This window comes from Electrona antarctica (genome assembly GCF_951216825.1).
Source record: "Electrona antarctica genome assembly, chromosome: 8".
Classification (NCBI taxonomy): Eukaryota; Metazoa; Chordata; class Actinopteri; order Myctophiformes; family Myctophidae; genus Electrona; species Electrona antarctica.
This window is the reverse complement of record NC_136789.1, coordinates 33041747-33113835: the sequence shown is the minus strand read 5'-3', so window position 1 is coordinate 33113835 and position 72089 is coordinate 33041747. Positions and strand designations below refer to the sequence as shown.

Sequence of the window (72089 nt, the reverse complement as noted above, 5' to 3'; positions counted from 1 at the left end):
CCAGTAATCAAAACCTATCATTGGACCCTATAGGAAATGAGTACAACATTCACACATTCAAATACGGGTTGAAGTTTTTATTTATTTATTACGCCTATCCCATTTCAGAGCAACCTAGCTGCAGTGGTGGTGAGCCACCAGCTCACAGCAGCGGTGCGCACAGTGGCGGTGCGCGTCCATCCCCTCACGCGCCCAACGCTCCAGAGCCAGCCAGCAGTGCGGGAGGGGGGGGGGGGGGGGGGGGGCACGGTGGCAGAGTGCGTCCATCTCCTCACGCTCCAGAGCCAGCCAGCAGTGCGGGAGGGGGGGGCGCTCGGTGGCAGAGTGCGTCCATCTCCTCACGCTCCAGAGCCAGCCAGCAGTGCGGGAGGGGGGGGGCGCACGGTGGCAGAGTGCGTCCATCTCCTCACGCTCCAGAGCCAGCCAGCAGTGCGGGAGGGGGGGCGCACGGTGGCAGAGTGCGTCCATCTCCTCACGCTCCAGAGCCAGCCAGCAGTGCGGGAGCTCGCGGTGAGAGCGCGCGCCATTCCTCTGCTCCTGCAGGTCCCCCACGCCAGGCTCAGGCAACAGCCCTGGTGTTGAACGACGCGGTCCTGGCCGGGCAGCGTGACATTGTTCAGGCCCTGAGGGAAATCAATAGATCCATTATAAACCTCACGGAGAGTGTGGATCGAGTCGGCAGCCAACTGCAGAATAAATAAATAAAAAATTGGGAGTAAACATTGTGCAAAGAGTATTTATTAAACGAGGGTCTTTTTTGCTATATGCCTTGATTTTACATCGAGCTTATAGGTGCCCATATTTCAATTCGTTGCCTTTGCTGTTATATGCCAATGTTTTTAAACCCTCTTTGAATGAAGTGAGAAAAAGTGAAGTGCATTTTAACATGTGTAACGTATCTGGGCCAATTCCAAACTGTATACTTAACTTACTTTTTTAGAACCGCCTTATGAGGTCCTCTCTCCTCTGTCTAGCCCCCGGGTAGGGGTTTTCCGGTGGGGGGTCTATGGGCATCGGCTCATCTGGCTGGACAACGTCTTCGTCCAGGGGCACGCCGTTGACCAGGGCGATGTTGTGCAACACCGCACAGGCCAAGATGATATTGCATGCCTTCACTGGCTTATACAACAGCGTGCCCCCATTGCTGCTCAAGCAAATCCACCTGCCTTTGATACAAACGAATGCATGAAACGTAAATATACAAATAATAAATGTCAGAAAATAAAGAGCTAGGCTACTAGTATACACATGTGACCAAGCATCTCACCCTTTAGCAGGCCAATGCAGCGCTCCACTGTACCACGGGTTTTTATGTGAGCGGCATTGAAACTGCACTCCTCGGCAGTCGCAGGATCCTGCAATGGCGTGACTAAATAGTCAGCCATTGCATAGCCTTTGTCACCTAGAACACAAGTCCCACCGAAAATGTAGTAAATGTTATACATTAAAGTACATGTATTCGATATTTAACACAGCCTATACTCACCCACGAGGTAGCTCCTGCCGCCCAGTGCACCAGCCTCTAGTTGGATTCCTATATTCCCATTTCTGAAAATAAAGGAGTCATGAGAACCCCCTGGCCACCGGGCTACCACGTTGAGGAGGGATAGGTTGGCATCACAGATCACCTGCACATTAATCGAATGGTAGTTTTTGCGATTGATGTATGAATAATCATTATCCGATGGTGGTTTAATACGCACATGAGTACAATCAATCGCGCCAACCACATTCGGAAGACCAGCAATCTCATAAAAGTCTCTCTTAATCACGGTTTGCTGGTCGTCAACGAATGGGAACCGAATGTACTCCTCAGTGAGGGACTTAATAGCCTCCAACACTGAGGGCATCATTCGGCTGATGGAGGGCTGTGAGATGCCAGACCTATCCCCGATCTCAGCACCTGTACATGGACAGGTATGGCGCGTGAGCGCCTGGTGCTCCTCCTCAACAGGGGATCAAGCCTGTTACACAAATCGATCAGCACATGTCTTGGGAGACGGAATCGGCTCATCAGCCATCCTTCATCCTCTGCCAGGAGGTCAGCCCGGTCTCTGAAGACCCGTTGGGCCCGTTCACGGGGCTCATCCTCATTTTCAATTATTTATTCTGCTGCTGCTGCTGCATTCACGTCCTCTAACAGAGCCAGGTATGCCATGATTGTTGAGATCAGATGACTGGCAAGGCTCATTTAAATAGGTGCGTGAATCTACATTCATGTTTGCAATTGGTCAAATTAAAATCACTTGATTATTGTCACCTGGCTGATGCGGGGTGCATGGCTTTAGGCCTACAATTATTATTATTATTATTATTATTAGTATTATTATTATTAGTATTAGTATTATTAGTATTAGTATTATTATTATCCTGAAGGATACTTGATTAATCTATATACTTTCAAACGTATTGGAAATGAGACGGAAACAGGAATTTCAACTCTTGTTTATTTGGGCCTACTACCTTCGTTTATGTTCATGCAGATATATGCCTTTCAGCTGGTCAGACAATGTTGCTGATAATAATAATAATAATGATTCTTCTTCTTCTTATTATTATTATAATTATTATTATTATTATTATTATTATTATTATTATTGTAATCCTTGATTAATCTATTCTATACTGATTCAAACGTGGAAATGATACACGGAGACAGGAATTCCATTCAACTTTTTTTTAATAGTTCTTATCCTTATTATTTCTACATTTGTCTATGTTTAGATGCCTGTCAGCAGTTCAGACAATGCTGCTCCGCTTGTGTACGACAGAAAAACAGCCGAGGACAAAGCGTACGACAGCTCCCGACCAGACGTGGTTTTTGTCTTGGCTCAAGTTCAAATTCAAACGTTGGCGCAAATCGTAAATGCCGAAAATTGCGGTAATTTCGGCGTACACCCATATTTTGGCGTACGCACGGTTGATAAATGAGGGCCACTGTGTTTCGACCCTGCCAAGAACAAAACAGAGCTATAGCTCTTCTAAGCCACAAGGGGGCAATATACTCCAGTGAGTCAGCATGTTTCTGCCAGTCAGACAATGAGGAAGCCATACATCCTGTTTGGTGAATGTGACACAAGCTGGACAGAACATGTGTCTCACTCAATTTGTGTGTGTTTAACTGTCTTGTTGCAGTTCCTTGATGTCCAGTAAAACGGTCATACAATCAAACCACACTGATATGGACTCATTCATTGAAGTGTGTAACACCAACACCATGGTAATAGTTATGCGGCTGTACGCGGGTGTAACAAGCTGTAGACTGGTTCCACTAGCGTGCGTGTGTGCGTGCGTGCGTGTGTGCATGCGCAAGTATAGTAGAATATGAGAAACAGACAGTATTGTGAGGACCGCAACCGTTCCTGGTCAGGCTCAGGTTTGGCATGAAGTGTTTAATGACTGACTTGAAGCAGAATCTCTTCTTTCGTGTGTCGTCATTATAGACCAGGGCCGTGTCCAGCTCAGAGTCATTATAGACCAGGGCTGTGTCCAGCTCAGAGTCATTATAGACCAGGGCCGTGTCCAGCTCAGTGTCGAGTCGTGCAGCCACGCTCTCGTCTCTGGTCCCACCTTGAAGAGGCCGCCCTCTGAATAGAAGGTGGTCTATTATACAGGCCCAGGCCCAGGGGGCAGGTGTTGATTATGTGGTCGACAGTTTGCTCAAGCGCTGTCCACCAGGCCCCGCCTATTCTTCTTTTTTTAAATAATGTTTTATTGGGTTTTTTTTTTCTTTTTTTCGTGTGAACCGAGTGGTGCAAGGTCTTATATAGCCTGATCAGCTGTGGTCTGACGTAATGTCAGTGACCATGGTAACCATGCTCACCTGTGCACGGACACGTACGTACACAGGTACACAAACATACACAAAGCTGGTTGTTGGAGTGGTTTGCACCACTCAGTTCACACGGGTGTGATTTTATTTCATACAAGGAACATGGTACACAAAAAAACTAACAAAAAACAACAACATCCATGACAAAACAAAACCAACAACAACGCATACCTACCTACCTACCCACCCACCCGCTAGCAGGCCCTGCGTATTTATAGATGATTTGAGGCAGTCGACCCCAGGCTGGGACGCCCTAAATGAATCATATTTTGAACTAGGGACGCCCCATCCTGACAGGGACTTGGAATTGTAGGATTTAGGCATTATATTTCATCAGTTCCACAGATAAATATTGTCGCATCGTTCAGGGTCATTTGATTAGTGCCTGAACAGTCCCTGTTCAGGCACTAATCAGCAGGGGGGCGGGGCATACAGTCTCCCAACACCCCTATATGTAATAAATACTCACCTATACAATAAACACAGTGATGCGTTGAAAAAGTCTACGCTACAATATATGCAGCACCAACAACAAACACATATAATTATGTTGAGCATTACAATGTCTTCCCTATATTACCTTGTATTTTAACTATTTAATTCATTTGAAAATGTGTATATTCCTTATAATAATCATGAAGAATATATAGATTTGTAAAACATAAAATATTGGTGGAGTGCTACTGCCCAAAGTCCAATCTGAAATGGTAATCAAATGGTAGAAAGTAAATAAGTACATTTACTCAAGTCCTGTACTTACACAAGTATTTCCGAATTTCAATAGGCTACTTTTACTTCTACTCCACTACATCTAAGAGGAAAATATTGTAGTTTTACTCCATGCACTACAATTGTCTTTTCAGAAAACCTTGTATTCATATTTGATGGTGTGCATTGTAAGTATCAACTTGAGACTACATTTTCTTTTGCCATCTCCGAGTCTGTAAAACAAGACATATAGCCTACAATTAAAAGGGTAAATGACATACAGGGTTCACATTAGTGCAACAAGGATTTAATCTGTAGCTCAATGAAGATTCAAAGCTTAAATCAACAACATAAAATAAACATATTAAAGCAAATCTGCATATAACACATTCATGAACAAAGTCAAAACGACACATGGTAACAACAGATTCAATCCAATTCAGTCACGCAATAACAATTGATTCAGGTATAGCAACGATTCATTCAAATTCATTCCCACAAATATTATCAAATAACAATAGATTCAGGTACAGCAACATTTTTCAATCAAAACTAGATAACTTATACATATATTAACATATTCAATAGCAACTGATTCATATACAACAGAACTATGTCTCCACATTAATTCATGCAGGTAGCAGATGTCATAAAGATGCTGTCATGACAATATATCATACTATGTAAGTCATACTATACTACTTATGTTATCATTTTTGGACAATAAACATATCAATAAATAAAATACATTTGCAATGTGTTATGTCACCAATTTAATAAATAAAGTAATAGCCATAACTTCAAACAAAAGTATCACTATAGCATCAAAAAAGCAAGAGAAAATGTATTCAATGTGTTAAATGTAAAGGAACCAACAAAGTTATAATGTGTTCATAAGTTTGATACAACAGTGTTGTTGGAACAGCTGTACTAAATAATGACTCAACAGTGTTGTTGGAACCTGAGAGCGATGCCGTCGGGAGCTTAGTTTAGCTCCTGGTAGGGTCACCCATGGCGGTAAGGTCGAGGGGGAGGTTCCAGACAAAGTGCGATCCAAAAGACCCCAACGGCGGAAGTGGCGGAGGATGACACAGTAAGTCACAACGGCACTGAAGGCGGATGAAGGCTGCAACAGAGGGTGGTCTCCAGTCGTCATGGACTCCATGCCATTGGATTCAGGCCCCTCTCTGCCAAGGACCGTGTGGTGGCTGCAGGCGCATCAGTCTCCCCACGTAAAAAGACGTCACGCGCAGGCGTCCTCCTGAAAGGAACCCATTCAGTCATACTCGGATACGTGACCGCCGATGATGCTGATGATGACTAAATAATGACACAACAGTGTTGTTGGAACAGCTGTACTAAATAATGACACAACAGTGTTGTTGGAACAGCTGTACTAAATAATGACTCAACAGTGTTGTTGGAACAGCTGTACTAAATAATGACTCAACAGTGTTGTTGGAACAGCTGTACTAAATAATGACTCAACAGTGTTGTTGGAACAGCTGTACTAAATAATGACTCAACAGTGTTGTTGGAACAGCTGTACTAAATAATGACTCAACAGTGTTGTTGGAACAGCTGTACTAAATAATGACTCAACAGTGTTGTTGGAACAGCTGTACTAAATAATGACTCAACAGTGTTGTTGGAACAGCTGTACTAAATAATGACTCAACAGTGTTGTTGGAACAGCTGTACTAAATAATGACTCAACAGTGTTGTTGGAACAGCTGTACTAAATAATGACTCAACAGTGTTGTTGGAACAGCTGTACTAAATAATGACTCAACAGTGTTGTTGGAACAGCTGTACTAAATAATGACTCAATAGTGTTGTTGGAACAGCTGTACTAAATAATGACTCAATAGTGTTGTTGGAACAGCTGTACTAAATAATGACTCAACAGTGTTGTTGGAACAGCTGTACTAAATAATGACTCAACAGTGTTGTTGGAACAGCTGTACTAAATAATGACTCAACAGTGTTGTTGGAACAGCTGTACTAAATAATGACTCAACAGTGTTGTTGGAACAGCTGTACTAAATAATGACTCAACAGTGTTGTTGGAACAGCTGTACTAAATAATGACACAACAGTGTTGTTGGAACAGCTGTACTAAATAATGACACAACAGTGTTGTTGGAACAGCTGTACTAAATAATGACTCAACAGTGTTGTTGGAACAGCTCAGGGGCGGAGCTACCGGGGGGAACTATATTTACCCAGGGTATCTGGGCTAAGCTCAAGAACTTGTTTCCAGCCAGGCCCTGCTCATAGAACATTTCATCGTAGTGGTTCAATGCCTTGTTCAAGGGCACTTCAGCGGTGGTAATTTTAACGTGTCGGACCGCTGATTCGAACTGGCGACCTTCCGGTATCAAGACCGCTCCGCAATCCGTTCGGCCACCGCTGCCACATAAAGGAGGGGGGAGGGGGGGGTGGTCACACCCCGGCCCGGACCTCCTGGGGGCCGACGTGGGCTGTCAGATGATCGATGGACGATTTTTTTACACAGTCACTCACGACAGATAAAACCAGTGGGCCCCCGCGAATCCCGCATCCTCCCGCAATTAACCAGAGCTACATATAGAGCTTACAGCTATAGCCTATAATAGCCTACACTTTAGCAAAATATCATGTCTGATGAGAATGTACTGCAACCTCATGGTGACATGGACATGTCAGTAGAAAATGAGAGAATGAGGGAGAATATCCAGGGTAGATCTCTCCATCCCAAACCGTTCTAATGCAACACTGCCACCTGCTGTTGTCTTTTCCAATTAACCTAAAACACATTGGATTACTTGGAAGTACTGTACTTTAAGTACATACGTACACTTTTACATATTTTCTTTCACTTTAATAGTAGAGTAATTCCAATTTCCAATAGGCTACTATTACTTATAGACCACTACATCTTAGAGGAAAATGTACTTTTACTCCATGCACTGCAATTATTTGAAAACACGGCTGTAAACTTTTCAGAAAACCTTGTATTCATATTTGATGATGTGGTAAATATTTGAATGGCCAGTGTTGGTGTCAGCACAGCACACCACACACACACGTATGATTATTTATTTGTTTGTACTTTTGGCTGTCTACTAAATCACAAGGTCATACAATACAAATATCTCATCTTGCTTTCTCTAGCGTCCCCCCCCCCCTCTCTCTCAGTAACCATTATTAGATTTTTTTACTCTTGTCAAATTAAACCAAATGGACCCGTACGGGACCATTTGGTTTAATTTCACGCTCACAAGAGATACATTGTTAAACATCTTCATTACTTAAAGGAGCATTCAGTGATTTCGATGATTTGGAAAAAAAACCCGGTCCACCCGGTAACAAGATGTGCACATGCACAAGCTCTACAGTGGGGGAAGTACAACAGACCAACAGCACGTGCACCAATGCCCGCCCCACTCGATCATGATTGGAGGAAGGCCCCTCTCATCCTGATTGGATGAAGGCTTTGCCACCCAAAGCCCAAACCGAAACTAGGGTTTTTTGACCCCAGGGGCTCACTGGGGACAGGGAGGAACTCCTTATATGGTCAGCACACTTTATAGTAGGGAGGATTATCCAAAAAATAAGAAAAAATAAGTGATATTTAATTAAGTGAAATCACTGAATATACCTTTAATTTACAAGAAGTATACGCAATTAGACAAGGAAATGTTTTGATCAATGTTTGCCTCTTATCTCTCCTAATGGTACCAACATCAATAATCTTATCCAACGATGATAACAGAATATTCTTTGGTTTTTGGTCAGAGAGTCTAAATGTCATCAAATGGTGGTTCCGTGGCTCAAATGCCCAATAATGGACCTTGATATGACTAGGGTTGAAAACCACTACTTTTAGCATAACATTTGACTGTACTACCTGTACTGAAAATAATCATGTTAATAAAGTATTCAATCAATCAATTAAAGCTTGTAGACAGCTATGTCTTACACCAAGGTGCCTACAGGGCTACTAAAAGAACTATAGTTACAACAAGGTGCCTACAGGGCTACTAAAAGAACTATAGTTACAACAAGGTGCCTACAGGGCTACTAACAGAACTATAGTTACAACAAGGTGCCTACAGGGCTACTAACAGAACTATAGTTACAACAAGGTGCCTACAGGGCTACTAACAGAACTATAGTTACAACAAGGTGCCTACAGGGCTACTAACAGAACTATAGTTACAACAAGGTGCCTACAGGGCTACTAACAGAAGGCCTATAGTTACAACAAGGTGCCTACAGGGCTACTAACAGAAGGCCTGTAGTTACACCAAGGTGCCTACAGGGCTACTAACAGAACTATAGTTACACCAAGGTGCCTACAGGGCTACTAACAGAAGGCCTGTAGTTACACCAAGGTGCCTACAGGGCTACTAACAGAACTATAGTTACAACAAGGTGCCTACAGGGCTACTAACAGAACTATAGTTACAACAAGGTGCCTACAGGGCTACTAACAGAAGGCCTATAGTTACAACAAGGTGCCTACAGGGCTACTAACAGAAGGCCTGTAGTTACACCAAGGTGCCTACAGGGCTACTAACAGAACTATAGTTACACCAAGGTAGCCTGGTTAATAAACCAGACCGAATCAGCCGTTGGCAAAAAAAAGTTGCCTACCAGCGGATTACGGTCTGGCGAGGCTCAGTAGCACGCCTCTTTCCTACAGCAGAGAACCGGTCGGACCAATCGGGACACGGTATGCAATATAGGCGGGCTTTGGTACAGTGACGTTCAATGCTTGAGACTTTTGACTGACAGTAGCTCTGACCAATTGCGTCAAAGAGAAAATGTTCCCCGGGAAATGAAATCCAAGTGGAGCCAGCCCAGACTGATATACCGCGACAGTGTTGTGTGATATTAGTCTGGCTTATTAGCCAGGCTAACACCAAGGTGCCTACAGGGCTACTAACAGAAGGCCTGTAGTTACACCAAGGTGCCTACAGGGCTACTAACAGAAGGCCTATAGTTACACCAAGGTGCCTACAGGGCTACTAACAGAAGGCCTATAGTTACACCAAGGAGCCTACAGGGCTACTAACAGAAGGCCTGTAGTTACACCAAGGTGCCTATACAGGGCTACTAACAGAAGGCCTGTAGTTACAACAAGGTGCCTACAGGGCTACTAACAGAAGGCCTGTAGTTACACCAAGGTGCCTACAGGGCTACTAACAGAAGGCCTATAGTTACACCAAGGTGCCTACAGGGCTACTAACAGAAGGCCTATAGTTACACCAAGGAGCCTACAGGGCTACTAACAGAAGGCCTGTAGTTACACCAAGGTGCCTACAGGGCTACTAACAGAAGGCCTGTAGTTACAACAAGGTGCCTACAGGGCTACTAACAGAAGGTCTATAGTTACACCAAGGAGCCTACAGGGCTACTAACAGAAGGCCTGTAGTTACACCAAGGAGCCTACAGGGCTACTAACAGAAGGCCTGTAGTTACAACAAGGTGCCTACAGGGCTACTAACAGAAGGTCTATAGTTACACCAAGGAGCCTACAGGGCTACTAACAGAAGGCCTGTAGTTACACCAAGGTGCCTACAGGGCTACTAACAGAAGGCCTATAGTTACAACAAGGGGCCTACAGGGCTACTAACAGAAGGCCTATATAGTTACACCAAGGTGCCTACAGGGCTACTAACAGAAGGCCTGTAGTTACACCAAGGTGCCTACAGGGCTACTAACAGAAGGCCTGTAGTTACACCAAGGTGCCTACAGGGCTACTAACAGAAGGCCTGTAGTTACACCAAGGTGCCTACAGGGCTACTAACAGAAGGCCTGTAGTTACACCAAGGTGCCTACAGGGCTACTAACAGAAGGCCTGTAGTTACACCAAGGTGCCTACAGGGCTACTAACAGAAGGTCTATAGTTACACCAAGGTGCCTACAGGGCTACTAACAGAAGGCCTATAGTTACAAGGTGCCTACAGGGCTACTAACAGAAGGCCTGTAGTTACAACAAGGTGCCTACAGGGCTACTAACAGAAGGCCTGTAGTTACAACAAGGTGCCTACAGGGCTACTAACAGAAGGCCTGTAGTTACAACAAGGTGCCTACAGGGCTACTAACAGAAGGCATATAGTTACACCAAGGTGCCTACAGGGCTACTAACAGAAGGCCTATAGTTACACCAAGGTGCCTACAGGGCTACTAACAGAAGGCCTGTAGTTACACCAAGGTGCCTACAGGGCTACTAACAGAAGGCCTATAGTTACAACACCAAGGTGCCTACAGGGCTACTAACAGAAGGCATGTAGTTACACCAAGGTGCCTACAGGGCTACTAACAGAAGGCCTGTAGTTACAACAAGGTGCCTACAGGGCTACTAACAGAAGGCCTATAGTTACAACACCAAGGTGCCTACAGGGCTACTAACAGAAGGCATGTAGTTACAACAAGGTGCCTACAGGGCTACTAACAGAAGGCCTGTAGTTACACCAAGGTGCCTACAGGGCTACTAACAGAAGGCATGTAGTTACAACAAGGTGCCTACAGGGCTACTAACAGAAGGCCTATAGTTACAACACCAAGGTGCCTACAGGGCTACTAACAGAAGGCCTATAGTTACACCAAGGAGCCTACAGGGCTACTAACAGAAGGCCTGTAGTTACACCAAGGTGCCTACAGGGCTACTAACAGAAGGCCTATAGTTACACCAAGGAGCCTACAGGGCTACTAACAGAAGGCCTGTAGTTACACCAAGGTGCCTACAGGCTACTAACAGAAGGCCTATAGTTACAAGGTGCCTACAGGGCTACTAACAGAAGGCCTGTAGTTACAACAAGGTGCCTACAGGGCTACTAACAGAAGGCCTGTAGTTACAACAAGGTGCCTACAGGGCTACTAACAGAAGGCCTGTAGTTACAACAAGGTGCCTACAGGGCTACTAACAGAAGGCATATAGTTACACCAAGGTGCCTACAGGGCTACTAACAGAAGGCCTATAGTTACACCAAGGTGCCTACAGGGCTACTAACAGAAGGCCTGTAGTTACACCAAGGTGCCTACAGGGCTACTAACAGAAGGCCTATAGTTACAACACCAAGGTGCCTACAGGGCTACTAACAGAAGGCATGTAGTTACACCAAGGTGCCTACAGGGCTACTAACAGAAGGCCTGTAGTTACAACAAGGTGCCTACAGGGCTACTAACAGAAGGCCTATAGTTACAACACCAAGGTGCCTACAGGGCTACTAACAGAAGGCATGTAGTTACAACAAGGTGCCTACAGGGCTACTAACAGAAGGCCTGTAGTTACACCAAGGTGCCTACAGGGCTACTAACAGAAGGCATGTAGTTACAACAAGGTGCCTACAGGGCTACTAACAGAAGGCCTATAGTTACAACACCAAGGTGCCTACAGGGCTACTAACAGAAGGCCTATAGTTACACCAAGGAGCCTACAGGGCTACTAACAGAAGGCCTGTAGTTACACCAAGGTGCCTACAGGGCTACTAACAGAAGGCCTATAGTTACACCAAGGAGCCTACAGGGCTACTAACAGAAGGCCTGTAGTTACACCAAGGTGCCTACAGGGCTACTAACAGAAGGCCTGTAGTTACACCAAGGTGCCTACAGGGCTACTAACAGAAGGCCTATAGTTACACCAAGGTGCCTACAGGGCTACTAACAGAAGGCCTATAGTTACAACAAGGTGCCTACAGGGCTACTAACAGAAGGCCTATAGTTACACCAAGGTGCCTACAGGGCTACTAACAGAAGGCCTGTAGTTACACCAAGGTGCCTACAGGGCTACTAACAGAAGGCCTATAGTTATACCAAGGTGCCTACAGGGCTACTAACAGAACTATAGTTACACCAAGGGGCCTACAGGGCTACTAACAGAAGGCCTGTAGTTACACCAAGGTGCCTACAGGGCTACTAACAGAAGGCCTATAGTTATACCAAGGTGCCTACAGGGCTACTAACAGAACTATAGTTACACCAAGGGGCCTACAGGGCTACTAACAGAAGGCCTATAGTTACAACAAGGTGCCTACAGGGCTACTAACAGAAGGCCTGTAGTTACACCAAGGTGCCTACAGGGCTACTAACAGAAGGCCTGTAGTTATACAACAAGGTGCCTACAGGGCTACTAACAGAAGGCCTATAGTTACACCAAGGTGCCTACAGGGCTACTAACAGAAGGCCTGTAGTTACACCAAGGTGCCTACAGGGCTACTAACAGAAGGCCTGTAGTTACACCAAGGTGCCTACAGGGCTACTAACAGAAGGCCTGTAGTTACAACAAGGTGCCTACAGGGCTACTAACAGAAGGCCTATAGTTACAACAAGGTGCCTACAGGGCTACTAACAGAAGGCCTGTAGTTACAACAAGGTGCCTACAGGGCTACTAACAGAAGGCCTGTAGTTACACCAAGGTGCCTACAGGGCTACTAACAGAAGGCATGTAGTTACAACAAGGTGCCTACAGGGCTACTAACAGAAGGCCTGTAGTTACACCAAGGTGCCTACAGGGCTACTAACAGAAGGCATGTAGTTACAACAAGGTGCCTACAGGGCTACTAACAGAAGGCCTATAGTTACAACACCAAGGTGCCTACAGGGCTACTAACAGAAGGCCTATAGTTACACCAAGGAGCCTACAGGGCTACTAACAGAAGGCCTGTAGTTACACCAAGGTGCCTACAGGGCTACTAACAGAAGGCCTATAGTTACACCAAGGAGCCTACAGGGCTACTAACAGAAGGCCTGTAGTTACACCAAGGTGCCTACAGGGCTACTAACAGAAGGCCTGTAGTTACACCAAGGTGCCTACAGGGCTACTAACAGAAGGCCTATAGTTACACCAAGGTGCCTACAGGGCTACTAACAGAAGGCCTATAGTTACAACAAGGTGCCTACAGGGCTACTAACAGAAGGCCTATAGTTACACCAAGGTGCCTACAGGGCTACTAACAGAAGGCCTGTAGTTACGCCAAGGTGCCTACAGGGCTACTAACAGAAGGCCTATAGTTATACCAAGGTGCCTACAGGGCTACTAACAGAACTATAGTTACACCAAGGGGCCTACAGGGCTACTAACAGAAGGCCTGTAGTTACACCAAGGGGCCTACAGGGCTACTAACAGAAGGCCTATAGTTACAACAAGGTGCCTACAGGGCTACTAACAGAAGGCCTGTAGTTACACCAAGGTGCCTACAGGGCTACTAACAGAAGGCCTGTAGTTATACAACAAGGTGCCTACAGGGCTACTAACAGAAGGCCTATAGTTACACCAAGGTGCCTACAGGGCTACTAACAGAAGGCCTGTAGTTACACCAAGGTGCCTACAGGGCTACTAACAGAAGGCCTGTAGTTACACCAAGGTGCCTACAGGGCTACTAACAGAAGGCCTGTAGTTACAACAAGGTGCCTACAGGGCTACTAACAGAAGGCCTGTAGTTACACCAAGGTGCCTACAGGGCTACTAACAGAAGGCCTGTAGTTACACCAAGGTGCCTACAGGGCTACTAACAGAAGGCCTGTAGTTACAACAAGGTGCCTACAGGGCTACTAACAGAAGGCCTGTAGTTACAACAAGGTGCCTACAGGGCTACTAACAGAAGGCCTATAGTTACACCAAGGTGCCTACAGGGCTACTAACAGAAGGCCTATAGTACAACAAGGTGCCTACAGGGCTACTAACAGAAGGCTTGTAGTTACACCAAGGTGCCTACAGGGCTACTAACAGAAGGCCTATAGTACAACAAGGTGCCTACAGGGCTACTAACAGAAGGCTTGTAGTTACACCAAGGTGCCTACAGGGCTACTAACAGAAGGCCTGTAGTTACACCAAGGGGCCTACAGGGCTACTAACAGAAGGCCTGTAGTTACACCAAGGTGCCTACAGGGCTACTAACAGAAGGCCTGTAGTTACACCAAGGTGCCTACAGGGCTACTAACAGAAGGCCTGTAGTTACACCAAGGTGCCTACAGGGCTACTAACAGAAGGCCTATAGTTACACCAAGGAGCCTACAGGGCTACTAACAGAAGGCCTGTAGTTACACCAAGGTGCCTACAGGGCTACTAACAGAAGGCCTATAGTTACACCAAGGTGCCTACAGGGCTACTAACAGAAGGCCTGTAGTTACACCAAGGTGCCTACAGGGCTACTAACAGAAGGCCTATAGTTACACCAAGGTGCCTACAGGGCTACTAACAGAAGGCCTATAGTTACAACACCAAGGTGCCTACAGGGCTACTAACAGAAGGTCTATAGTTACAACACCAAGGTGCCTACAGGGCTACTAACAGAAGGCCTGTAGTTACAACAAGGTGCCTACAGGGCTACTAACAGAAGGCCTATAGTTACACCAAGGTGCCTACAGGGCTACTAACAGAAGGCCTGTAGTTACAACAAGGTGCCTACAGGGCTACTAACAGAAGGCCTGTAGTTACACCAAGGTGCCTACAGGGCTACTAACAGAAGGCCTATAGTTACAAGGTGCCTACAGGGCTACTAACAGAAGGCCTATAGTTACACCAAGGTGCCTACAGGGCTACTAACAGAAGGCCTGTAGTTACACCAAGGTGCCTACAGGGCTACTAACAGAAGGCCTGTAGTTACAACAAGGTGCCTACAGGGCTACTAACAGAAGGCCTATAGTTACAAGGTGCCTACAGGGCTACTAACAGAAGGCCTATAGTTACAAGGTGCCTACAGGGCTACTAACAGAAGGCCTATAGTTACACCAAGGTGCCTACAGGGCTACTAACAGAAGGCCTGTAGTTACACCAAGGTGCCTACAGGGCTACTAACAGAAGGCCTGTAGTTACAACAAGGTGCCTACAGGGCTACTAACAGAAGGCCTATAGTTACACCAAGGTGCCTACAGGGCTACTAACAGAAGGCCTGTAGTTACAACAAGGTGCCTACAGGGCTACTAACAGAAGGCCTGTAGTTACACCAAGGTGCCTACAGGGCTACTAACAGAAGGCCTATAGTTACAACAAGGTGCCTACAGGGCTACTAACAGAAGGCCTGTAGTTACACCAAGGTGCCTACAGGGCTACTAACAGAAGGCCTGTAGTTACACCAAGGGGCCTACAGGGCTACTAACAGAAGGCCTATAGTTACACCAAGGTACCTACAGGGCTACTAACAGAAGGCCTATAGTTACACCAAGGTGCCTACAGGGCTACTAACAGAAGGTCTATAGTTACACCAAGGTGCCTACAGGGCTACTAACAGAAGGCCTATAGTTAATTAAAACAGATAAAGGTCGTTTTTTTTTAAAGCAGTAGTTTAGACTCAAGACCATAATTATTGTTATGTACAAAGTGACGAGGAGGCTCTAACAGTTCACAATATAAACTTTATTATATATATTTATAACTTTTTTTCCCCATGTTTTTTCATGTTCATTTGTATTGTCAACAAGTCCCCTATATGCTCAATGGACTCATGGACTCGACGAGACGTACGCGCAACTGTTCATGCACAGCAAATGTTGCAATGTCTCTTTGCTGCATAGCAGCACACTGCCCCAACCACTTTGTCTTTGTATGTTGCTTGCTTGGACAGCCCTTTGACTACTGTGGCCTTATGGTAGAAGTCATGGTCATATTCTTCTCCTAGGACATCTTTGTGGAGTTTTTTCAGATGGTCCTTATCTTCAAACGTTATCGCCGATAGCTTGACCTGTTCAATGTCAAACTCAGCTGAGGACTTTCCCCTTTTTGAAGTTCCTCCACTCTCTCCCTGATCCTGGACAGGTTCACTATTCCTCCATTAAGTCCACCAGCTGCCCCAGTAGTCTAAGTCTAGGCCTACTAGTTGAATTTCAGAGGTATGTGTTGCTTCTCCACAGGTTTTTGTTGCTCAGTGATGGCTGGTTTTTGTCATGCTGCCCACCATGGATGTCATGGCTGATCCTGCAAGCATCCAACATTGCAGCTGTAGTCCAAGCTTGAATTATCCTCTTTCAATCTGCCGAGCTGGTTTTTCATAAAAATCCCCCGTAGACATGTTATGAGCTACTTTTATTATTATTATTATTATTATTTTTAAAACCAGTTTAATTAAAAACTGAAAAAAAACAAACACAGAACATGGCTGGGGGGGGGGGGGGGGAGGGGTTATATTTTTACAGCGATTTTAACTACATTTTCTTGAATTAATTACCAACCCCGAACAGGAGTCAACTGGGGGGGGGGGGGGGGGGGTCGTGATGGTCTGCAGTGAGTGGTGTGGATGGGGGGGAGGGGGTTGAGGGACTCCACCTCCTCCTCTTGATGGTCTGCAGTGAGTGGTGTGGGCGGGGGGGAGGGGGTTGAGGGACTCCACCTCCTCCTCTTGATGGTCTGCAGTGAGTGGTGTGGGCGGGGGGGAGGGGGTTGAGGGACTCCACCTCCTCCTCGTGATGGTCTGCAGTGAGTGGTGGGTGGGGGGGAGGGGGTTGAGGGACTCCACCTCCTCCTCGTGATGGTCTGCAGTGAGTGGTGGGTGGGGGGGAGGGGGTTGAGGGACTCCACCTCCTCCTCGTGATGGTCTGCAGTGAGTGGTGGATGGGGGGGAGGGGGTTGAGGGACTCCACCTCCTCCTCTTGATGGTCTGCAGTGAGTGGTGTGGATGGGGGGGAGGGGGTTGAGGGACTCCACCTCCTCCTCCTGATGGTCTGCAGTGAGTGGTGTGGATGGGGGGGAGGGGGTTGAGGGACTCCACCTCCTCCTCTTGATGGTCTGCAGTGAGTGGTGGGTGGGGGGGAGGGGGTTGAGGGACTCCACCTCCTCCTCGTGATGGTCTGCAGTGAGTGGTGTGGGTGGGGGGGAGGGGGTTGAGGGACTCCACCTCCTCTTGATGGTCTGCAGTGAGTGGTGGGTGGGGGGGGGGGGGGGGGAGGGGGGGAATTGAGGGCTTCTCACTGCTGCACTACTGCTGCCTTCTTCCTATTGGCCGTCTTCCAAGTGGCCGGCTGCTTTACTTTGGCTTTCACGTGCATGATGGCCACCTGTTCCTCTACGCCCGACCTCTGCAAGCGCTTCTCCATGGGATGGAGAAGGGGCTGCTTCGTCTTCCTCCGCTTAACCGGATCCTGGGCCATGGTCATGTAGTCCGCAGGGACAATTTCCTTGCGATCGCCCTTGTTTGTCCTCCTGTACAGCTTTGTCCAGGTGGCTTTTTGGGGGCTGTCTCGGTTCAGGAACGCCGTCTCACATTTTTTGGAGAAGAAATGGTGTTTCTGTTTTTTTTATGTTTACAAACATGCGGCCATGCGTTGCATACGTACACCCTCACAGTCTGTCAGTGTCTGAGAAGAAACCTGGCAACATGGACTTGAGATCGGTAGAACATACCCATAGCCAGCCAGAGGAGCAGCACGTGATGGCTCCATACTGGGCAGTGGAGTAGGTATATGTGAACAGTCTTTTATTTTTTTTTCCTATATTTTTTATCCCACGATTTTGCAACCCAGTTTTTTTTCACCCAGTGCCAATTATCTAATGTAATCCTGGGCGCTACACTACATGACGTAGCGCGTGTAAGGAACATGTTATTCCGACCAGTTCCTTTCTCCTCCATCAGGCGCCCCGGCTGGCCATGGGGATTACGCCACATATCCGCCAGATTCGGGCCCCGGATCTGTTCATCTGCATGTTCATTTGCTATTGGTGGGTAGTGTCCATCAGCTCTTTAGAGGCCGAGGGCGCTTGCTGGGATTGTTGTCGTGGTCCACGAACGTATGAGATAGCTCATGTCTGTGGGCTGGGGGTAGCGGACAAAAATGCCGGGTATGTAATTATTCTTAAAAAAATCGAAAGGTCGATTTGCCCAGATCCTAGGATCCATTGTAAATTGTAAATCATATGTCCAATCCCATTTCTGCAGCACCCTGTACACCTGGGGGACGAGAGAGAGACAGACAGACAGAGAGACAGACAGAGACAGGAGAGAGAGAGACACAGACAGACAGACAGACAGACAGACAGACAGACAGGAGAGAGAGAGGGGATGACCTTTTACGCAGCGCCTGGGAGTTGATGGTCACTTAGGGAGCGATTGTTTTACAGGCGATCGGATTAAGGTTGGTGAGGGGTCCGTTAAAACGTCCAGATTAAGGTTGGTGAGGGGTCCGTTAAAACGACCGGATTAAGGTTGGTGAGGGGTCCGTTAAAACGACCGGATTAAGGTTGGTGAGAGGTCCGTTAAAACGACCGGATTAAGGTTGGTGAGGGGTCCGTTAAAACGTCCAGATTAAGGTTGGTGAGGGGTCCGTTAAAACGACCGGATTAAGGTTGGTGAGGGGTCCGTTAAAACGACCGGATTAAGATTGGTGAGGGGTCCGTTGAAACGACCGGATTAAGGTTGGTGAGGGGTCCGTTAAAACGACCGGATTAAGGTTGGTGAGGGGTCCGTTAAAACAAAATTTTTGGCAGAAACCTTTCAACTTCAAACATAGTTTTGAATAAATTCTACTAGTCCATATGAAATGGACCCTACATCACTGGAATTGTCTACTCAACACCTTTCATATAGTGTACGGTTCATCACTGTGACCCGCTCCCAGCCAGAGAAATACATTGAAAACCAAACTTCACTACACAATGTCCAACGATCAACATTACTTTAAAATGTCAAAAGAATCACAACTCGAGTTCTACATTTTTCGGGGGCTTTTGAGCCCCAAATCCTTGAAAAAGGGTCGAATTGTGTCTAGCCAATGAATCAGGATGGCGTTTTAACCTATTTCCACAATGTTTTTTAAAAATCAGACTTCATATTCTTCTTCGGCATGCCTGTAATAGGGGGTGTGGTGACCGGGAGAAAATAATCTACACCCCAAGCCTCCGGACAAATACATGGTGATTTACACCACTTTCAGACCTGATTTTGGATTAGATCTACAAGTCCAAAAATTCTGAGCCAAAATTCTCTGTACTCGTCTAATCAAGACCTTTCATTTGATGTATGGCTCCTAGCCAGAGAAACCCCCTAAAATCCATACCACAAACAGAAATGTTCATCCCACAGCAGACTTTAAAAAATAATATTTCCGGTTCTACATGTCGTAAAAAAATTAGACACACATCCCCGGATTCAGCTAGCCGATACCTATCCAATGATTATGAATCGAGCAAATGGACGTTTTTGAGTTTTGAGCATTTTCATGAACTTTGAATCCAAATTTTGACCAATTTACAAAAATAATTCTGAAAAACAAAATTCATATTCTTGTTCCCCATGCCTGAAATAGGGGGAATAGTGGAAAAAGAAAAATATTCATTCACTTTTTTTTATAAACCCATTTTTAAAAAATACTGATTTTTCGGCACCACCCACTTCTCTATAAAAGGCAGCTGAACGCTAGCCTGGTTAATAAACCAGACCGAATCAGCCGTTGGCAAAAAAAAGTTGCCTACCAGCGGATTTCGGTCTGGCGAGGCTCAGTAGCACGCCTCTTTCCTACAATCGAGAACAGGTCGGACCAATCGGGACACGGTATGCAATATGGGCGGGCTTTGGTACAGTGACGTTCAATGCTTGAGACTTTTGACTGACAGTAGCTCTGACCAATTGCGTCAAAGAGAAAATGTTTGAACCCGCCCCCCGGGAAATGAAATCCAAGTGGAGCCAGCCCAGACTGATATACCGTGACAGTGTTGTGTGATATTAGTCTGGCTTATTAGCCAGGCTAGCTGAACGCAGGGTACTCTGTCACTCCGTTCCTAACCAGTCTGTGAGCAGCACCTTTCCTTCTACCCCAATCCCCAGTATTTGCAAGTTACATACAGCCTACATAAACAATTAATTATAGTACCAGTTAGTACCGTTTTTACGACATTTGTCTAGGGAAAACTGTGTCGTCCACATTTGTGTTGTGTTGTGTTTTGTTGTTGTGTTGGGTTGTGTTTTGTTGTGTCTGTTGTGTCTGTGTCCGTGTTAAATTGCTGTGCATTTTGTGTGCATTCATAGCAAACAATGGAAAGCCAGACCATTTCACAGGAGCCCTGTGAAGGGGAGCCATATTTGGAAATTGCAGCCCTTAACGGGGACAATATAAGGGCAATTTCTGATCCATTTGGGGGAAACACGGAGGCATTCCTCCGCAGGGCGGATGGGGGTGCAGCCGTGGCCATCCACTCCGTCTGTGTCAATGAGTCTGTCTGTGAGGACAGACTCAACTTTGAGTTTGACACAGACGGAGTGGTGGTGGAGCTCACAGAGCTCAAAGCAATCAAAGCATGCATACACTGCTTGTTTGTCCCAGAGAGAGTCATGAAAGGCCACGTTTTCCACTGGCCTTTTCTTTAAAAGCATCTGCCACTGAAACAGATACGCCAGGCAACTATCCAAGAGTGGAGCAATGTACATGGGTCCACTCTTGGATATGTTGACGGAGGGTGGCAGCTACACATGACACTGGTACCTTCCCTCAAACAAACCCAGTGGGACAATGTAACGGACCCGCAGTCGAGACTTTTAATGTGAAGGTGCTTTTCTTGGTGGTGTCATATATGCAAAAACATGGAGCCCAAACTGGCCCAATCTTGTCATGATTGGGCCAGCTGCAGAGAATCTGGTGATGGGGAATTAGGCTCAGCTGTGGTGCTGGGGTTAAATGCTGCCTCAGGTTGAGGAAGGGACACTATGGCAACAGATATGGCAGCAGAGTAACAGAACAGAAGTGTTCAAAGGGTTTGTGGACCATGGACCGTCACCGGATGGAAAGGCCTAAGGAAAGGACTCACAGCCAAACTTTATGAAACAAATGGACGCCATGCAATGAAGCACACGCCACTTTAGCACCCAGCTGGAAAGGGGACAAGGTGAATTTCTTTAATGGTTATTTGGTCTGACTGGGTCTTATTCTTGTGGTTTATTGTTGTGTTTTTCATATTGCATTTTGATATGGTAGTTTTAAGCTATGCACTGTATGGCTTTTATTGGTTAGGTAATTATGGTTTATGGGAATGTTTGTTGCTGATATTAAGATTTTTGATATGTTGTCTATTGATTATTGTCTGATTTATGATACATTTTATGCCTGTTTCTTGTACAGTTCTACGTTGATTACCAATAAAAACTTCAAAATCATCAGTTCAGTCTTCAACCTTTCATGGCCAGCTGGGTCCGCTACAGTAGAACTTTACCCGGAATGGACTCATCACTCATCTCTACATCCACCTGCAAGAAAATGGACTTCTCTCACTCTGGGGCTGCCATCAACCAAACTCAACTAACCCTGTTGTATGGATCCGGTGAACAATTGCATTAACACAAACACGCACAACAGAATGGAACGTTACGAAACAAGGACTGCTACAATATGCATTTTCACAGTTGTAACGGACCCACATGGGAGGGTTCCAATTGTCACAATGTGTTGTCCCTAAGGCTTTTATTTTGAAAGGCTTTCTGTCTAAATGTCAGGTCTCAGGCCTTATTTTGACTGTTTCCTGCACAAACTGGTACTGATTACACAGATCAAGATCACCTGTGTGGTGCTGACACCCAGTATGGGGCTAGAAGGAGGCATTAGCTCATAAAACTGTCACTTGCCCACCTCGCTGGTAGAGGAACAGATATTGCCAGATTTGCCACAAGAGAGGAATGGCAATGGCAAACATGGAGAAGTTTATTTGAGGAAGGGAAGGACGGACGGACGGTCAGACCGCAAAGGAAGGACGGATGGCCCAAACGAGCCCTGGAACAGAACAGTTTTGCACAAGCCACTTTAGCACCGAGCTGGAAAGGGGAAAAAGGTGATACTTTTATTGTTGGTGGGGGTGCAGCCGTGGCCATCCACTCCGTCTGTGTCAATGAGTCTGTCTGTGAGGACAGACTCAACTTTGAGTTTGACACAGACGGAGTGGTGGTGGAGCTCACAGAGCTCAAAGCAATCAAAGCATGCATACACTGCTTGTTTGTCCCAGAGAGAGTCATGACAGGCCACGTTTTCCACTGGCCTTTTCTTTAAAAGCATCTGCCACTGAAACAGATACGCCAGGCAACTATCCAAGAGTGGAGCAATGTACATGGGTCCACTCTTGGATATGTTGACGGAGGGTGGCAGCTACACATGACACTGGTACCTTCCCTCAAACAAACCCAGTGGGACAATGAAGTCCTTCAAACAGGCAAAACAAGAGTGCCAAATGTTCCAGAAGGCCTGGCCTTCCAGGACAAACTGACTGCACTGCCATTGGTGGAAAAACAATGGCCATCAATCCAAAAGAACCCGCTTCATGACACTACAAAATTCAATGTACTGTCCGTCGACCAACCTTTCATTCTGGGTCTCCTGGACGACACTATTGGAGAGGTGTCGACCCCAGCCGGGATCAGAGTGATGCTCACTTTGACCCGGCTGGGGGACAAATCTCCTACCCCGTTTGTGTTGAAGGAACTTGTTGAACAAAAATACCTGGACAAGGTGGAGGCTGTGTCCATCCACGTGGCCGTCAACATCACGGACAGGGATGGGGATGTGCACCTGCTGTGGTCAAGGTTTGGACTACACAGGGTGATTGGTGGCCAAAGCAAGGTGTACACCTCGTTCGTACACCTTGCATGAGGCCGCCAACGCCCAATCCCCATTAGACCACCACGGGGTAGGGGGTTTAGAGGACAGCTTGCTGGGTGTCTTCAAGGCTGCTGGTGTCGGGGACATACAATTGAATTTCCTACAACTCTATTGTGATGGGCCCCACCGACATCAGTCGCCTTTCTACAGGCACCCAGTGAGCTCCGTTATTCTGTCTATGGGGCTTACTAAAATGCAGGTGGCCAGGGCTCTTCACCGAAAAGCCCTGGCCTACCTTAGGCACTTCCGGGACCTCATATTGAAAATGGGGGTACAGCTGAGCGCCAGGCTAGAGAGCGTTGTGCGAATAACCAAAGGTTGTGACCCAGTGTCCACAGCCCCCGAGGACCTGATAGACTTAACCAAGTTAAAAGATCTTCTCGCTACACAGGCCATGCTGGTGCCATTGCTGAATGTGGGGGGGAGGGTCTTTCCTCTTTCCCGGTGACCTCTGCCAGTGCGCGGGAGCTCCCCCCCAATGTTTTTTTGCAGCCCAACCTCTGGCACCAAGGACATGGTCCTGAGGATCTGGCACCAAGGACATGGTCCTGAGGATCTGGCACCAAGGACATGGTCCTGAGGATCTGGCGTCTGGTGGACATCGTCACAGCCCAGGACCATGTTCTTGGTGCCGAGCTTGTTGTGGTCCTCATTGAAGACATCTACAGTGGCTACGGGAAAACAGAGCCATATAACCTCGCAGCCCTAAAAGACCCAAGACCTCCCCACCCTGAAAAAAACATCAAGGATGAATGTACGTACCAAGCCCTGGCGAAGGAGGTCATGGACCACACCAAACATTTCAGGTTTGTTTTGGGCAACACCTTCGCCAGGGCTTGTGACATCGTACGCAAGCATGGGCGGGATCCAAGGGAAGTGTTGGCAGCAGGCTTGATGGAGCACGGGCTCACGTGGTTCCCTAAAGTGAAATATTGGGGCAGAAACAACCGCTACGGCGCGTACTGGGACGCGCCAGACATGATTGTCCTCCACGCAGAGGGAACCAGACCTCAGGTTGAGGTGGCACGCGTGGTCTCCTACACTACTGAGGTCATTGATAACATGGTCAGGAAGGGGATTATGTACAATTACAATTTACAATTTAGGCATTTAGCAGACGCTCTTAATCCAGAGCGATTTACATTAAGCAAGAACAAAAAGCATGGGAATACATCACCAGGCGTGCCTGAGCCATGGAGCAAACGTTGCAGCTGCGACACCAGATTAAATAGTGGTGTCGCAACGGCGGCCGCCGCCGCGAGAGAGAGAGAGAGAGAGAGAGAGGAGGAGAAGAGGGTGTTTGTCTATGTGTGTGTGAGCGCGGCACGCGCGGAGAGAGAGAGGGATGCTGCGTGTTAAAAAATAAATAGGCTACTAATTTGCGCATTGCATCCAATAATGCCCGGCTTGCCCACCTGTGTGAATCACTTACTTTGTGCTTGCTGCTAGTTTTCAGAAGAATTAATCCAAGGTTTGTCATATTATGTTTTAAAGTAGGCATACATTTTAGCTGGTCAGTCAGTGTGTGCAGCAGACTCAGAGAGAGAAGCAGCACTGCTCTGCTGATTACATTGATATGACCTAGATATGTCATATGCGCATCCGCAGGCATCTGACTGGCAAGATAATTAGTTATTTGGCAACACCTGTGTGAAATACCAGAATAAGCTTTTTCTTTTTTTTGGTGGCCATCTACAGGCCGGCCATGACTGTACTACAGCTGGAAGTTTTTTCCACAGCTGTGGAATTGAGATCCTTTTTTTTAACTCATATAATCTGCTATGATTTCTTAAATTATTATTCATGACATGAATGTGCAGTAGCCTACCAAAAAAATATATAATGTCACGTTATTATTTATATAAATAAAAAGTGGACTGGTTGGAGGATAAAATAAATAGTATTCTTAAACTACATTTGTGTGACTTTTTTGGGTTTTTTTTTTTTTAATCATCGTCTCTGCTCTGCTTTTTCTCCCTGGAAATAAAAACGTCTGGGTTTCCGAGGCTACTGCTCTGCTGCTGACGCTATTTCCGGTTACCTTTACGCACGGGGCACACGGATTTGAATTTCTCCGGTCAGCCTGAATGTGTGTGTTGTTGTTGTCAACATGGCTCAGAAGAGAATGAGTGATTTATTTGGTGGGTCCAAGCCCAAATCAAGTCTAGTTCATGAACCCTTGAGCAATGAGCACCAGCAGCAGTGTTCAGCAGGGGACGACGTTGTCGTCGTCGGAGGAGGACAATAATAAAAACAACAACAACAGCAGCAGCACCAGCAGCAGTGTCCAGGCCCCCCGCAGCCGTGAGCCAGGCGACTACCGTCGGTTATTACCCTCACGTAGCCTACATAATGACATTCTGGACACGTAACTCACGTTGGATATACAGTAAATGCCATGATGAGGGAATTAACCACCCCGGAGCGCAAGAGCACATTTGGGGTTTAAGGTAAAGCATTTACAATTTAACTATATTATTTCTCTAATAGTCACTATTGCAGTGAGAAATAATATAGTATTTACTAATTACTATGGCCGCCGTGCCAACTGAACTGCTGAATGCTGCTGCAATTTAATGTTAGATATTAGATTCTGACGGGGAGGGATCTATGATGAATGATGACGATACAACACCCGGGTCGCCGAGCCCAAGCGCGCTGCGCTGTCAGCTCGTCTGTTGTATAATAGGGCTATAATTTATATGTTTTGTTTTGATATCGGCGCCTTGCCAATGTCATGTGTAGCCTAAATAGGCCTATGCCTTTTTATGATGCATTTTGTCAGTTTGTTCCTATAACTTGCGTGTGGAGAGGGAAAGTAAAAGCCACTTTTCCGTGTGAAAATGCGCGAAAACGCGCGTGCACGAGGCACATGCACGCGCATTTTTGCGCAAATCTGTGCTCCACCACCTGAAAACGAAGTTAGGCGCCCCTGTACATCACATATATAAAAAGCATTTATCAAGAAACATGCGTAAGCTAAGAACGTAGCTAGAACATATCTATATAATGACACTGTACATATAAACTATACATATATACTATACTATGCTGTACATCAGGGGTGCCCAAAAGGTAGATCGTGATCTACCAGTAGATCACACAGGCTGTGCAGGTAGACCACATGACATGCCCCTAAAATATATAATTTAAATAAATAAATAAACAATTTTTGGCATCTGCCACTTGAATTAAGGTGACTCACTTGATTGATCAAAAAGGGCAGCTCAAAACCACAATGCAATATTGTTTTTCCAACAACAGTATTACAAACTTATACAAAACCAAATTCTACCAATTCCATTTCCGCATTTGTCTAATATGTAACTATATTTTCAGCAATGAGATAATATATAATGTTGGTGTGTACTACTGGGTAGATCTGGTTGAGCTGGTCATTTTGAAAGTAGCTCTCAAGTATAAAAATCACACCCGTGTGAACCGAGTGGTGTAATATAGCCTGTCTGACGTAATGAAATCATGTCTGACGTAATGAAATCACACCCGGGTGAACAGGGTGAACATAGCAACCATGCTCATTTTTTCTGCACAAACAAAGCCAGTTATGTCTGACGTAATGAAATCACACCCGGGTGAACAGGGTAAACATAGCAACCATGCTCATTTTTTCTGCACAAAAAAGCCAGTTGTAGGAGTGGTTTACACCACTCAAAAAGCCAGTTGTAGGAGTGGTTTACACCACTCAAAAAAAAGTGTGGGCACCCCTGCTGTACATATATACTATGAAGTGCTATGACTACATACAATGCAATTATTGTGCTGTCTACATAACATGCTATAAGTCTGTATCAAATGCTATCTAAGTCTAAAAAGTGCTGTCTAAGGGGGTAGGGTAAGTGCTATGGGCCATGATGGAGTCTGAAAAGGTGGGTTTTCAGACTACGGCGGAAGATTGGGAGTGATGCTGCAGTTCTGACTGCAACGGGGAGTGCATTCCACAGTTTTGGAGCCAGAAGGGAGAAGAGTTTGGGACGTGTGGAGCGTTGGCCCGGCGTTTTTAGTGAGGGTACTTCCAGCTTCCCTGCATTGGATGTACTACTCCAAGGTATCCCTCTACCGGGAGAGGGGGATGCCTTGGATGGCAGAGGTGCTGAACAGGATCCCCCTCCAGAGGCTCACCCCTCACCGCGACAGGGTCCCCCCTCCAGAGGCTCACCCCTCACCGCGACAGGGTCCCCCTCCAGAGGCTCACCGATCACCGTGAGAAGGTGATAAACACCCTCACCCTAATTTTCTGGGGTGGCTATGAACCCTTAAGGTTAGGGAACTGATGGATGACCACACATTCGCTCATTGGCTGGAAAGTGCTGAGCATTTTCACCCAGCGTACCCTAAAGCAGGGGTTCTCAACCCGTGGGTCGCGACCCCTCGGGGGGTCGCCAAATTATTTTGGGGGGTCCCCAAAATATAAAAAAATAAATAATAGCAGACCTACAAGTTCATAGCGCGCCACTCGGTGGCGCGCTATGAGCTTGTAGATCTGCTATTTTTCAATAGCTAAATTATAACAATGCTTAAAACATCAAAAGGGGTTCCCGCCCAAAATGGTTTAAGGTTATTGTAGCAGTCAATTTATATTGGGGGGCGGGGCGGGGGTCCCGAGACATTGCCAAAGCATTTCCGGGGGTCCCCGGCCAAAAACGTTGAGAACCCCTGCCCTAAAGGACAAAGTCCTGCAAGCCCTGGCCAATGACATCCACTGGCGTGTTGTGTCGGAAGAGGAGAGGAAGACCAAGCCAGGCGAGGAAAAGCAGAACGAGCAGGAAGAAGAGCCTGGGGGTCTTCCTGAGAGGGACATTGAAGGGGCGGGTGCCATTTTACAAGAAGAGGAGGACCCACAGCTACTGCACCCAAATGCAGTAGCACCCAAATGACGTGGCGTCGTCATGAAAGGGGGCGGGACTGCGACACTCTATAAACGTTCTCAACAGGCCCGAAAATTAAGGCCCGGTCCAACCTGGACTCACATCTAACCCTGTACACTCAAGACACTGCCCCGCTGTCACCCTTGATCTCCATATATGGAGCTGACCTGTTCTGACATTCCATATACTGATCTGACCTCTTCAAACCCTGTACACTCAAGACACGCTCCATATATGGCCAGTACAGAATTCATTCCATATGTTGATCTTTTTTTTTGTAATTTATAATTTGTATTGATTTTTTACATTTTGACAGCATACAGTACAGCATGTCTTCTATCCCAGATTTGGGTCGTCGTATGCCAAAACAAATCTAGACAACATATAAATTGTCCAAAGGATAACTAAAAACATTAAAAATGAAATAATAAACAAACAGAAAAGAAAAGAAAATTAAAGAAGAAAAGTAAAAAGAAAATAAAAAAGGGGGGGGGGGGGTCCTTGGGTTGTGTTAACAGAAATACATTTTTGTTTTGTTTATGTTTTTGCACCGTTCAAAATAAAGATAACAGTTAGCGTAGTGGGACATTCTCATTCGTTCTCTGTGGCATCCAAATGTCCTGTAGTTCCATAGGGGTGACCTGTAGTTCCATAGGGGTGACCACATGCTATATATGTAGTTCCATAGGGGTGACCTGTAGTTCCATAGGGGTGACCACATGCTATATATGTAGTTCCATAGGGGTGACCTGTAGTTCCATAGGGGTGACCACATGCTATATATGTAGTTCCATAGGGGTGACCTGTAGTTCCATAGGGGTGACCACATGCTATATATGTAGTTCCATAGGGGTGACCACACGCTGTATATGTAGTTCCATAGGGGTGACCACACGCTATATATGTAGTTCCATAGGGGTGACCACACGCTGTATATGTAGTTCCATAGGGGTGACCACATGCTCCATGTAGTTCCATAGGGGTGACCACATGCTCCATGTAGTTCCATAGGGGTGACCACATGCTCCAGAATGTCCTATGTAGTTCCATAGGGGTGACCACATGCTCCAGAATGTCCTATGTAGTTCCATAGGGGTGACCACATGCTCCATGTAGTTCCATAGGGGTGACCACATGCTCCATGTAGTTCCATAGGGGTGACCACATGCTCCAGAATGTCCTATGTAGTTCCATAGGGGTGACCACATGCTCCAGAATGTCCTATGTAGTTCCATAGGGGTGACCACATGCTATATATATAGTTCCATAGGGGTGACCACATGCTCCAGAATGTCCTATGTAGTTCCATAGGGGTGACCACATGCTCCAGAATGTCCTATGTAGTTCCATAGGGGTGACCACATGCTCCAGAATGTCCTATATAGTTCCATAGGGGTGACCACATGCTCCATGTAGTTCCATAGGGGTGACCACATGCTCCATGTAGTTCCATAGGGGTGACCACATGCTCCAGAATGTCCTATGTAGTTCCATAGGGGTGACCACATGCTCCAGAATGTCCTATGTAGTTCCATAGGGGTGACCACATGCTATATATATAGTTCCATAGGGGTGACCACATGCTCCAGAATGTGTTCCTATGTAGTTCCATAGGGGTGACCACATGCTCCAGACTGTAGTTCCATAGGGGTGACCACATGCTCCAGAATGTGTTCCTATGTAGTTCCATAGGGGTGACCACATGCTCCAGAATGTAGTTCCATAGGGGTGACCACATGCTCCAGAATGTAGTTCCATAGGGGTGACCACATGCTCCAGAATGTGTTCCTATGTAGTTCCATAGGGGTGACCACATGCTCCAGAATGTAGTTCCATAGGGGTGACCACATGCTCCAGAATGTGTCTGTCTGTATGTAGTTCCATAGGGGTGACCACATGCTCCAGAATGTGTTTCCTATGTAGTTCCATAGGGGTGACCACATGCTCCTATGTAGTTCCATAGGGGTGACCACATGCTCCTATGTAGTTCCATAGGGGTGACCACATGCTCCAGAATTTGTATGTCTTTTGGTGAAGGTCATAGGTGAGTTTCTCCAAAGGCATATGTTGATCTGACCCAGCATGCCAAAGTGCCAACGCTCGCCCAGCAGTCTGCTGTCACCCAGGCGGATACGTGCACGCCTTCTTGCATTAGTGCAACTGTCCTTGCACTAATGTCTGGTAACAGATAGCAGGTGCTATGCTCATGCACCTCATTTCAGTTCTAATACTATTCAAACTAGTTTCAAAACTATTCACTCTAATTAACCAATACATCATTATTTTGCTATGATTCCCTGCTTTCATAGGACATGAAAAACCTAAAAAATAATCAAGGTGCATGCCCTCACCCAGTCACATCAGAGCACCTGGACATGCTAACTTTCAGGGCTGTGTGTCTGTACACCACAAAGAGAATGTTATGCAGTGTTCACAGAATGTACTTTTCTTTAATTGAGTTTACTGTATTATTGCTGGTTTAAACTAAGACAAAATGGTAGTATTTTGTCTTACACAAAATGAGTAAATTACACATTTTATATCAGCACATTGTTTGCCTATACAGAAGAAAAAAATATATATATTTGTATGTTTTATTATTAAGCAGCACTTTTTCTGTTTGATTGAATACTTTATTAACAGCACTTTGCTTGCTTTGTCCACGGAGAGTTTTATATTCAGATATTGTATATGTTTGATTGAATACTTTATTAATAGGTTTGTTATGTACTTAAACAATACAGTTGTGCAGTCAAAGCTGTATAAAATATTCTTTTGGTTGTCTTTATTGTAAACATGCCTAAAACAACTGCAAGCTAAATTTTAAAGGTAATTGCAAAAAGGTGCGATTAAGGCGGTTGAGGTTGACAACGCTGTTGACAAAGGTAAAAAAAAGTACTTACACACTTCAGTAAAGGTGTCAATACCAGTGTTGTTTTTGGCAGCAAATTTAGATTTTAGTTTTAGTCATTAGTCTCTTCAATAGTTTATTTAGTTTTAGTCATAGTCTCTTCAATAGTTTATTTAGTTTTAGTCATAGTCTCTTCAATAGTTTATTTAGTTTTAGTCATAGTCTCTTCAATAGTTTATTTAGTTTTAGTCATAGTCTCTTCAATAGTTTTCATTTAGTCTCTTCAATAGTTTTCATTTAGTTTCAGTCACATTTTAGTCACCTGGATTCTTTGTTGTTATTTATTTAACCAGTAAAAACACATTGAGACTGCGTCTCTTTTTCAAGCAGGAACTGGCCAAGAGGCAGAATACATAATTACACTTTCTAACGCTACATTGTCAGTGGCGTGCACAGATAGACACTAGGGGGTGCTAGAGCACCCCCTGCCCTTTTGGCAATGTGCCCTTTTGAAAAACAAAACAAAAAAAAAACTTTTTTCTCTTTTTTTTTTTTTGATTTTTCAAAAATAGCAGACCTACAAGCTCATAGCGCGCCACTCGGTGGCGCGCTATGAGCTTGTAGATCTGCTATTTTTCAATAGCTAAAGCATAACATAATGCTAACACCAAAAGGGGTTCCCGCCCAAAATGGATTAAGGCAACCAGCCGGTTCCACGCGCTGCACAAGGTGCCCTTTTTTAACTTGAGCACCTGCCCCTCTAAATGTCTGTGCACGCCACTGTACATTGTACATGTCAAGTTTTACAACAACCAAATAATAACTCCATGAACAAATACCTCCAGAAGCCTATAGAAAGTATACAATAATACTAATACGAAATAGTACACTAATAAATAACCGGGTACAAGAACATTTGTACACTAAAAACACAAGTACATTTGTGGACGGGAACCAACAAAAACAATAAATATTTGGGCATCAGCGAGGGCTAGTACAGAAGATCCGAACATGTGCAGGTGTTGGATTGTACAGTTAAGATGATCCTTTTGAAACTTCTCAAGGGAACTATCGAGGCCAAGTTTAGTCTGGCTTGCAGGTCGTTCCACGACCAGGGGCCAAAGAAAGTAAGACAATTTTTACCCCCCTTGGATTTAAAGGCTGGTACTACACACCGTAGCCAGTCTTTTGATCTGAGATTGATGTAGGTACCAGGGTTACCTAACTGCAAAATTAGTTTACCTTAAATACACAGGTCAAGCTTCTAAGCTAGCACACAGTGATTATTAGCTCACAAAACATTGGTACCATGTTAATTGTGTTTTTTCTCAGTTTAGCTTTTCAATTAAACAAATATGAAAATGTGTTTATAAAATGATACACATGCAAGTTAATATTGCACAAAGTATTGCACAGAACCATATTTAGGCATATATCTGCTTTGATGTGTTGTTCATCTAAAGAATAATTCAAGGGGGTGAAAAATGGGTTACAAAATGGTGGGATAAAAAAGGAATTAAAAGAAAAGGGAGGAGAAGTGAGGAGGTGATTTGTTTTCAGGAGGATTGTTTTCCTGTAACCTAACCCACCCTGGTTCTACGTTTCAATACAACCGGTTCCAATCTAATATAAGGGTTCATTATGTTTGGTTGAGTCCTTTGTTCGTTTAACTTAATGCCAACCTGGCACCTCAAAAAGGAGAGGCTATCCTCTCTGGCAGGTACACGCCTACACCTGGCACCTCAATCAGGTCCTCTCTGGCAGGTACACGCCTACACCTGGCACCTCAATCAGCTAAACTGAGGAAAGTGTTACAAACTCAAGGCTATTATAAATAGGCTGTTAAATGTCTAACGTTTCCACCTACACGCTCTTCATCAGAGTCTGATGCCCCTTTTGGTGTTAGCATTATGTTATGCTTTAGCTATTGAAAAATGGCAGATCTACAAGCTCATAGCGCGCCACCGAGTGGCGCGCTACGAGCTTGGAGGTCTGCTATTTTTGAAAAATCAAAGAACGACTGACAGAAACATAGCTTTTTCAGAAAACTGTCAGAATGTAGAAGACATTTTTAGAATCTGATCTCAGGTCAAAATGGGAACTCATTCATTCATTTATTTTTAAAGGCCTCAGTAATAATTTGACAAACACCTTGTCATAGTCTCTGTGTGTGCTGCACATTGTAAACACCATGTCATAGTCTCTGTATGCGCTGCACATTGTAAACACCATGTCATAGTCTCTGTATGAGCTGTACATTGTAAACACCATGTCATAGTCTCTGTATGCGCTGCACATTGTAAACACCTTGTCATAGTCTCTATGCTGCACATTGTAAACACCATGTCATAGTCTCTGTATGAGCTGCACATTGTAAACACCATATCATAGTCTCTGTATGAGCTGCACATTGTAAACACCATGTCATAGTCTCTGTATGCGCTGCACAGTGTAAACACCTTGTCATAGTCTCTATGCTGCACATTGTAAACACCATGTCATAGTCTCTGTATGCGCTGCACATTGTAAACACCTTGTCATAGTCTCTGTATGCGCTGCACATTGTAAACACCTTGTCATAGTCTCTATGCTGCACATTGTAAACACCATGTCATAGTCTCTATGCTGCACATTGTAAACACCTTGTCATAGTCTCTATGCTGCACATTGTAAACACCTTGTCATAGTCTCTATGCTGCACATTGTAAACACCTTGTCATAGTCTCTATGCTGCACATTGTAAACACCTTGTCATAGTCTCTATGCTGCACATTGTAAACACCTTGTCATAGTCTCTATGCTGCACATTGTAAACACCTTGTCATAGTCTATATGCTGCACATTGTAAACACCATGTCATAGTCTCTATGCTGCTCATTGTAAAAACCTTGTCATAGTCTATATGCTGCACATTGTAAACACCATGTCATAGTCTCTGTATGCGCTGCACATTGTAAACACCATGTCATAGTCTCTATGCTGCACATTGTAAACACCTTGTCATAGTCTCTATGCTGCACATTGTAAACACCATGTCATAGTCTCTGTATGTGCTGCACATTGTAAACACCTTGTCATAGTCTCTATGCTGCACATTGTAAACACCATGTCATAGTCGCTGTGTGCGCTGCACATTGTAAACACCATGTCATAGTCTCTGTATGTGCTGCACATTGTAAACACCTTGTCATAGTCTCTATGCTGCACATTGTAAACACCTTGTCATAGTCTCTGTATGAGCTGCAAATTGTAAACACCATGTCATAGTCTCTGTGTGCGCTGCACATTGTAAACACCTTGTCATAGTCTCTGTGTGTGCTGCACACACCTTGTCATAGTCTCTGTGTGCGCTGCACATTGTCTGTATTTACTATACTGAGTCACTTACAAAGGCACAAAGACAAATTCTAATTGTTTTGGATAATTATAATTGAGTCTCCTCAGTGCTTCCATTGGAAAACAGCCACAGCTGCAGAGGTGAGTGGGTGTGTATTGCACATCATATTAGCTGCAGAGGTGAGTGGGTGTGTAATGCACATCATATTAGCTGCAGAGGTGAGTGGGTGTGTATTGCACATCATATTAGCTGCAGAGGTGAGTGGGTGTGTAATGCACATCATATTAGCTGCAGAGGTGAGTGGGTGTGTATTGCACATCATATTAGCTGCAGAGGTGAGTGGGTGTGTAATGCACATCATATTAGCTGCAGAGGTGAGTGGGTGTGTATTGCACATCATATTAGCTGCAGAGGTGAGTGGGTGTGTAATTCACATCATATTAGCTGCAGAGGTGAGTGGGTGTGTAATGCACATCATATTAGCTGCAGAGGTGAGTGGGTGTGTAATGCACATCATATTAGCTGCAGAGGTGAGTGGGTGTGTATTGCACATCATATTAGCTGCAGAGGTGAGTGGGTGTGTATTTTACATCATATTAGCTGCAGAGGTGAGTGGGTGTGTAATGCACATCATATTAGCTGCAGAGGTGAGTGGGTGTGTAATGCACATCATATTAGCTGCAGAGGTGAGTGGGTGTGTATTTTACATCATATTAGCTGCAGAGGTGAGTGGGTGTGTATTTTACATCATATTAGCTGCAGAGGTGAGTGGGTGTGTATTTTACATCATATTAGCTGCAGAGGTGAGTGGGTGTGTATTGCACATCATATTAGCTGCAGAGGTGAGTGGGTGTGTATTTTACATCATATTAGCTGCAGAGGTGAGTGGGTGTGTATTGCACATCATATCGTTGCTGTCGGGAGGAAACCTCATGACTCCATTTTTTTTTTTTTTTTTTTGCATAAATCAGTCAGTACTATTGAACACCCTTTACCTCTGTGTGTTGTTCCATAAATCAGTACTATTGAACACCCTTTACCTCTGTTTGTTGTTTCATAAATCAGTGCTATTGAACACCCTTTACGTCTGTGTGTTAAAATATTGAACCAATGGAAAGTAGTAAAAAGTGCTTTGGACAAAACCTCTTAACTCCATTGGACCCTCAAAATGTCTGGTAAAGCAACTAACTCATGGAAGTAATTGACAATATATAAAGTCACAATGCCAACTTTGATGAGGCTGTATTGCTTTGTTTTAAAAACATAAGGTTTTCCTAATTTCCTGAAAAATGAACATTTTGGAGTTATGAGGTTTCCTCCCGACAGCAGAGATATTATGGCTATTATGGTTTTTCAAAGGACAGTGTTCCCGAGAACAAGTACTACGTGAACCATTTGGCAAGGTAGTGTCAAGTTGAATCCTCCTCACGGAAACGTCAAGGATAAAATACCAATTGTATGGAACGCTGCAACAAGGAACTTGAGAGTGAAAACCGATACGTACACAATGAATCGAGGGCATGCGTGCCAATTGACTGCAGTGGCACAATAGTTTAATGTGACGACACCTAACTTTGATGGGTGCATGCGTTTGGTCCGAACGACAACCTACCTCAAACCCTCACCCTCACCCTAACCTCCCACGGGGCAGCACACCTAAACCTAACCCCAACCCTCTCCCGATCCTTAACGCACCTCGGACAAATGCTCCTTCAAACCAATGATATGTCGAACCAAAGGACGCCTCCCAACTTTGATCAGAGTTGAGACAAGGCTGAGACTGGCTGTGGGTGGAGGTTTACCATGGAGTGTGTGTGTGTGTGTGTGTGTGTGTGTGTGTGTGTGTGTGTGTGTGTGTGTGTGTGTGTGTGCGTGTGCGTGTGCGTGTGCGTGTGCGTGTGTGTGTGTATAAAACCTGCCAGTGCAGAGTATATGTTTCATTCTCTCCGTAACCATGAGTGTGTGTTGGAGTTGGACAGCGGTGTTGGTGTTGCTGCTCTGTGGAGCTCAGCGTGGACGAACCCAACAGAACAACTTTTATGGAACTGTCATGACCTTTGACCCAAAGGACACGTACGAAAATGGAACTATGACGGTAAGTACATGTCAAGATTATTGATAATAAAATTAACGAAAAGAGTAAAAACGAAACCTACAATTAAAAAAATAAGATACAATAAAATAAAATAAAAATATTAAATACAAATAATTATTTATTAAAGTATGTAACTATTTTGAATGCATGCAATCTTTTTTTGTACATTCTGTATGGTTGAGTATGTTAATCCAATATAAGTACAACTGGGGTGACTGTATTCTGTTTCCCTGCTTTTCAACTGAGACATTTTAGATCGTGTCTCATGTAGACTCAGGATCTGACACCAATGTTGGGGAAAAAAAGAAAAGAAACACAGTTTTTAACTTCTTCTCAATGACTGAAACATTATGTATTTCTTTCTAATTAACTCTTCATTCTAATTGTGAAAATGATTATTAAAAAATCATGAAAAGAATTATAAAAAAATCATGAAAATGATTTTTAAAAGAATCATGAAAATAATTATTAAAAAATAATAAATGATTATTAAAAAATCATGAAAATGATTATTAAAAAAATCATGAAAATAATTATTTAAAAAAATCATGAAAATAATAATTATATGTAACTATACTATATTATATACTATATAGAGCGTTGCAGTCCCGCCCCCGACGAGCAGCCCTGTTGCGAAGGCTCTCAAACATATGAGGATAATTTATAGCCCATATGTGGAGATAATGGAAATATCCAATGCTGACATCAGTTTAATATGGGAACCCCATATAGGGATATACACGTGTGTCATCGTCATATGCGATTGGATAGCATTGTCATTATGACACACATATAACTAAAAAGTATAAAAGGATTACAGTCAGAGACTTAAGGGGGCAGAATATCCTCTAATATCTTTGGCCTGAGTCAGTTGGATAGGACGGAATATCTGGCCAAGCAAATTATAGAGCTTTTCATTGGAGGTTTCCATATCCCGGTTAAGTTCGTATCGAACACCACTGTAATGGGTCCTAACTAAATAACCAGCATTAGTCGAGCTATTTTTCATGGTCCTTCGAGCCGGATTAGGGCGTATTGCAGTAACAGGATGTCGGAGGCCCTAGAGGATGGTGATGGGACGGCTTCCCCAGGATACAGGAGTTTACGACACCAGTTGGAAGAACTTGGGGAGGATGGTGATGGGACGGCTTCCCCAGGATCCAGGAGGTTACGGCACCAGGTGGAAGAACTTGTGGAGCAGGTGCGCTTCAACAATCATCATTTGGCCCCAGGGCCTACGGGCTCGGGAAATTCGCCTTCGGAGCAGGTGGGCTCTGAAGGTCCTGGACATCAGTTGGTTAGATGCCAGGGACCCGAAGTGGTGGGACACACTTCACATTCGGAGCAGGTGGGCTCCGGAGGTTCTGGGCATCAGTTGGTTAGATGCCAGGGATCCGAAGTGGTGGGACACACTTCGCCTTTGGAGCAGGTGGGTTCCGGAGGTCCTGGGCATCAGTTGGTTAGATGCCATGGACCCGAAGTGGTGGGACACACTTCGCCTTCGGAGCAGGTGGGCTCCGGAGGTTCTGGACAACAGTTGGTTAGATGTCCGGGAACCGAAGTGGTGGGACACACTTCGCCTTCGGAGCAGGTGGGCTCCGGAGGTTCTGGACATCAGTTGGTTAGATGCCAGGGATCCGAAGTGGTGGGACACACTTCGCCTTAGATCCGAAGTGGTGGGACACACTTCGCCTTCGGAGCAGGTGGGCTCCGGAGGTTCTGGACATCAGTTGGTTAGATGCCAGGGACCCGAAGTGGTGGGACACACTTCGCCTTCGGAGCAGGTGGGCTCCGGAGGTTCTGGACATCAGTTGGTTAGATGCCAGGGATCCGAAGTGGTGGGACACACTTCGCCTTCGGAGCAGGTGGGCTCCGGAGGTTCTGGGCATCAGTTGGTTGGATGCCAGGGACCCGACGTTGTGGGACACACTTCGCCTTCGGAGCAGGTGGGCTCCGGAGGTTCTGGGCATCAGTTGGTTGGATGCCAGGGACCCGACGTTGTGGGATTTCCATGTCCAGCAGAGATTGAAGGACCCGGCGTAAGACAGGAGAGTTCATCTTCAAAACGGCATGGGAATCGATTCTTTGGACAGCAGAGCAGGCTCGGACATCAAGACTACGATAGATATACATACCACCGATGGCGGAATCTACCGAGGACGAAGAGGAGCAGGAAGATACAGCAGCCGACGAGGAGCAGGAAGATACAGCAGCCGAAGAGGAGCAGGAAGATACAGCAGCCGACGAGGAGCAGGAAGATACAGCAGCCGACGAGGAGCATGAATATACAGCAGCCGACGAGGAGCAGGAAGATACAGCAGCCGACGAGAAGCAGGAAGATACAGCAGCCGACGAGGAGCAGGAAGATACAGCAGCCGACGAGGAGCAGGAAGATACAGCAGCCGACGAGGAGCAGGAAGATACAGCAGCCGACGAGGAGCAGGAAGATACAGCAGCCGACGAGGAGCAGGAAGATACAGCAGCCGACGAGGAGCAGGAAGATACAGCAGCCGACGAGGAGCAGGAGGATACAGCAGCCGACGAGGAGCAGGAATATACAGCAGCCGACGAGGAGCAGGAAGCCACAGCATCCGACGAGGGTCCAGCTCACCAGGAAGACACAGCATCCGACGAGGGTCCAGCTCACCAGGAAGACACAGCATCCGACGAGGGTCCAGCTCACCAGGAAGACACAGCATCCGACGAGGGTCCAGCTCACCAGGAAGACACAGCATCCGACGAGGGTCCAGCTCACCAGGAAGACACAGCATCCGACGAGGGTCCAGCTCACCAGGAAGACACAGCATCCGACGAGGGTCCAGCTCACCAGGAAGACACAGCATCCAACGAGGATCCAGCTCACCAGGAAGACACAGCATCCGACGAGGGTCTCGTTCACCAGCAAGATACAACACCCGACGAGGGTCTCGTTCACCAGGAAGATACAACATCCGACGAGGGTCTCGTTCACCAGCAAGATACAACATCCGACGAGGGTCTCGTTCACCAGGAAGACACAGTTGGTGAAGGTCTGGCGAGACGCTTTCAATGGGGTGGCCTAAGTGCCAGAGAGCACTGGTGATGTGCTGGAGAGAGAGAGCACTGGTGATGTGCAGGAGAGAGAGAGCACTGGTGATGTGCTGGAGAGAGAGAGCACTGGTGATGTGCTGGAGAGAGAGAGCACTGGTGATGTGCTGGAGAGAGCACTGGTGATGTGCTGGAGAGAGAGAGCACTGGTGATGTGCAGGAGAGAGAGAGCACTGGTGATGTGCAGGAGAGAGAGAGCACTGGTGATGTGCAGGAGAGAGAGAGCACTGGTGATGTGCAGGAGAGAGAGAGAGAGCACTGGACATGATCACCTCCCTGAAAGACGCCAGGGTTGACGGGATGGTGTCGTGTTGTAGACGCCAGGGTTGAAGTGATGGCGTCGTGTTGTAGACGCCAGGGTTGACGTGATGGCGTTGTGTTGTAGACGCCAGGGTTGACGTGATGGTGTCGTGTTGTAGACGCCAGGGTCGAGGTGGTGGCGTGGTGCTGTAGAAGCATGGGTCCGAAGTTGTGGACCACCCTTGATACGGTCAAGAGGGCGTTACTTCAAACTGGAACTGCATGTGTTGGCTGACCCATTGACAGGGAACGCCCTTAATGGGTGGCATGTGATTTGATCTTGAGGTTTTTATGACCCACCGTAACCTCAAAGGAAGAAAGCGGGAAGCTTGGATGCCCTCAATGGGGTGGCCTGAATGGCTCAAGCTGAACCCAGACAAGACTGAGCTTCTCTTCTTCCCAGCTAAGTCCTGCCCTATGCGGGAGCTAACTATTTCCGTAGACAACGCCCTGGTAACGTCTGTCCCAACAGCCAGGAACCTTGGTGTTGTCCTGGACAGTCAGCTCTCGTTTAAAACTCACATCACAGCTGTCACTCGATCCTGTAGGTTCACACTCTATAACATACGACGAATTAGACCGTTCCTCACCCAGGAATCAGCCCAGCTCCTAATCCAGACAACAGTCTTGTCAAAACTTGACTATTGTAATTCGCTCCTTACTGGCCTACCGGCATGTGCACTTAAGCCTCTCCAACTGATCCAAAACGCCGCAGCTCGTCTGGTCTTCAACCAGCCAAAATTCTCACATGTCTCCCCCCTGCTCCGCTCCCTGCACTGGCTCCCAGTCGCTGCCCGCACAGAATACAAAACTCTGATGCTGGCATTCAAAGCAACCAAAGGTATGGCTCCCCCATATCTTGCAAGCATGATTGAACCCTACAAACCCTCCCGCGCACTCAGATCAGCCAACGCAGGAAAGCTGGAAGTACCCTCACTAAAAACGCCGGGACAACGCTCCACACGTCCCAAACTCTTCTCCCTTCTGGCCCCAAAACTGTGGAATGCACTCCCCGTTGCAATCAGAACTGCAGCATCACTCCCAATCTTCCGCCGTAGTCTGAAGACCCACCTTTTCAGACTCCATCATGGCCCATAGCACTTATCCTACCCCCTTAGATAGCACTTTTTAGACTTAGATAGCATTTGAAACAGACTTATAGCATGTCATGTAGACAGCACAATAATTGCATTGTATGTAGTCATAGCACATCATAGTACATATGTATAGCATAGTATAGTATATATGTATATTTAATATGTATAGTGTCATTATATAGATATGTTCTAGTTACGTTCTTAGCTTACGCATGTTTCTTGATAAATGCATTTTATATATGTGATGTATTCCCATACTTTTGTTCTTGCCTAATGTAAGTCGCTCTGGATTAAGAGCGTCTGCTAAATGCCTAAATTGTAAATTGTAAATTGTAATGGCTGACGTTGAAACGGGGACAGCTGAGATGGCGACGAGTCGGAGGACGGAGTCGGAGACGGAGCGCGAGATACGAATGGAAGAAGATAAGAGAGGAACAGACAAGAACAAAAGGAGGAGAAGGGATGAATCCAGCTCGGGAAGTGAAACGCTAACGAAAGATAATGTGGTTGGCATGATATCGGTATCTTGGAGAGACGGAGTGTTCAGCGACCCACATGAAGTGGGGAAGATATTGGTGGGAAAAGTTGGGGAAATCGGATCAGTGAGGGTAACACGGAGTGGAATGGTCATAATTGAGTGCAGAACGAAGGGGCAAATTAAGAAGCTTTTGAGAATGGACGAGTGGGATGACGGAACGGCAACGACAAGGGTGAAGTGTTTTCAACTCGGAGAGAAAACAAGGAAGAAGGGAGTGATCAGCAGCGTACCAAAGTCAGTTTTTCCAGGATTGTTTGAGAAGGTTGAAGGGGTGTGCGAGGCAAAGAGGATGAGGCGGAGAGACGGAAATTTCGAGGGAAGTGGGTCAATTTGTCTGACATTCGACATTCTGGGTGAACTACCAGAGTTCACCCAGACTACGTGACTACGTGAGCTACGTGAGCTACAAAGTCCGGCCGTTCGAAGTAGCACCGCTCAGGTGCTACCGCTGTCAAGGCTATGGACACGTTGCTGCTGTGTGCAGGGCGGAACGCAGATGTGGGAGATGTGGAGAGGCTGAGTGTGAAGAGAGGAAATGTGAAGAAGAGGGAATCGAACCAAAGTGTGTACACTGCGGAGGAGAACATAACGCAGGGTCGGCAAAATGTGCAAGAAGGAAGAAGGAAGGGGAGGTGAAGCAGTTGAGGACGCAGGGAGGTCTGTCATATGCGGACGCGGTCAAGAACCTGGAGAAGAAAGAACGCGGGGCAGAGAAAGAGGATGTGGTGGAGAAAATGGGGCAAAATAGCATCTGCATTGACAAGAAACGATTCCTCGCATTTATTGCGATGGTCATAAACTGTGCCGTTGAAATCCAGAGGAAATCGGAACGCATCAAAATGGTGCTAGATGCTGCTAGGAGGTTCCTGGATGTTGATGAAATTACGGAAGAGGAACTAGATGTCATGCTCAGAGAGGGCGTTGCACCGACTCAGACATAGAAAACGAGAACGGACAGTAAAAGAATAATTGACTGTGGTGTGGGAAATGGGAACACGCTGTGATGAGCACGGGGGGAACTATTTTAAGTTTGTAATGGGATGTAAGCAAGAGAGTTACTCTCAACCTGTGGAGGGCAGCAATGTGCCAATAAGGCATCCAGTCTGCCGGAAACCTACAAGAAGAAGAAGAAGAAGAAGAATGGCTGACGTTTGCTGTTCAAGCCTCAGTATGCTTGTATTGGGGTGGCCTGAGGGGTCTACTGTTCAAGCCTTCTTGATATGGTACAGATTTCCATGGGAAATCTGGGGGTGGCAATGAATGTAACGAAGGCTTTCACCTAGAGCTTAACGAAGGCTTTCACCTAGAGCTTCATGTGTCATTAGGGCCAGAAGGCTCTGGTGGATATCATGAGAGCATCGTCTGGACAGCATGATGATGCAAGGGCATCGGAGCTATATCAACCCTCCCATAGATGATGGCAATGTAACGAAGCGGAACGCTCTAGTGGACATCATGAGAGCATTGTATGGACAGCATGATGATGAAAGGGCATCGGAGCTATATCCACCCTCCCATAGATGTTGGAGCAGTCGGAGGACGGAAGCGGAACGCTCTGGTGGATATCATGAGAGCATTGTCTGGACAGCATGATGACGCAAGGGCATCGGAGCTATATCAACCTTCCCATAGATGTTGGAGCAGTCGGAGGACGGCAGAGGCTTTGTTCACCGATAGGATATCGAGATGAAAGTGCAAGCTGACAGACCAGAAGTCCAGGTTCATAGGGACCGAAGTAGTCCAGCAAGGAGGCTGGACGGTCACTCTTGCAGAAATGACCATGAGCATAACCGGAGACGAACAGTCATCAGGCATGGTACGGTAGTAGCACCCCAAGGGCCTTGATGCGGTGGCTCGAAGAGCCAGGTACGCCTTCGATGGGGTGGCCCAAGGGCCAGGTACGATCTTGATGCGGTGGCTCGAAGAGTCAGGTACGCCTTTGATGGGGTGGCCCAAGGGCCAGGTACGCTCTTGATGCGGTGGCTCGAAGAGCCAGGTACGCCTTCGATGGGGTGGCCCAAGGGCCAGGTACGCTTTCGATGGGGTGGCCCAAGGGCCAGCCAGGTACGCCTTCGATGGGGTGGCCCAAAGGCCAGGTACGCTTTCGATGGGGTGGCCCAAGGGCCAGGTACGCTTGCAATGGGCGAACTGTTCAAGCCTTCTTGATATTTTACATATTTCCATGGGAAATCTGGGGGTGGCTGTTGCGAAGGCTCTCAAACATATGAGGATAATTTATAGCCCATATGTGGAGATAATGGAAATATCCAATGCTGACATCAGTTTAATATGGGAACCCCATATAGGGATATACACGTGTGTCATCGTCATATGCGATTGGATAGCATTGTCATTATGACACACATATAACTAAAAAGTATAAAAGGATTACAGTCAGAGACTTAAGGGGGCAGAATATCCTCTAATATCTTTGGCCTGAGTCAGTTGGATAGGACGGAATATCTGGCCAAGCAAATTATAGAGCTTTTCATTGGAGGTTTCCATATCCCGGTTAAGTTCGTATCGAACACCACTGTAATGGGTCCTAACTAAATAGCCAGCATTAGTCGAGCTATTTTTCAAGCCCGGAAGACAATTTCCAATTTTCTTTTCTCCCATAGACGTTTCATAAAGTATTTATTTAAAGACCTGTAAGAGGAACAAAGCCAACTAGGATGGTGACAACTCATGACAACAAACACAAAGCCAACTAGGATGGTGACAACTCATGACAACAAACACAAAGCCAACTAGGATGGTGACAACTCATGACAACAAACACAAAGCCAACTAGGATGCTGACAACTCATGACAACAAACACAAAGCCAACTAGGATGCTGACAACTCATGACAACAAACACAAAGCCAACTAGGATGGTGACAACTCATGACAACAAAAACAAAGCCAACTAGGATGGTGACAACTCATGACAACAAACACAAAGCCAACTAGGATGGTGACAACCAACACAAAGCCAACTAGGATGGTGACAACTCATGACAACAAACACAAAGCCAACTAGGATGGTGACAACTCATGACAACAAAGCCAACTAGGATGGTGACAACTCATGACAACAAAGCCAACTAGGATGGTGACAACTCATGACAACAAAGCCAACTAGGATGGTGACAACTCATGACAACAAAGCCAACTAGGATGGTGACAACTCATGACAACAAAGCCAACTAGGATGGTGACAACTCATGACTGGGTGAGAAGCACGCATCCTCCTGGGTGACGGCAGACTGCTGGGCGAGCGCTGGCACTTTGGCATGGAGGGGTTAGATCAACATATGGAATGAATTCTGTACTGGCCATATATGGAGTGTGTCTTGAGTGTACAGGGTTTGATGAGGTCAGATCAACATATGGAATGTCAGAACAGGTCAGCTCCATATATGGAGATCTAAGGGTGGCAGCAGGAGCATTGTCTTGAGTGTACATTGATTGATTGATAATTGTATTAGACAATAAGAGGCAAACAGTACAGGGTACAGTAAAGCACATTTGGTCCAAAAGGACAGCTATTGACCTGATGACAGTGACAGGTGCATTTTCAGTCCTTTCTAACACTTATACCGCCATTCCAGTGAACGTCAATTAAACACTATTATTTAATCCCTACGCTTAAAATTAACGCCATTGCCATAGATCAACGGCAATTGCGCTTGTATAGCGCTTTCGATCGATCAAGCCATAATGCTACTTACCGTTAGCATCGGGTTGCTAGCTCGTAACACTGGGTCGCCCATCTTAGATCAATTTACAATGTATTCATTTATCAGACGCTCTTAATCCAGAGTGACTTACATTAAGCAAGAACAAAAAGCATGGCAATACATCACTTTTACTTTACTTTATTTGTTTATTTGGACAGGACAATGCATATTAATGGACGTCACATGGACGTAAATACACCGGATATAGCACAGTTGCTAATTTTCATCCGCAGTCCTCATATACGCAGAGGAAGTCCATACGCAGAGGAAGTCCATTCCATTTTACACAACCCTGTACTGAGAGGACATTTTGGCCGAATGTTGTTTGCCGGTGCGGCACTTCGCAGTCTCCTCGAGTGGTTGCTCTGGTCACATAGCCTACATAAAAAGTAGTTATCATGAAACATGCGTAAGCTAAGAACGTAACAGTGGAATATCTATATAATGAAACTGAAACTATATATTAGGGTGCATCAAAATTCAATGCAAAAAAATTTACAACAAATTATCAATCTGTTCTTTTGGAATTTTGTTCCAATGGCTATAGAAATGATCTTTGCAAAGTTTGGGGAAAATTCATTCAGATTTACAGGTCCAACGCAGCATGTGAAATTTAGGTAAAATGCCAAAAAGTGCCATTTTCGGTGCTTTTATAACTCCCATTTTCTATTAACATGACATGTCAATTCATCAAAAATACAACAAATAGTTTTTGAGAAGATGTTATTGGAAAGAGCAAAATGTGTTTATTTAACAATAAACATTACATTGTCATTTAAATCATCACTGAAAAATGTTTGAAAATGGAGTCTTAGTCCTCCACTGTGTTCATGTTCAGCCAGTGCTTGCAGCAGCTAAGATTGGGCTGCTCACAGCGGTAATGCTCAACTGCTTCCAGCACATTCTGCAGATGTTGCTCACTCTTCACTGCTGCCACAAAGTCTGTTGTGAGTTTGACCCCATGCTTGGCGCAGTCATTGACGACGTTGATAGCACGCACATTCACCAGTCACCACACCTGCCTGGAATGATGCACTGGTAGCCCAATCCTCTACATTGAGTGAGATAAATGCTGGATCGATCTGCAGCTGGTGCATACCGAACCAGCAGTCTGGGTTGGCAAGGTCAGCCAACCTGGTGGTCGGCGAGAGGACTGGAAACTTTGGCTTGCCGAAACCAGTGCCAAAGCGCTGCTGTGGGGCTAGCATCGGAAGATCATCTGGCTTGTGATCCAAGATGGCATCCGAAAGTGCACGTCGCTCATCAGCTGGCACCTTGGTGCTGAAGAGTGCCAGGGGCAGCATGTCAGGAGTCGGGTACCAGAGGTGCCTCTGCAGTGCTTTCATGGCTGATGTTGCAATGCCCTCATCAACAGACTTGTAAGTGTGCAGGTTGTGGTAGAGTGTGAGGTCATTCCATGCAGCATCTACGGCCGTGTCACAGGTCAGCCACCATGTTGCATAGATGTGCGTAATGAAGTTGGCAAACGTCCGAATCTTCTGCACCTGCTGCCGTGTGGTGGTGGTGCCCTGGGGAAGCAAGGCCATATGCCGCTCCAGCATAGCCTTGTGCAGCGCTCCCGGTCTTTGGAAGTTTACTGGAGTCTGTGCTGCATCATCTGCACCCAGATAGACAAGACACAGCTGCACAAACTCGTGGTAGTCGCCTCGCTTGTAGTCTATCATTGCCGCAGCACATGCAGTGAGTTCAGCACGTAACCTGCCCAGGAACGGTTGTTCGGCGTAATGCAGCGGTACAATGGGTCACTGTATTTGTGCGGCAATCCTGCAGATGCCTAAACAAGGTAACCTCTGGTGAGCGTGAGGACTCCACCTTGAGGCCAGTGAAAATGTGGCTGAGGATCACCTCACCAATGTGATGCTGGCACCGGGCCAGAGCAGTGGTCTACCAAGTGAGAGCTGGATGGCAATGCAGGCTGCTGTGAGATGGCCTGTGTTTGATGCAGTGTTGTCAAATGCCATGTTGACAATCTGGTCGGCACAGCACCACTCCTGCAGTAGCTTACATGTCAGCCTGGCAATGATCTCTACACACGCCTCGTCTTTACCCTTTGTATGCTGGCACGCCAAGCAATTTCAGCTTCTCTGCATCTCCAACCACCACTGTCAAACGCTCCTCCAACTGGCTCACATTGCTTAGCGTCGGTGTCAACTTGCCGTCCCAGTGCAGGGTGCACATAGGAGGTGGTGTCCACTGCTTGTGGTGTTCTTTATTGACAGCCTCCAGCACGTTGCGCTGTGATCGATCTACTGTTGTGTATGATGCTGAAATCATTTCACAATTACTGCCCGACTCTGTGATCAGGGCGCACATGAAGGCAGCCTGCTGCTGCATTGGTGTGATCTTCAACCGTGTAGCCAGTGACATAAGACTCGGCCGTAGATGCTGCATGGAATGACCTCACACTCTACCACAACCTGTACACTTGCTTACAAGTCTGTTGACGAGGGCATTGCAATATCAGCCATGAAAGCACTGGAGAGGCACCTCTGGTACCCGACTGCTGAGATGCTGCCCCTGGCACTCTTCAACACCAACGTACCAGCTGAAGAGTGACGTGTACTTGCGGATGCCATCTTGGATAACAAGCCGGATGATCTTCCCATGCTAACAGCAGCGCTTTGGCACTGGTGCAAGCCAACGTTTCCAGTCCTCTCGCCGACCACCAGGCTGTCCGACATTGCCAACCCAGATTGCTGGTTCGGTATACACCGGCTGCAGATCGATCCAGCATTTATCTCACTCAATGTAGAGGATTGGGCTACCAGAGGATTGGGCTATCATTCCAGGCAGGTGTGGTGACTGGTGAATGTGTGTGCTATCAACGTTGTCAATGACTGCGCCGAGCATGGGGTCAAATTCACAACAGTTTGTGGCAGCAGTGAAGAGTGAGCAAGATCTGCAGAGGTCCTGCAAGCAGTTGAGCATTATCGCTGTGAGCAGCCCAATCTTCGCTGCTGCAAGCGCCAGTTGAACATGAACACAGTGAAGGACTAAGACTCCATTTTCAAACATTTTTCAGTGATGATTTAAATGAAAATGTAATGTTTATTCTTAAGTAAACACATTTAGCTCTTTCCAAAAACATCTTCTCAAAAACTATTTGTTGTAAACTTGATGAATTGACGTGTTATGTTAATAGAAAATGGGAGTTATAAAATGACCGAAAATTGCACTTTTACCCAAATTTGACATGCTGCGTTGGACCTGTAAATCACCATATATATATAAATATTTTGCACATTCTTAAAAGTGGCACATTTTATCAAAGGAACAGATCAGGAGGTTAAACTTGCAAATTTTGATGCACCCTACTATATATATATATATATATATATATATATATATATATATACTATACTATACTATACTATACTATACTATAGATATATACTATAAAGTACAATGACTACTTAACATGCAATTCTAGTGCTGTCTATACATAACATGTTATAAGTCTGTATAACATGCTATCTAAGTCTACATAAAGTGCTATCTAAGGGGCTAGGGTAAGTGCTACGGGCCATGATGGAGTCTGAAGAGGTGGGTTTTCAGACTACGGCGGAAGATTGGGAGTGAGGCTGCAGTTCTGATTGTAATGGGAAGTGCATTCCATAGCTTTGGAGCCAGAAGGGAGAAGAGTTTGGGACGTGTGGAGAATTGTCCCGGTGTTTTTAGTGAAGGTACTTCCGGTTTCCCTGCGTTGGCTGATCTGAGCGCGCGGGAGGGACGGTTTGTAGGGTTCGATCAGACTTGCAAGATATGGGGGTGCCATACCTTTAGTTGCTTTGAATGCCAGCATCAGAGTTTTGTATTCTGTGTGGGCAGCGACGGAGGGAGCGGAGAAGGGTGGAGACATGTGAGAATTTTGTCTGGTTAAAGACCAAGCGATCGTCGGAACCATAATAATCCATTCTATCTGTTTCTTTCAATCGCCTGTATCTCCTATTCATTTTTGGTCAAAACAACGTTTATTTCATGGGACAGAGCCGGCGATGTGGAGCCCTCCAGTGCACCGGCATAGATCCGTTTGGTAAACAAGAGCTGTCCAGCATCCGTTTAGCTTCCTAGTTTATGTGCACTTCCGGAAGTCTGGAAATGTGGCTTTTCAAAATAAGAGCTCAACTGGGAAAAATGCTGGCGTGAATTATATCATAATTTGTCAATAAACTAGCGCTGTAAGTGTTAAAGGAAACCAGTGATTTGCTTGTTTTGAGGATAGGGGGGAAGGCATTCCACACCTGAGTGGCAGTGTTGTGGAAGGTGAATTTTGATATTTGTTCTAAAAGTGGGTGGCACAAGATCATGAGATCATTGTGTAAAGGGTTTGATGAGGTCAGAAAACATATGGAATGTCAGAACAGGTCAGCTCCATATATGGAGATCTAAGGGTGACAGCGGTTGCAGTGTCTTGAGTGTACAGGGTTTGATGAGGTCTGGCCATAGGCTATATGGAGCATGTCTTGAGTGTACAGGGTTTGATGAGGTCAGATCAACATATGCTGTCAGAACAGGTGTAGTGGCAGAAAATACTACACTGCCTGGAGCAAGGCTTCCACCTGTTGATTGTCTGTCAAGATGACCTATTCTTACCCAAGACCCATGTTTAACCATGTCCACTGACCACACCTCAAATGTATTTGTGTTCCTTCACTGTGTATAAGAGAGACTGATGTCTACAGCTAAGGAGGCTTGCATCCGTGCACCTCCCTGGGCTGGTACAGACCACTCCTTGTAATAAACGTGACATTGTTTCAGTCCACTCTCTACCTCGATTATTTCTTAAAGTCTCTGTTAGGAGTAATAATCCCACTACAATTATGGCGCTGCGAGCAGGGTGTTTCTACTGTCCGTCAGCATTCTCTTTTTCAGATGATAGCGCTGTGCATGTGGATCTGAGATGCTGGTCCGACAGGGACAACACCTAAACGAACTTTGGGGTAAGAGTGTTTTGACTCAATGTACAACATTTTGTATTTTGAGGCTGTGTTGTTAGAGATGCAGCCGTACAAAGTACTAGTTCATCGTATTCATCGTATTTAAAGGAGCTGGTGACAGTCCCTCCTCATCGTATTCATCATATTTAAAGGAGCTGGTGACAGTCCCTCCTCATTGTATTCATCGTATTTAAAGGAGCTGGTGACAGTCCCTCCTCATCGTATTTCATCGTTGCCGAGTGGTAACAGTCTTTCATAGACATTTATATAGAGAAACTATAGCCTATATCAGTAGGATAGGGAATAGCATAGGAAATCATACAGACAGCGTCCACCGTTATTTTCTTTCTTTTCTCTCCTGGTGGGACCAAACAGCCCACAGGGAAGATTAAAAGAGAATGGTGAAACAGCAAATTGTATAATGAGATTAATTCATAGGTTCTGGTAACGCGTAAGACTCGAGCAGCAGGTATGAATGTGGAATGTGGAATGTGGAATGTTGAGTATGGAATGGAAGTGTGTGGGACGTACGTGTGGATGAACGGAAAATACTATTTTTGTGAAAAGTCAAATGGTGATTTCCTAGTATAAATGTGGCGTTGTGAACAAGTAAGTATGAAGAATGTAGTCCTGGTATTTTAGTTAAGTGTCACCACCCATGGTTAGTAGGAAAGCAGTTAGCAGTTGTCAGCGGCAGACTCAAAATAGCAGGTCTACCGGTACGCACATCCCAGTAAGTGCTGTCTTGTTGGCAGTATAGCAGGCTAGATAGTAGTGATGGTTAATAGTAGGGTTGTTTTAAGGTCCAAGTATTCAAAATAATTAACAAACAGTAACGTGGTTAGCTGATCATCATGGTCATATATATTATCTTATTACGTCTTATTTTAAATGTAATGACAATATAACAATTTCCCAGAGTCACGGCAAGTTGAGTGTAATTGTGCTTTGTCACTTTTTATATTTGGACTAAATAGATAGGCAAAATTATACTCAAAGCATGAAATGTATAGGTAATTAGTAACTCCTTACAATAGGTAATGTTTGTAACTGTCATCGTAGTTTTACCCAGTCAAGATAGGAACCCCTGTTTGTGTTAAGTAGCCCCGTTCTTCTCCCCCACCATTGACAGCAGCTGCCCTGAGTGGCCACACATGGAGTCTGGTGAGTGTAAATAAGTCTATTATTACAGTAATATGAGTGGTGGAGAAAGGTTCTGAAATGTGTTACTTATACATACACGATATAGGAATACTCTGTAGCAAGTAAATGTCCAGAATTCAAATTTAGGCTTAATAGTAAATTAGTGTTAGCTGTGGCTGTATTTAAGAAACTATAAAACTAAAACAATTTAGCAGAATGTCTCATTTTTAATTATAAAATAACTGTAAAATAAGCAGATCTACGAGCTCACAATGTGTTGTTCTTGTAAATTAGTTATTTGCAACATGGAAAAAATTTATATAGGGCTGGAGTGGTTAATGTATGATTTGTAATAACCATAATCTACACAGTAACCAGTAATTACAGTATTCAACTACATGCGTATGAGTATTACGGTCCCATATACTGACAGGTCATCCATTAGGGAAGACATGGTTTGGAGTTGTGTTGAGTTGATCATATGGACAAGCGCAATTCCCTCATGAGAAAACTTGAAGTGAGACACAGAACTCATACGTTAGTGTGAGTGACGTGCAATTAGATATGTAAAGGGTATTATTGGCCAAGTTGATTCACCAGACATATAAATGAGTAGTACTGTGTTTTGCGTAACCTGGGTACTGCTGGACCATTGAGTGCACCACTTGTCACATCGCACGATTGCTAAAAGAGAGGTCAATAAGTCACATGTACAGTCAGTAGACTGCTTCCGCACTTTGATGTTTGAACGATATATGCATGTGTTGGTTTGGGGCCCAACACACGGGAAAGGACTGTTTTCCGAAAAGTGACATTTTGTGAACATGGACGTGAGTGACAGGAGGCACTCGGACAGAGGGACAATGGAGGATTTTGTGAAAAAGGAAACATTCCAGGCTTGATGGACTAATGATTGTTCTTTTTCCTTTCATGTGATTGAACACTGGGCATCTCTTGAGGCGGTGTGCGATTGTGATTTGGTGGTTTACGTTGGTGGTCTCGCAGTGACTGGGTGAGTAAAGTGGCATATGAGCCTAAGTGCTATTTCTTGTCAGCATTATGGATAAGCTCCCCTGGGCCACAGTCTCTTGGCGTCATTCATGGTGTTGATTTCGTCACCTCCGTTGGTGCATGGTGACGGCGTTGACATTGTTGGTGCCTAAAAGAAGCAGTTTTACGACGGGGGTAACAAGACACTGTCCTTTAAGCGGGGGGAATCGTCAAGCTTGATGAGATACTTTTTTGGCTTGTCAATATGATCATACAACTTTCCTATAGTCAATAGTCTATCAGACAACTGAATTAAGGGAGTTTTAGGACTCACAAATTTTGTAGTAAATTGGTCTTGATTCAAACGTAATATTAATGAACAAATAGGTCAAATCAGACAAACCCACAGCCAAATAGGGGGTGATTCCCTATGTAATGTTTAATGCAGAGTGGTCAATGGCCACTCAGAGACATCATGCAAATAGGGATAAAGAATTGGCATGAGCACACAAGGTTCGACTTTATACATTGACTAATTATGTAGATTTAAAATGCGTAAATACTACTGTAGCACCCTTAAACAAATAGGTAATATACGACATAGATATGGAACAGTAAAGTAAGAAATAAGTTGTTGTTACGGAAACGGTGGATGGCATGACGTCATGTCTCCCTCCCATGCGTGCCCAGGAGCACTGAAGAATATATATAACACAGGCAGATAGATACCGTATACTACTGAGTATCTCATATTGTAAGTAAGACTCACATATCAAGGGGTACCTAAATCATTGGGCTTGACTAGTTCACCAGCCCCCCCAACGCCTAAGGCAAGATAGCATAGGCATTTTCAGACGCAAAATGTAAACTTGTCCGCAGAAATAGCCTGATCACAGCTGTTAAAATAACAGTGGGGGCTCAGTGTCCATTTGCACCCCTCATTTTCAGAGTAGCAGTGTGATTGACAGGCATCAGTGTTTAAGGGGGGGCAAGAGAAGGTCCCCTAATAGGTGTCCCTGTCATAAAACATTGTCTCTGGTCAGCAAGATGTGTTGTGAGCAAAATTAGAATTTAAACCAATGTGAACCGTTACTGTCCTCCACGAGGACTGGTGATGATTATTATTTTGGATAATTCGCACTCATGGCAAATGCCCTGTTGACTCATTTTTGTTGTCAACATTTAACTACTAGGCCTGTACTCCTATCTGCTTTAATCAGCTAGAGAACGGGGTCAGGCATTTCACTTTTTGATTCCAAGCAGTGATGTAAATAGATTCTCAATGCTCTACTATCTTCCTAAAATTTCTTCCTGAATTTAACTAGATGTGTTTACTATCTTCTAATTTAACTATAGATGTGTTTAATTGATTCTAGATGTGTCCAGTAATTTTTTAATTTCTTAGAAGAGTAATTTTTAAAAGTAAATGAGTCCTGGGATGCAGGAATGATTTTGTAAATAAGTCAGGGGGATATATGTGTCCCACTTCAACAACGTTAGGAGTTATATTTTGCCATTTTTACAAAGTGCAGCATACTCCACAGTTCAGTAACATAGCGTAATACACACATGCACTGTCACTGACGGTGCATGGTTACAGCTGCTGTTGCATTATAGTCAGTCTTTTTCCTGTATGAACAATGGTCAGATACCTGTGCAACCGGATTTCTGAATCCGATTGTGTTTTCATTACTGTTAGCAACACTACCAGTGTTGAAAGTGCGAGCTTCATCTTTGTACATAGAATATGGCTTGTAATATCCCAAAAAGGGGCGTAAACAGTTGTCGCTTCCAGCCGGCATCCTTGTTTCAAACAGGGACTTGTCCATGCAATTATGTGACGGAGGAGGACTTTAGAAGGAAGGATTTTTATTATCTGGACTTTCCATCAAACAATCAAGCAGCAAGCATACTGGTCAATTAATTAAGACGCATACACATTTGTATGATAAGCTATGAGGTTCAATTTGAATGTCTAGTTGATCATGGTGTTTATTTATATATCAATAAATATATCAATAATAGTGTAAACCATATACAGCAGAGTCATGTAAATACTATGTAAATACTATTTTAAGTTACGAGTCATGTAAATACTAGCATTTTATTTTAAGAAATCAGTTGAGTGAACCCGTGGATCAGCTATTTTCAATGAACAAGATTTAACAGTTAAAAACCATTTAACCAAGTCGGCCTTCCTACTTACCGGAGAAAGTTTATTGTTAGTGTGTGTTTTTCAAAATGTATTCCTAGATGTGTTTATCCTTAGTTTATTTCTTTATAGATGTGAGATCATTTTATTTGAAGTTAGGGAAAAAAAATGTACCGAAAGATAGAAAAGGATTTTTAAAAATAGCAGATCTGCGTGCAGAAAACATACCTAGCACGTTGTTTCAATTATAGATAGACTGGCAGGAGGAAGTGACGAATAGGGTAAAATAGCTTAGTGTTAATAGGATGATGATGCTGTTAAATAGCTTAGGTAATATTAAAAATGTTTAAAGTAAAGCGATGGTTCTAGCAATTATGAGCGATTCTATGGATAAATTCTATCTATATCCGACAGAAGTGCTCAGAGGGGGGACATGTATAGTTTAAGAAGTGTATAGTTTATGAAGTATAGTTTAAGTTACATAATTTAATTCAAATTCATTTTTCCTTCAAATTTCCCTACAGTTCATTTACATTCTTGAGTCTATGGCGACATATTGTCAAACCTCTAAAACTACATTCAGTAGGCTGCTGAAACAATAAACAAACAAAACCTCTACGGCATTTTAGATTGCATGTCAAATTGTAGATGTACCGAGTAGAATTGCGGGCCCACATTTGTCTGAAAGATCTGATGAGTAAATTAATGTTATTTCAAAGGACCTGGCCGCATGTCGCCTATTTTGCTGTTTACAGTAACAGAACACGTACTGCTTGTGAAGAGTTGGTTCCACTCAAACCAGTAGTAATAGCAGTAATTCAGATACAGGTACAGGGGAGACTAGACTACACATGGGGAAGTTTTTTCACTCAAGTACTACACTATATTTAAATATTTATAAAATACTGCAAAACCATACACACACACATAGTGCAAACTGACATATGAGGAAAGTACCCAGTCCACATATTCTATACAGTATAAGGTCCAGCGACCACATTCTAACTTACCTCAAACAAAGGGTAAAACGTAGGTAGTCACAGCAGCAGATTACATGTAAAATCTCATTCCCCATTGACCATTCAAATAATTTGGCCAATAGCTTTTTGAAAAACAAAAGGTAAAAGGGAAAAAAAAAAAAAAAGGGTAAGATGTTAGTGTATGTAAAATAGTTTGTTTTCATGTTCTCGGTCAAAACCGGTTTAAGTCACTCTTAGTGCACGTCTGTGAACGTATTATTGTTAGAAGGAAACTTTATGCGTAGGTTCCCCCAGTGATGAGTAGTTCGTAGGCGGGGTCTCGGCTCCACCTGCAGAGTACCACACATGCACACAGCATCCCCAGCATCTGAATTGCAGCAAATGTTAGTGCAGCCCAGATGACATACATCATGATTTTTTTAGTTTCTTCACAACTAGAACTTCACATCCCTCCGGGTAGAGGTCTTCAGTATGAGCAAGAGATCCAGTGCAGGCTTCTGTATTACTTTTGCAGCAGCTAATGGGGACGCTGTTGTTTTTAGTTTCATTAAACCAGCGAGTGTTCATCCAATCCGAGTAATTGTGGATTCCGCAGCACTGAAGCTGTCTCTGCACATAGTCGATGGCACGGCTCGGGGCATCACTGTTGGTGCCACTGTACTCGTCATACACGTTCCGGATGGAACCGTTAACCTCATCTTCAACCTTTGCTCTGTAAATATATCCAAGAACCACCACAGCCACTTCCGTCATGAACACCAGCAGAAGGATGATCACAAACGTTGCAAGTCCACAGTAGCTCTCTCGTACTGTAGCACAGCATCCAATGAGTCCAATAATGAACAAGAGGGCTCCGACAGCGATGATGGTCACAGCAGGGATAAAGGTATACACATCCTCAAAGAAGTGATCATAGTCATCATATGTGATGAACACATAGGCTCCAACATAGCATAAAATACCAGCTGCTGCCCAAAATATCAGATTTAGAAAGACCAACACCGTCTTTGACGACGTTATGCCGCACTGCCCCATGCCTGATACTGAGAAGGAATCCAGTATTGCTATAAAAGTTAAAAGGCTTTTCTTCTATTCAGACATATTGTCCTGGCCCGCTGACATCCCGATACCCCGACCGACCGACTGAACCTCTGGATGTTTGCCAATTAAGGGTCCTACAAATTACGGGTCCTAGGGTTGTCATGTCAACCTAACTAGGTAACATTAACTTGTCTTCATGGGGGGCATGAAATCAGGTCACCAGTCTAAAAGAAATTGTGACAACAAGAGTGTCTGTGACACATGTAAAAGGAAGCAACCAAGTTAAGCAGACAGGTGGGGCCCAGCCGGGGGTCAAGTGGCGACCTATGGGTTAGGCCACTACACAGATTTGGTGTGATATGGAGCGAAGTAGAATGAAGACCTACGCAGTGGCAAGTGTGGAGAATGAATGGCCCGGGTATGTGTGGAATGTGATGTTTATCGAGTAGGCCTATAAGTAAGTAAAATGTTTTAAGGTATCACTGTGTACAACAGTGTTATTTTTAGGTGAAGTCATTCTAATGAAAATTGTTCTTTCCTACTTTCCAGGACTGGATGGTGAATCAATGAGATGGTCTAAATGTGTTGACAATTTAATGAATATCTTCCTTTCCCAGTGTGCATGGCATGGTTAATATGGCGAGATTGACTAACTCACTAAAAACTTAGAATAACTCGTCTAGGAAGAGTGTTGTGATACAATGCAATTACAGGAGGAAGGACAAAGGGAAAAATGAGTATCTATAGACAAGGTAAGAACCCACTCACTCCCACACGATCTCATACATTATTGAAATATTTGTATTGACAGGAGGATACTAGTAGTGATGAAATACAGTGTAAAGATGCAATAATGTGTAACCTGTCAATGTAGCTAATAACCATAAGAGAGGGAGTTAACCATAAATCAGACTGTGAAAGATTGTGATCAACTGTGATCAAGATAGATCTTAATAAATTCCTAATTATGTATTATCATCTGGGGAAAAGTATAGAACAAATGTTTTAGAATAGGGGTAGTGTGTTGTTTTGTTTTTTTCCAGCTCTGAAATCCAATAAATTAAGAGAAACATATCAGGAGATGTGTTTAAACAAGGAAAAAACAAACAAACAAATGAAGACAACCGGAGAAAGCACTAAAAGGATTTGGGTTTGTATGATGGGTAAATATACACACATACATTGACGTCAGCAGAGATGGGCAGTATTTGAAATACATGTATTTGAAATACGTATTTGAAATACTTTTTTGTATTTTGTAATTTGTATTTTGCTGGGATGGAAGAAATGAGATGTATTTTGTATCTAGATACTTTCAGATCTAGTATTTTCTGTATTTCAAATACATAAAATACTTTTTAATGTCATTTTACACAGCCTCAGGTTTAAACTGTAGGGGCAAAACACATAACCTGACTCCGCCAGATGGGGCAGCAGAGAGTACACTGGGTTCCCCCCTCCTGCTCCCATCTGGGAACTCTCAGGCAGACTTGATGCCCGGCCACAAAACGGCCTGGCCAATCAGCAGCAGCTAGAGGCGGGATAGCCGCTGCTGATTGGCCAGGCCGTTTGAGGCCTGGCAAGGAACGGTGAGCACAGGGCGGGCGGAGCCGTGGGGGCTTTTTACGTTATTTGCGCAGTGAGTGTAACGCTGCTCAATGGTGAAATCTTCCGCCAACAGCGTACCTTAGTGATCAGAATCAAGGACAGGCCTATCGTAGTAGACATTTCCACCACGCGGAAACGCCCCCCTTTCAAAGTGGGGGGGCGGCGGGGGTGTGTATATATATATATATATATACATATATATATATATATATATATATATATATATATATATATATATACACACAATTGAGTTTTTTTTTATCCTTGTGTTTGTATCTATAATTTCCAGGGCTAAAGCCACAACACAGCCTCCCCACTGGGAGCACTGTTTATACCAGTCAGTCTGTCATACCATCCCTCCCCACTGGGGGCGCTGTTTATACCAGTCTCTCTGTCATACCATCCCTCCCCACTGGGGGCGCTGTTTATACCAGTCAGTCTGTCATACCATCCCTCCCCACTTGGGGCGCTGTTTATACCATCCCTCTACACTGGGGGTGCTGTTTATACCATCCCTCCCCACTGGGGACGCTGTTTATACCAGTCTCTCTGTCATAGCATCCCTCTCCACTGGGGGCACTGTTTATACCAGTCAGTCTGTCATACCATCTCTCCCCACTGGGGGCGCTGTTTATACCAGTCAGTCTGTCATACCATCCCTCCCCACTGGGGGCGCTGTTTATACCATCCCTCTACACTGGGGGTGCTGTTTATACCATCCCTCCCCACTGGGGACGCTGTTTATACCAGTCTCTCTGTCATAGCATCCCTCTCCACTGGGGGCACTGTTTATACCAGTCAGTCTGTCATACTATCTCTCCCCACTGGGGGCGCTGTTTATACTATCCCTCTACACTGGGGGTGCTGTTTATACCATCCCTCCCCACTGGGGACGCTGTTTATACCAGTCTCTCTGTCATAGCATCCCTCTCCACTGGGGGCACTGTTTATACCAGTCAGTCTGTCATACCATCCCTCCCCACTGGGGGCACTGTTTATACCAGTCTGTCATACCATCCCTCCCCACTGGGGGCGCTGTTTATACCAGTCTGTCATACCATCCCTCCCCACTGGGGGCGCTGTTTATACCAGTCTGTCATACCATCCCTCTACACTGGGGGCACTGTTTATACCAGTCTGTCATACCATCCCTCCCCACTGGGGGCGCTGTTTATACCAGTCTGTCATACCATCCCTCTACACCGGGGGCGCTGTTTATACCAGTCAGTCTGTCATACACAGACAGACAGACAGACAGACAGACAGACAGACAGACAGACAGACAGACAGACAGACAGACAATAAATGTTTATACCTTATTCTGCTCTGTTTGTCTACTTAAAACTGTTTTAAACTGTTTCAAAACCCCCCATTTTTTCATGGGGGGCCCCATTGCTACAATCATGCTTAGGGCCCCTTGGAGGCCAGAATCGGCACTGCATGTGCACATCTTGTTACCGGGGAAGACCGGGGGGTTTTCCAAATCACTGAATGCTCCTTTAATTGATAATCTATTCATCTTAGTCATTAGTATCTTGTTTACTTATCTTGTTTACTTATCTTGCCTACCACCAATTGTAAATTGGTGGTAGGCCTAATCAATCAATCAATCAATCAATCAATCAATCAATCTCTTTCTACATTTTTCTTGAGGTAGAAGTCAAAGAGGAGTGACAGTGATGAATCAGATGGCCAATCCATTCCTTTGTGGGTCCTGTTTGATACAGTTATAGCACATTGATTTGCTTAAAATATAAAGTGTATCATTCTTAATAACCTTCAATGTATTAGACATTCTGACAGGTCATTAATTTAATATTTGGCAATTAATTATGAATTTACTTATCATTATATACATTTTAATGAAAATGTATTTTCATGTATTTTCAAAATACAAAATACGTATTTGTATCTCAAATACATTTCTCAGACCAGTATTTGTATTTTGTATTTAAATACATTCTGTGACCCAGTATTTGTATTTTGTAACAAAATACATTTTCAATGTATTTTGCCCATCTCTGGACGTCAGTCTAGTGTTATATGAATTACAATTTAGGCATTTAGCAGACGCTCTTAATCCAGAGCGACTTACATTAAGCAATAACAAAAAGCATGGCATACATCACATGTATAAAAAGTAGTTATCATGAATCATGCGTAAACTAAGAACGTAACATTGGAGTATCTATGTAAACTATACATACTATACTATATAATATATTATACATGTGTATTATAAAGTGCTATGACTACATAAAGTGCAATTCTAGAGCTGTCTACATAACAAGCTGAAGCTGAAGACAATTAATGTAAAATAATAATAATAATAATATTGAAATGAATTTTGTATAACCACCTTTTTAACCACGGTGGAAATAATTCAAGTGAACAAAATTACCTGCAAGTTGTTCTCCCTCTAAGAAAACCTGACAGACATATAAATATGTCACATGGGCCAGTGACACCAATGAGAGCCAAGCCACATCATCATGTCCGTCCAGAGACTCCAGACGTCCCTACAAGGCCCACACGCATTCAATCCCCGCAGTCACCCCCCAGTGACAGCGATGGGAGCCGGATATACTGGGCCCACCAGGGGGAAAAAAGACTAAAATGCCATGCCACAACTTGTGACAGAAACATAAGGAGAGGAGAACATTTGCATGGAGGAAAGAACCACGGAAAAAGACTACACCTGATGCTGGCTTATGAGTGATCGCTCAAGACAAATCGAGGGTCATAGGTTGGAATTTCCCAATAAGAAGGAAAAGGGTTTTCGCCCCTACCAGCCATCAGAAGTTGTGTGTAATAAAAAGAAAATTATCATGTGGATGAACATTGAATACACTTAAATGTAAACCTTTCTTACTCTAGGAGATAGTCCATATATAAGTCATCTTTTTGTAGTAAATTTGCAGACAGTATAGTATCTCATGTTCCTTGGTATAAATTAATATGAGACATTTAATTTACATATTTGAAATGGCGGACTGTAGTGGCAGAAAATACTACACTGCCTGGAGCAAGGCTTCCACCTGTTGATTGTCTGTCAAGATGACCTATTCTTACCCAAGACCCATGTTTAACCATGTCCACTGACCACACCTCAAATGTATTTGTGTTCCTTCACTGTGTATAAGAGAGACTGATGTCTACAGCTAAGGAGGCTTGCATCCGTGCACCTCCCTGGGCTGGTACAGACCACTCCTTGTAATAAACGTGACATTGTTTCAGTCCACTCTCTACCTCGATTATTTCTTAAAGTCTCTGTTAGGAGTAATAATCCCACTACAATGGTCAGCTCCATATATGGAGAGCTAAGGGTGGCAGCGGGGGAAGTGTCTTGAGTGTACAGGGTTTGATGAGGAATGGCCATATATGGAGTGTGTCTTGAGTGTAGGCCTACATGGTTTGATGAGGTCAGATCAACATATGGAATGTCATAAAAGGTCAGCTCCATATATGGAGATCTATAAGGGTGGCAGCGGGGGCACTGTAGGGCCGGGCCTTCATTTTCGGGCCTGTTGAGAACGGGCCTGTTGAGTTTCTGCTGGCTGCCGGGCGTGGCTGCACTAATAACTTTGGGGCAGGCCCGTCTAGAGTTTGAATTGACAGGTATCAGTCAAAAGGGAGACATCGAAGAGGAAGGATCAACATATGGAATGGCAGAACCGGTCAGCTCCATATATGCAGATCTCGGTGCCGGATCCAGTCTTCTCTATGTATGGCTATCCAGGGTTTGATGAGGTCAGTGTCATGATCTTCATATATGGAGCGTAGCACGAGGCATGATGTACTGACGGCCATATATGGTGGCGTGACGTGTCACAAAGTGTGACCTGACTGATGGGATATGCAGGTTTTCATAGTAAACTGCAATTTGACACAAATTGTTACATTTAAATTAATTTATAGAACTTCTGTGTCCGTATCAACCTACTGTAAACAGAGACAGGATCAAAGTCATGTAGTGTAACTTTTATGATGTCATAATCTCCTAATTCCAGGTGGTTCTGCGCTATAAGAACGCCTTCACGTCCTGCTCACATTCAGACACATGGGAGTGTCCTTATAGAAACTGTGGCAGTGAGAGCCACCTGGAGGTGAACACGGTGTATAACACCTCAGAGTGGTGTCAACGAGAGGGAATCATGACTCGACTGGTTCCTATCAACGCTTACTTTGGCATGTGGTGAGTGAAGAGAGATGCACTATGACAACACACCATTACACTATAGATACCATGTTGATGTTGTGAGTGAAGAGAGATGCACTATGACACAACACACACCATTACGTGTGTGTGTGTGTGCGTGCGTGCGTGTGTGTGTTGTGTGTGCCGTGCAAAAAAGTGTTAAAGATATACAAGCTCATAGCCCGTTGTGATGTGACGCGATATGATCTTGTAGATCGGCTATATTCAACATTTTTCTTCACGTGACCAAAATAAAGTTTATTGATTGATTCATTAAATGAGTTCAATTAACTATTTCACTCCTACATGTTTTACATTTACTTTTGTTTCATCTGACAAAATTATGACATGAATAAATGGGTTATTATACTTTTATCTGTCACTTTGTAAACAACAATAATAATAATAATAATAATAATAATAATAATAATATCATCCCCCACAGGTTATCCGGTGGTAACTGGATAAATAACAATAACAACGCTGTGAGCTGGGATGCGGGGACGTATATGAACCTCGGGACCAGATCAGACACTGGGAAATCTGACAGGCCTCCTCAGACCACCATCATACCTTCACTACGGTAACATTACACACTGATGTTATGTTCTGATATTACTAACATTAACATTATACACTTTGATTAGGCTACTAGATTATGGATACAATTTTAAACATCTAGATATGTATAGATATATATATGTATAGAGCCTACTATTCAAGATATCTCGAAAAGCACAATGTGAATTCTGTTTTAGGGTAAATATTTCCATTATTATTTATACTAAAATATAATTATATAGTTGTAATACTAATATAACACTACTAGTACTAGTACATACCTCTACTAATGATATACTATTATAATAATACTAGTACATACCTCTACTAATGATATACTATTATAATAATACTAGTACATACCTCTACTAATGATATACTATTATAATAATACTAGTACATACCTCTACTAATAAAGACACTAATGATAAATGTCTCTTTGTCTCTCAGAGTTCCTTCTAACTGTGGGAGAAACTTCACCCTGTTAGCGTTTGACCCAGATGGAGACCTGGTTAGATGCAACACCTTAGTGTTTAGTCCTATTCTTTCTTCCATTCTCACCTTGTCACCTGTGAGTTGAATGTTTTTTATTTGTAAATAAGAACATAGATCACGCCATACTGATGCTAATACACAATTTTATGCTAATTTAATTCTGATGCAAACACAGATTTTAAGTAACATTGCATTTATTTTAATCATGATTACAGTTATGATCAATCTGTACTGTTTTTCTCTACGCCTCTTCTTAGAAATATGACCCATTGTTTCTCATGTTTTTTTTCTTTTCTTTTTTTACTCTTCCTGTCCTTTCTAGACTCTCTTTCAGGATTGCACTTTGTCATTTACTGCCACCAACAGCAGTAATGAGGGTAACTACGTTGTCCGGTTGAGGATGGTTGACTATCCCAACCAGGATATCACCCTCACAAACACTGATGGATCTCAGTACAATCGCACTACCAGATCCGGTCTCAGCCGTATACCTCTACAGTTTGTTATCAAAGGTACTCAGCACCCTCACTTCATATAAACATTGACCATTGTAGCTCTATTTTCGTAGGGGTTCCTGGCACCTCAACCAGTTAATGTTCTAATAAAGTGAATATAGATGATCTAATTAAATCAATAATCTAACCTAAACATAAAGCCATTAAAATGGTTATATTCCCTCCTTGTCATGTGGTCAGTGGATGGAGCAGTAGCCAGCTGTACAGAGGGACAGTATCTACCCAGGTTCCTGCCTCCCACCCCGGATAACAGAGCACAGCTCTACACCCCTGTTGGTCACACACTGGAAATCACCATCAGCACAGAGACAACACTCTCCACGTCAGTACAATAAATATATAACCATCACCACAGAGACAACACTCTCTAGTCTACGTCAGTACAATAAATATATAACCATCACCACAGAGACAACACTCTCCACGTCAGTACAATAAATATATAACCATCACCACAGAGACAACACTCTCCACGTCAGTACAATAAATATATAACCATCACCACAGAGACAACACTCTCCACGTCAGTACAATAAATATATAACCATCACCACAGAGACAACACTCTCCACGTCAGTACAATAAATATATAACCATCACCACAGAGACAACACTCTCCACGTCAGTACAATAAACATATCACCATCAGCACAGAGACAACACTCTCTATGTCAGTACAATAAATATATAACCATCACCACAGAGACAACACTCTCCACGTCAGTACAATAAATATATAACCATCACCACAGAGACAACACTCGCCACGTCAGTACAATAAATATATAACCATCACCACAGAGACAACACTCTCTAGTCTACGTCAGTACAATAAATATATAACCATCACCACAGAGACAACACTCGCCACGTCAGTACAATAAATATATAACCATCACCACAGAGACAACACTCTAGTCTACGTCAGTACAATAAATATATAACCATCACCACAGAGACAACACTCGCCACGTCAGTACAATAAATATATAACCATCACCACCACCAGAAAACTAGAAACCTGTGTTGCCATTTGACCTTAAATCTAGTAAGCATACATAATTTACACCTGGCTGTGAAGTTGAGAAGCACATGGGGAAAGTAGAAAACATTATTTTACACAAAAAACTGTTTTTGTCAGTCAAAGTAAAATTTTGACAGATCATGTAAAATGACTGTTATACAAAGCAAAATGTACCTAGGTCTAAAATGTAATATCATACACGTTGATGATTTGCCAATGGATAGAACCATATGAATCATTTAGCAATTAAATTGTCTGAAGTAGCTTATTCTAGTCATTGTTTTCTAAAATGGTGGCTATGGGTAAGATGAGCCAATGTCTGGGGGTAAATTGAGTCAATGGGAATCACTATTCATATTTTGTTATTGATTGATTGATTGAAAATTGTATTAACAGTTTGCAGAATTACAGTACATTTCAAGCACAAACTCAATACGAAGGCTGTTAACTGTGAGTGGACGACCCAATTAAGCATTACACTTGTTTACAACAGGGTCCACCATGTTCAATTCATCAAAACATTTAGAGACGTACAAATAGACACTTCTATATAGACAAAGAACAGTACAGGAATTCATCATAATGGAGGTAAAAAGGGAAAAGAAACATATACAGTGAGGGGAAAAGGGGGGGGGGGGGATTCAGATTTTACGGGGGCCAGTTTCGAATTGCAGCCATCCGTAGGTGCCCTTTGAGAGCGGTTTTGAAGGAGTCAAGGGATTCGCATGTCTTAATGACTGTTGGTAGGGCGTTCCACATTTTGGTGGCATAGGAGCTAAAATAATTTAGTCCCTTGTTTGTGCCGAATCTGGGTTGTACATGGTTCATTGCACTCCCTCTGGTGTTGTGGGTGTGGACTTCGTTAACATTAAGGAAGTATCTAGACAGGTACATGGGTATCTTGGTGGAGTATCGAATCTTGTGGACCAGACCCATTGCAAGATGCTGTACTCTGTCGCTGACCCTAAGCCATACCAGTCTGTCAAAGTGGGCAGAGGTGAGGTGGGTTCGGGGGGTGAGGCCAAGTAGGAGCCTGACCAGTTTATTAAGCCTTTGCTACTCAAATTATACTGAATGACCTTTAATTTGCATGTACATACTCATTTAAGAGAAGTTTGCAATATTGTATTAACAATATTGCAAATATAAGGTTCTGAATAACAAACTTTAATTAATTGTCTTAATATTGTTTAAATAATAAATAAACAAATAAATAAGACTATTTGCAAAAGGGAAAACTGTTATTATATTATTATTATTGATAAGTGAATACATTATCTGTTCAAGTTTAAGCTTTTAACATTACAATATCATGTGGTTTGACTTGCCACATGACCACTTTTTTTAAAAAGGTCATATTATTTTCATGGCCCTTTGTCATAGATGCTTACTCATCATTTCAATTGATAGAAGACATCCTGAAATATGGGTAGATCATTAGATTTTACTGCCATCTCATTTTGCCTTGCTTCCAGGACAACTTAAGCAAAAAGTGGTTCATCTTACCCTGTTCTCCCCTATAGATCATTTATTTGTTTACAAACATTGGGACTGGGCGCACGGGTGACTGTTTCATGTAATCAATTCGCAACAGATCTCCAAACCTGTTGTTTTGGGGAGCGCTGGTTTCAGTCCATTCAATCCAGTGGCGGATCTACTAAAGGCAAGAGCAGGCAGCCGCCTCCCATGGCTATGTTTCTGCCTCCCCTAGAGTAGGGGTTCTCAACCCGTGGGTCGCGACCCCTCGCCAAATTATTTTAGGGGGTACCCAAATTATTTTATTTTCACGATTTTTCAAAAATAGCAGACCTACAAGCTCGTAGCGCGCCACTCGGTGGCGCGCTATGAGCTTGTAGATCTGCTATTTTTCAATAGCTAAATTATAACATAATGCTTAAAACACCAAAAGGGGTTCCCACCCAAAATGGGTTAAGGTTATTGTAGCAATCAATTTATATTGGGGGTCGGGAGGGGGTGGGGCGGGGGTCCCGAGACATTGCCAAAGCATTTCCAGGGGTCCCCGGCCAAAAACGTTGAGAACCCCTGCCCTAGAGAACCGTTTATTTAAAATGATATGCTGCCTATAGCTGCTACTCAAGGCGGACCAACAAAGAATACACATCTATTCTATGTGTGTCCTGCGTCGCAGCGTGTCTGTCTGGAGGGGTTGGAGGAGTCTTTTCACACTCTGGTGTGAAATGCTCCCCCCCCCCCCCCCCCTCTAATTCTTCATTAGATTGTTGAGAAAGCACAGCACAGACACAGCGCCGGAGAAAGAAACAAGTTTGTAAACTTATTTTAGACGCGAGGACGCCTAAGGGCCGATTCATACTGCTATTTTACCGCTGTTTCGGCGCTGTAGTGCCGAAATGATTTCGGCTCGTCAGACATTTTCAGTAGCACCGAAGAGCCGACTTCAGGACGGTACCCGCCCCCCCCCCCGAACCTCAAATGACGTCACATTGTCGGTTCGGCTCTACAGAGCCGAACCGACTTTTATTCGGCTCTAAAATAGGAGTATGAATCGGGCCTTAACCTGTGCGTTAGGGTATAGGCTACCACCAAGGCACTGCTTACATCGGCTGACCGGCAGCAATCACACCAGCCCCGCTCACCACCACCACCACCCGCGCATGATTTGTTGCCTGTCTGTCTCTACAGCAGGGGTGCCCACACTTTTTACACTTGAGAGCTACTTTAAAAATGACCAGCTCAATCAGATCTACCCAGTAGTACACAACAAAAATATATATTATCTCATTGCTGAAAATATAGTTACATATTAGACAAATACATTTGGAATGGGAAATAGAGGAGGAAATGGAATTGGTAGAATTTGGCTACGGCCAGCTGCTGTTCGGTGGACCTCATGTTCTCTTGTTTGCTGGTGTTGTAGGGTCTCTGAGCTCAGTGTTGTAGGCCTACCCGAACACGTTCAAAGAACGATAATTCACGAACGTGTTCCTATTTCGGCTGAACGTGAACTGAACGTACTGTATTTCTGCCTGATGAACGTCATTGTGAACGCGTTCATTTCTGGCAGTTCACCGTGAGTGAGCCTTCCAGGCTAAAACACACCCTAACCAGTGCTTAATATCTAGCGGAAAACCCACTAATAAGCCCTTATCCAACACAAATTAACTAATCTTTCTCAAGCCGCACAATTTCGTATGGATCTCATGTTGTCTTGTTTGCTGGTGTTGTAGGGTCTTTGAGCTGTTGTTCAGTGGACCTCATGTTGTCTTGTTTGCTGGTGTTGTAGGGTCTTTGAGCTGTTGTTCAGTGGACCTCATGTTGTCTTGTTTGCTGGTGTTGTAGGGTCTCTGAGCTGCTGTTCAGTGGACCTCATGTTGTCTTGTTTGCTGGTGTTGTAGGGTCTCTGAGCTGCTGTTCAGTGGACCTCATGTTGTCTTTTTTGCTGGTGTTGTAGGGTCTCTGAGCTGCTGTTCAGTGGACCTCACAACATGGAGCTGACTGGACCAGCACAGGGACAGTTCATCCTGAGATGGACACCATCACAGTCAGAGGATGGAGAACATCACCCTGTCTGCTTTGTTGCTCAGACCAACAGGTCAGCATCCATTTAAATGACCTGTCTGTCAGTCTGTCTTATCTGTCTGTCTGCATCAGAGTACTTTATTACCGTTTTTATTTTACTATTAATGTAACCTTGAGCTAAAAACAAAACTCCTGTTCATTGTTTTCTCAGTACGTCCACATATCAGTCGGAGCTTCGCTGTGTCATTGTCAGTGTCTCAAACGGTGGGTGAAACTACACCTGTTTACTAAACCACAACCATGTTTCACATTCCATCAGTGATACCATCTAGTGTGAGGAGGCTCCACTTAAGCAGATAAGCGTCCTGAATCATAGCCACGTTGATAACATTTGTATTAAACCAACCCGTTTGTAAAATAAAGAAGTTAAATCTTTATGTTCTCCACCCGCAGAAACTACAACCACCACACCAGCTGCAACTACACCCATGAACCCTCCTGCAACTACACCCATGAACCCTCCTGCTACTACACCCATGGAACCTCCTGCTACTACACCCATGAACCCTACTGCTACTACACCCATGAACCCTCCTGCTACTACACCCATGGAACCTCCTGCTACTTTAACTACAACACCACCAACTATAACAACCCCACCACCACCTGCTAGTAGTAGTAGTAGTACTAGTGCTAAACCAACTATGACTGTGACATCTCCACCTGAAGCAGCAACAGTCACAATCTCACTGCCCACAGCAGATGTCTCAATTAGCTACACCCCTGGGTCTCGTGAGTGTGATGAAATTATGATTATTGTCTTTTTAATCACTGTCCTGTTGTAACTTAAAGTCTCACTACCATGTTTAATGTGATAGAGCCGTAGATGTGTGTCCCTGAGCAAGACTCTTAAAGGTATAATTTACTTTCAAATTAACTTTTAGTCTACTCAGGCTTATGTGAACACCCCGGACAGTTTTTATGTTGCTTGATTCAATATTTACATATTTGATAGGCCTATCCACTTTAGCTGCCCCGCCCCCTTCCTATACAAACCCATCATAACTTCAAACTCCAGCCTGGGCCGTGGCTCAGTGGTCCAGGCACCTTGGCTGGTAATCCAGTATGGCAGTGTGCCGTGGGTTCGACTCCTGATCCCAACGGCCTTTACTGCATGTCACCCCCCCCCATCTCGCTCCCCATTTCCTGTCAGCCTACAGTCTTTCCCTCTATAAAGGGGGCGAAAGCCTTTTTCATCCATCCATCCATCCATCTTCAACCGCTTATCCATAGTCGGGTCGCGGGGGCAACAGCTCCACCAGATAGCCCCAGACTTCCCTCTCCAGAGCAACATTAGTGACTTCCTCCTGGGGGATCCTGAGATGTTCCAAGGCCAGTGAGTTTCCTCCAACTGTGCTTTGGTCTGCCCCGGGGTCTCCTCCCAGTGGGACATGCCTCGAGGACCTCCCTAGGGAGACACCCGAGAGGCATCCTAACCAGATGCCCGAACCACCTAAGCTGGCTCCTCGTGTGACTAAACTTCTCACCCTATCTCTAAGGGAGATGCCAGCCACCCGTTGAAGAAAACTAATTGTGGCCGCTTGTATTCACAACCTTATTCTTTCGGGCATCCCACACTTCATGGCCATAGGTGAGAGTAGGAACACTTCATGGCCATAGGTGAGAGTAGGAACACTTCATGACCATAGGTGAGAGTAGGAACACTTCATAACCATAGGTGAGAGTAGGAACACTTCATAACCATAGGTGAGAGTAGGAACACTACATGACCATAGGTGAGAGTAGGAACACTACATGACCATAGGTGAGAGTAGGAACACTTCATGACCATAGGTGAGAGTAGGAACACTTCATGACCATAGGTGAGAGTAGGAACACTTCATGACCATAGGTGAGAGTAGGAACACTTCATGACCATAGGTGAGAGTAGGAACACTTCATGACCATAGGTGAGAGTAGGAACACTTCATGACCATAGGTGAGAGTAGGAACACTTCATGACCATAGGTGAGAGTAGGAACACTTCATGACCATAGGTGAGAGTAGGAACGAAGATTGCTCTCTCTCTTTTCGTTAATCCAGAGCGATTTACAATAAGCAAGAACAAAAAAGCTTGGCAATACATCACATACATAAAAAGTAGTTATCATAATTATATATTATAATATAATTATAATTGTAAATTGTCACAACAGAGCGGTACAGCGACTGCAATACCGTCCCTGCCCACCGACTATTGTAAAGCTGCTACATTTGTCATGTCCTGTAGGTGGCACTATTGTAAAGCTGCTACATTTGTCATGTCCTGTAGGTGGCACTATTGTAAAGATGCTACATTTGTCATGTCCTGTAGGTGGCACCAGCGGCCTGAGAGTGCGAATCTCCTCAAAGACTCCTTTGACCAAAGAAGACATCAGGACAATAGTGCTGCCAAAGGTAACGATAAAAATCACACCCGTGTGAAGTGAGGGGCGCTCTTATCATCTTACAACATCGAGGAATGAATTCTAACTCATGTTGCTATGATTCGTGTTGCTATGATTAGTGTTGTTATGATTGCTATGATGTAAAACAAACGGTGACAAAACAAACATAAATTATCTTTATTGTTAATGGCGTTTTTAAAACAAACATTGAACTAAAACCAAACATTAAACCTGTCTATAGGAGGGGCTAGCGCCCCTCATCAACATTAAACCTGTCTATAGGAGGGGCTAGCACCCCTCAACAACATTAAACCTGTCTATAGGAGGGGCTAGCACCCCTCAACAACATTAAACCTGTCTATAGAGCGTCGCAGTCCCGCCTCCTACCCTGGACCAGGAAATGAAACCCAATGCATTATTCTCATAGACATTTCTTAAAGTATTTATTTAAAGACGGTTACGCCGCGGACAAAGCCAACTCGAGTCGTGACAACTCATGACAACACAAACAATATTTTGGACCAAACAAATAATTACAAAGAAGAAAAACAACAAAAAAAGTGTTGTAACCTGCCGTTTTTTTCTTCTTTCTAATTATTTGTTTGGTCCAAAATATTGTTTGTGTTGTCATGAGTTGTCACGACTCGAGTTGGCTTTGTCCGCGGCGTAACCATCTTTAAATAAATACTTTAAGAAATGTCTATGAGAATAATGCATTGGGTTTCATTTCCTGGTCCAGGGTAGGAGGCGGGACTGCGACGCTCTATAGGACCCCTCAACAACATTAAACCTGTCTATAGGAGGGGCTAGCACCCCTCAACAACATTAAACCTGTCTATAGGAGGGGCTAGCACCCCTCAACAACATTAAACCTGTCTATAGGAGGGTCTCAAAAACTAGAAAATACTGTTCTTGTGGAAACAGTGCGAGCTCGAGTAGTAGTGAAGCATCTTGGATAAAAGTGCTATATAAATGCACCATGTACACACATGGTATCAGAACATGTCAGTCAAACATAAAACTATTTCTCCAGCTTGACTTAAATTGAAACCTTCCTCAGACATTATGACGTAACATTGTGTCGTGTTGTTTCACCTGCAGCTTAAAGAGGAACTGGTCAGACGCGGGCTTCCTGCAGACGCCATCCTGAAGCTGCTGAACGTTCAACAGAAGCAGTGACAACTACAGCTACAGCGCCCCCTTCTGGTGGATCTCTGCTGTTGCCTCTGTAACTCTAAGCATCAATGAGATTGGAGAGATTTTTATTATTAGTAGGGCTGCACGATTATGAAATAATCTGCCGATACCGATTCTGACCGATTCCGATATTATACAGAGGACCACAATGGAAACAAGCCTATAGGCCCTATTCTCCATATTCAGACCGCGGCCATCTTGTCAGCAAGGTGATACCTAGGTGACACTTCCCATAGAGAGCCCATTCATCCAAACAGAGAAGTCCTCTCTAA

General features: G+C 44.5%; 1 protein-coding gene and 1 pseudogene across 2 annotated transcripts; one reads left to right on the top strand and one right to left on the bottom strand.

Annotated features, from left to right (window-relative positions):
• Positions 1 to 36123: 36123 nt before the first annotated feature.
• On the top strand, positions 36124 to 69059 carry LOC306928719 (uncharacterized protein; the record flags this gene model as incomplete). Its single annotated transcript, XM_079508989.1, has 10 exons — positions 36124 to 36264; positions 61893 to 62077; positions 62526 to 62663; positions 63092 to 63212; positions 63471 to 63648; positions 63832 to 63973; positions 68106 to 68246; positions 68385 to 68437; positions 68627 to 68845; positions 69052 to 69059. The coding sequence occupies 10 exons, from the start codon at positions 36124 to 36126 to the stop codon at positions 69057 to 69059; spliced, it is 1326 nt and encodes a 441-aa protein (XP_079365115.1).
• Positions 55406 to 56381, bottom strand: LOC306928000 (tetraspanin-3-like; annotated as a pseudogene). The gene has a single exon. The product of its transcript is annotated as a tetraspanin-3-like (transcript).
• Positions 69060 to 72089: the final 3030 nt, after the last annotated feature.